Source organism: Gossypium arboreum, chromosome 11 (assembly GCF_025698485.1).
Source record: "Gossypium arboreum isolate Shixiya-1 chromosome 11, ASM2569848v2, whole genome shotgun sequence".
NCBI lineage: Eukaryota > Viridiplantae > Streptophyta > Magnoliopsida > Malvales > Malvaceae > Gossypium > Gossypium arboreum.
The window spans coordinates 38,132,747-38,204,835 of record NC_069080.1 but is presented as its reverse complement, the minus strand read 5'-3'; the positions used below and the strand labels follow the sequence as shown (position 1 = coordinate 38,204,835).

The window sequence follows — 72,089 nt, the reverse complement described above, 5'->3', positions numbered from 1 at the left end:
TTCAATTGTGTCCATTGTTGTTTCTGTGCCTTGGCTTCCAACTCATTGTACAGATTGTTATTCCTTTGATTATTCTGTAAGGTTTGTCCTAAAAAGGCTTCCATTCTTGCAAAAGTATGGAAGCCTAAGCAATCTAGTTCTGTAGGTGCAACTGTTGCCATTACTAAGCCAGATAAAAGTTGTATTGCTTCCTCCGTTTAGTCTGGCATTGAAATAGGAAAGTTGTACTTGTTTCTTCTTCTCCCCCAAAGAAACATGTTCAATTTGCAAGTTCTAGTAACAGATTTGAAATTCTCAATGATGATCTACCTGAGCTGCCTTGTGATTAAGCCTTTAAAAGGTAAAAAGAAAGGTTTGTTGAACAAAGGAAAGAAACTTGTGGCAAGCTCTGTTTCTATTAGAGGTAAATCCATTTCCCCTTCTCAATGACTATTGGTTTTTGGAATGTTAGGGGACTCAATAGTCTCAATAAGCTTAGACATGTTCTTAATAGGGTGAATAAGCTTAAATCAAATGTTGTGTGTTTCCTTGAAACTAAAATTAAGGTGGATAAGTTTCATCATGTTATACAACAACTTAGTGCTCAATGATTTGTGTTTTGCAACTATGATGTTATCGTTAATGGTCGAATTTGGGTGCTTTGCAAATCTGGTATAGTTTTATTCCTTTGAGTTTTATTGACCAATGTATTACTGGTAAGGTCAATTGCTTTGGTAACTCTTTCTTTCCATCAGTTGTTTATGCATCGAATTATGCTTCTGTTCGACGTCAGCTTTGGTCCTATCTTGTTGAGGTTAGTCAGGTGGTTGGGTGGATTACAAGAGATGACTTTAATGTCACCTTTTCTCCTTTTGAAAGGTCAAGCTTCAATGGTACTCAAGGTAGTTTTTCTGACATGAGGGAATTTCAAGATTTTGTTAATAGCCTTGATGTTGCGGATATAGGGTATGTTGGACCTTCTTATACCTGGTCAAATCTTCAGCAGCTTAATTTCATTGCTAAGAAGCTTGATAGGGTCCTTATAAATCTAACTTGGTTGTTGGCTTATCCTCTTTCTCTAGCAGAATTCTTAGCGCCTAGGGTTTCGGACAATTGCTTCTCTATTGCTTGGTTTGAAAAGTCTTTGTCTACGCCCCCCCCCCCCTCCCCAAATCCTTATATTTTTTTTAATTTTTGGACTCAGCATGAGGATTTTCTTTCTGTTGTTGCAGAGTCTTGGCAGGTTCCAATTTAGGGTGACCCCATGAGGTGCTTTTGTCTCAAATTGAAAAAGCTTAAGAATAGGCTAAGGGACTTTAATAAGGTTCATTTTGGTGCTATTTCTAGGAAAGTTCAGCATAAGAGAGCTGAGTTTGAATCACAATAGCTTTTCAGTTTTTCAGCTGGCTGCCTTGTTGAGGTCCATCAAAAAATTAAAATTTCAATTAAATATAATTACAATTGTAGTTCTAAATACATAAAAATTTAACTCAAACATACCGTATGAACTTAATTGGTCAAGACAGCAAACAAATAACTCTCTAAGGACTAATCAACAATTTTGGTCTTTTCTCCTATTTTTTTTTTTTAATTTGGTCCAATTTCTAATCTATTCAATAATTCTATTCAATTTATCAATTCCAAACATCTTATATCACCTTATAAGAATATATTAATTTAATTTTATTATTTGAATACCCCTGAACTTTTAATTTCATTCAATTTAGTCCTTAAAATCAAAATAAGTATAACTTTCACAATTGAGCTTCGTTGTTCATTTTGATTTCAATTATGTCCTTCTAAAGCCCTTTAAAGCCTGAATTTACAGAAATATCATGGGAATTTCATCAAATTTTCATTGTAGTCCCTTTATGCAAATTTAACAAAATTTGTTTTATCAAATAGTCCTTAAACATTTCATATCTTCCAAATCTACCAATTTCTATCAAAAACATTTAAGATTCATTAATGGCAAGTTTTAAAATCTTTAACAGTTTTAAAATCAGAGATACGGGTTAGCTAGACCTAGTCGCAACGATCTCAAAAACGTAAAAACTACAAGAAACGAATTAAAATCAGCTTACCAATTTGAAGGACAAGCCTGGCCAAAAGCTTGGTTTTCTCTCCAATGGAGAAACGATGGAAAAGGTTAAAGATAATGAAATAAAAATCATTCATTTTTATTATTAGTTTTGGGGTTAAATATAAAATTGGTATTTGGACCTGTCCACATCTCCTATATTGATACTTATGATTTTTTGTCTCATATTAGTACCCGAATTTTTTTTTCTGTCAACTAGTTTGGTACTTTTTTTTTAACATCGTTAAGTTTAGGACATGTGGCAATATCAAACAACGACAAATGTTAGTAGTGACATCATGATAATGTCGTTATTTTTTCCTTTAATTTTTCTTCTTCTTCTTTTTTTTCTATTTTTTACTCTTCCACTTTTCCTTTCACGTTCCTTCTAGTCCCCCTTTTACTTTCCTTATTCTCTTTCCTTTTTTTCTCTTTTTCTTGCCTTATTGCTACCGTCATCGTCGCTGTTAATATGAATCGTCACTCTCCAGCATGAGCAGCCGCTCTTAAAATTTCATCCATGTTAGGAGGATAAGATCGTACTATGAGACTTTCTAGCATTATTTTGGGGAGCTTTCCCCTTTTTCAGTTTTTGGACTGTTGATGGAGGAACTCATGGGGCTGAGCATCGGTTGGAATGGATAGGTTTTAAACAAATATTTTTTTATTTTACAAAATTGGGTTAGTTCCTAACAAAGGAAATTTCTGAACTAAAGCTCTAAATTTCACATATTGGACTAAGTGTTTTAAAAAGAATTTTTTTTTCTTTTGTTGCAAATTTACTCCAGTATATAATAAAAAAAATTTCAAATTGTGGGGTTGGGTCCAGCACATGCATTCTGTAACTGTGGATTTAAGTTCTTCATTGATTCCTTCATTGATTTTTCAATCCAGCCTTTGAAAACAAAGAAGAAAAAAGAAAACTCAAAAATTAGCTATGAATTTAAGCTTGAAAAAAACTCAAACTAGTTTATTATTTCATCTATATCAAGAGGATAAGATCATACAATAAGACTTCCTGGCATTATTTTGGGGAGGTTTTCCCTTCCTTTTTTGGATTGTTGATGGAGGAACTCATGGGGTTGAGCATCGATTGGAACGGATGGGTTTTTAACAAAGATATTCTTTATTTTACAGATTTGGGTTAGTTCCTAACAAAGGAAATTTCTAAACTAAAATTCTAAATTTTGCAAGTGTTTTACAAAGAAATTTTTTTCTTTTGTTGCAAATTTGCTTCAATGTTTAATAAAGAAATTTTCAAATTTTGGGGTTGAGTCCAGCACACGCATGCCATAACTGTGGATCTAAACTCTTATCCAATTCCTTCATCGATTTTTCAATTCAACCTTTGAAAACAAAGAAGAAAAAAGAAAACCCAAAAATTAGCTATGAATTTAAGCTTGAAAAAATATGAAATCAGTTTATTAAAATTTTCTCATCTTGTTTCTCTGTTGTATCTTTATTTTCTTTCACTTTCTCATGTGAGATTAAACAAATTGAAGAAACATACTAAAAAATGAACACAGAAAATAGTTGATGGATTTTCAATGGAGGCAAAAAATAATGGTGTCATCATTGGTCGGAGAACTCATTGAAGGAGATCGGATGGTAGCCTAGCAATGGTGTAGATGTAGGACGGCTACAATAGAAAAAAAAAAGAAAAAAGAGAGGGAAAATGAAAAAGAAAATGATATACAAAAGTTGTAACACTCCTAACCTGTATCCGTTGTCGAAATAGGGCTACGAAACATTAACAGAAAATTTTAACTTTAAACATTCAATTTCAACCATTTTATAAATCATGGCATAATTCAATCAAACTCATGCATAACATCCTTTATTCAAGCCCTCGAGGCTTTAAAAACACTTTAGAAACGATTCGGGACTAAATTGGAAACATTTTGAACTTCATGGAAAAAGATAGAATTTTTCACACTATAGGGGTCACACGGTTGAGACACACGCCAATTTTTCAGGCCATGAGGAGATTCGAAGTAGGGGCACATGGTAGTGTCCCAGCTCATGTCTGTGCCCATGTAATTCTTTGACTTGGGTCACACGGTCAATCCACACGCCCGTGTGTCAAGCCGTGTAACTCTCAAAATAGCTTCACACGCCCGTGTGCCTGGTTGTGTGCTAGGCCATGTAACTACCTAACTTGCAATCCCTTGAAACCTATAGAGGACACACGGCCATGACACACGGCTAAGACACATCCCCGTACACATCCCCGTGTCTTAGGCTATGTGGACAAGAAATAGCCCATTTTCAGGCCATTTCTTTCACCCAAACCATGCCCACACCTACTAGCAATTTGCACATAATTTCAAGGTACAAAATATACTTCAAACATGCATAATAAAGTTAGTTCAACATGGTATTTATCCATACAACCAATATGCCAAAAGGCACCTCAATCACATGGCATAAAATCTACCTAAACATAAACATAATTTTAACCATTCATCAACCAAACTTTTGTAATCTAATTCCATACCAAATCTTACCACAATGGCCACATACCAAAATCACATTCAAACATACCAACAGAGTCATTCAAAACATAACTTCACTTGACCATTTCAACACCAACCATCAAAGTATTAAAATACCAAAAGTTCATCAACTGAAACACCACATTTACAAGCCAAACATAATAACCATTTCATCAAACACAATTCACCTATACATGCCATTATAATCATGACTCAAAACATCAAAATATACCGATATAGCCGCTGGATAGTGTGATATGTCTCCGACGAGCTTCCAAATCTATCGAGCTTCTAATAATTAATAATACATAGAAAAGAAACACAACGTAAGCATATAATGCTTAGTAAGTTCGTAAATCATGAACAATGCTTACCATTTCAATGCATGAGCTTAAACATAAACATGAATCAATCCAACATAGCTTGGCACAAGCCTAAGCATCATCAATAACACAAGTTAGTGATTAAACACATAACTTAATAGTATCATCATGTGGTAAGATAATTTTCATGAACATAATACATATGAATTCATGCTTCTCATGACATGGCTATACACAATTTGATCATCAATACATCATACATTTCCATAATTTCATAGTGAAATCAATTAGAACCCTTACCGATTCATCCCTTTTCATGCTCGTTGAACCATTTAGAATAATATCGGATATACGGGAAGCTCACACATATGTGCTAACACATGGTCAAAACCATTCCTTTCTTTTTCCTTTACGTAAACGCTCCTAGGAGCCATAAATGGGACTACTCACACAAGTTGATGGTCGAAACATAGCTATACGATGCCGCTCACACAAGCTGACGAGTATCCATAATAAATTTTAGAACTCAACTATCGGTAGGACGTTTAGGACCAGCACCCGAAACATGGTAACCTTAATGACATGTCATTTATATTCTATATATTCCTAAGGTTCAAATGGCGCTCAATAGTCGTCGTATCATCTTTGGATTTTTTTCGTGACATGATATGACAAATAATATAATAGCATTTAAATCAAATACATTAAAATGCTATTTAAACATATGAAGTTACTTCCACCATAAAACAATGAAATAAGATCAACTAGTTCGACACTTTATCTTTCCCTCGATTCAAATCCGTACGAGGCTTAACTTGATCTAAATAATCAAATTTAATCCATTCAATAATCATTCTATTAAATATAATCCAAAAATTAATTTTTTCAAAATTACGCTTTTGCCCCTATTATTTTGATTTCTTTACAATTTAGTTTTTAAGCTCATAAATTGAAATTCATGCAATTTCATTCCTACCCAAGCTAGTCAAATTCAATATAAGTCCAAATAAACTGATACAATTCATTATTTCACAATCTTCACCATGAATATTTTACATTTTTCAATTAAATCCCTATTTGACATTTTCAACAAAAATCACTTTATAAAAGTTGTTTATTTATCAAGAAGGACTTATTTTCTTCCATGAAGCATCAAAAATAACATGAATACATTCATGAAAAAAACCCTAACCTTTTAACAGTCTTGCAAATTAGTCCTTGGGCTAGTTAGATTAAGCTCAACAACTTCAAAAACATAGAAATCATTAAAAAACGAGACAAAAAATACTTACATGCAAGAGGAAAAGATGACCGAATGCCTCAAATCCCTAAATGTTCTTTTTTTTTCTTCAATTTCAGAGGTATCATCCAAGGTTGAAGATGATACATCTTTTACTATATTTTATTTTAAGTTATTTATTAAATTACAAGTTTAACCTTATTAATTAACCTTTGAATTCACATGTTTAATATCCATAATTATCCACTCATAATAAAAATGGTATAATTACCACAAAATTCCCTTAACTATTTAATATCATAGCCCTTTAGTACCTTTAGATTTTAAAATTCAAAATTTGCGCCTTTTGCAATTTAGTCCTTTTTATCAAATTAGGTATGCAAACGATAAAATTTCTTAACGAAATTTTTATACAACCTTGATAATATTCTGTAAACTCTAAAATAATAATAAATTAAATATTTTCACATCGAATTTATGGTCCTGAAACCACTGTTCCGATTTCACTAAAAATTGGCTGTTACAAAAGCAGTCTACGTGGCACCACGTGAATGGCCAGTGTTGTCACGTCAGCAAAATCTTAACGTTTTTCGGCTCAGGTACCAAACTAGTGGAAAAAAAAAAGTTCAAGTAACAATCTACGACAAAAAAACCATAGGTACCAACCTAGGAGAAGTGGACAAGTTCATGTACTAATTTTATATTTAACCCTTAGTTTTATTACATATTAACCTTATTTTAGTATAAATTAACATATTATTTATTTTTCATCCATAAACCGTCCACTATACTTAGGTATGGCATAATTGCATTTTAAAACCATTCAATTATTCTTTTAGACCCATTTAGACTATCTAAACTAATAGTGATTAATTTTTACTTCTTTTATGATTTAGCCCTTTTTTCCTTAATTAACTATCTAAACATTAAAATTTCTGAACCAAATTTCAACACACCTATATAAGAACTCCATAAATTTTTTACGAGTTTGGTTTACAGAAATAAGGTCCCAATACCTCATTTTTCAAAACCACTTGACTTTAGGGACAACTATACTTAACTATTTGTTCAATTAGCAAAAATTATCAAATAAAAATTCAATATAATACTATATTTGACTTGTAAATATTAAATAATAATATTTACGAACTCACTTATCAGATTTGTGGTCCTGAAACCACTGTTATCGACACCATTGAAAAATGGGCCATTACATAAATTGTTTGCTCCCTCATTGGGTTTTCTATATTGCTGTCACAACTAAGCCAAACACCCTCAATATAATTGAATTATGGCTGCTCTCAAGGCCTCAGAAAACTCTTTCTCAATAGGAAGAAAAAGGGCATGGAAAAGAGAGAAAATGAAGCTCCAATGGAGAGGAAAAGAAAAAAGAAAATAAAGAATGAATGGGCTACTTTGAAAGGAAAATAAGGTTCCTATTTATACTATTTGGTGATGGATAAAAATAAAATTTAGGAGCCTTGAATTTCTCCTTCAAGTGGTCAGCCATGAATTGATGAGAGAGGGGCTGATTGGTTTACTAAAATTAGCTTGAAAAGTGTAGGGGTTTGAATGGTAATGAAGAGAAGTTTAGGGGTTGTTTTCTAATTGTTGAAATCAGTTTAAAATAGCTTATTTGGGAAAAAATATGGAATGGTTTGGACTACTATCCTCTTTGTGGATCAGTCTTCTGTCAATTAGATATTTGGGTCCCTTTCTATGCTTCAAGTTGTCCAAATTAATTGCCCCAATTTATAGTTTCTAAAATTAATTTTCTTAGTCGTCCATGGCCGTTGAATATTTAGTTATCCTTGTGTGACAAATGCTCTGAAAAATACTTCAGCAATTTGACCTTTTTAATGTGCCTTTAAGGCTAATTCTGTCCCTATTTTGCAAAGCTGTTCAAAATTGACAGAATTGCGTAAATTTATTATCAAAATAACTAAAATTAATTATGTATCTTAAATCATGTCCAATTTAATTATTTTATAATGTGAGCACAAAATTCGATAGAAAACACTTGGAATTTACACGAATTAATGTTTAGAAGACACTAAAAAAGTCTATATATTTTAGTGTTTCCAACTGCCTAATTAAATTCTCATCACAAATTACTTAAGCAAGTATAACTTCAATGGTGATTAGGAAACATTAATTTATTCAACTTTAATCATGATTTGAAATAAATGTACCCAAGTTGTGATCGCAAATCAACTAACTCAGCAAAAATTGTTCATGATCGTAAAGCAATGAACTTAGGCTGTGATCATAAATCAACAAGCCTTAACAATATTAGTTATGATCATAAATCAGTGATCTGTTTGGAGTTGCACTCGTAAATTAGTTAACTCAAGGAAGATTTTTCATGATCGTAAATCAATAAACTTTGGCTGTGATCGTAAATCAACGAGCCTTAATAATATCAGTTGTGATAGTAAATTAACGAGCTGTTAGGAGCTGCGATCATAAATCAGCTAACTCAGGGAAGATTTTTCATGATTGTAAATCAATGAGCTCGGGCTGTGATCGTAAATTAGCTAACTTAGAAAGATTGTTCATAATTGTAAATCAGTGAACTTAGGTTGTGGTCGTAAATCAGTGAGCCTTAATAATATCAGTTGTGATAATGAATCAACGAGCTATTTGAAGTTGCTATCGTAAATCAGCTAACTCAGAAAGATTATTCATGATCATAAATCAATTAACTTAGGTTGTGATCATAAATCAGTGAGACTTAATAATTTTAGCTAGGATCGTAAATCAACGAGCTGTTTGGAGTTGCGATCATAAATCAACTAACTCAGAAAGATTGTTTTAATCGTAAATAAATGAACTTAGGTTGTGATCCTAAATCAGCAAGCCTTAATAATATCAGTTGTGATCATAAATCAACGAGCTATTTGGAGTTACAATCATAAATCATCTAACTTAGAAAAAGGTTATTCATGATCGTAAATCAGCAATCCTTAATAATATCAATCATGATCGTAAATCAGCGAGTTGTTTCACATGCTTCGTTATTTCTTATTTAGGTACATTAAATAACATTTGCAAAAGAATGTATCTTTATTGAAAAAGAGAGTAAAATGTTCATACATAGTATTTTTTTCAGATGGCTAGCATTCCATGTACAAAGTAGAACATGACCATCCATTTTTGCTATTCCATAAGCTCTATAATCTATTTTCTTAGACAATTTTGTAGGGCCTTTCCCAATTGGAAGTCATTTTTCCTTTTTGCGATGCTGGAAAACTGGCTTCAATATTTCTCAAGACTAGATCGTCCACTTCGAAATTGCTTGTTTTTTACTCTAAAGTTGTAGTATCGAGCGACTTACTGAGGTGGTGCAACATTTCTAATTTTTTTTGTCTTCCTGATTTCATCAATAAGATCTAAATTAAGTCTGATGGCTTCTTGGTTTGTATTTTTGAAATGAGACGTCCTATGGGATCACAGCCCTATTTTAGCAAGTTTTACAGCTTCTGCCTAATATACAAATAGAGTGTTGTTTCCCAATTGATGTGTGAGCAGATCACAGGGCCTATATAATTCCTGGAAACTCTTTTAACCAGATACCCTTAGCCTTATCAACATTTTTCTTAATAGCTGCTAAGATTTTCTTGTTCATTGCCTTTACTTGACTGTTCATTTGGGGCATTTTCACATAGTTTTGAGCGAGTGATATCTGTAGGTCGTTGCAAAAGCTCTTTAATTTTCCATAAAATTGAGTTTCATTATTTGTTATAATCAAAGGTGGGATGTTGAATCTACAAACAAATAGACTTCCAAACAAAAGATTTCATTTGCCTCTCTATTATTGTAGGCAAAGCTTCAGATGCTATCTACTTAGTAACATAATCCGCAACGACAACCATGAATTTCTTTTGAGTTGTGGCCATTAAAAATAGACCCAATATATCTATTCTCAAATTGCCAATTGCTAAGGACCAGACATCATTTGTAGAGGCTCAACTGGTTATTGCTGCACTGGAGCATGTTTCTGGCAGGAATTACAAGTGCGAACCATGTTAGAAGTATCTTTTTGTATGGTTGGCCAATGATATCTCTGCTTGAGAACCTACTATGCTAACAATCTCCCCTCAAGTGATTGCCACATATTCCCTTATATATCTCCCTCGTGACATATTCAACTTTAGTGGGAGTGAGGCATCTCAAAAGTGGTTGGGAGTAACCCTTTTTATAAAGTATACCCTCTAACATGATATATCTAAAGGTGATAAATCAAACATTTTTAATTGAATGAAAGTTAAATAACTTACATATATCAGGATGCATTAAATGTAAATAACATCATCATACCTTGTGGCTTCATGTTGCACTTTGGCCAACTTTTTTTTGTTCAGCTACTGACTTTCCCTTTGTAAGGCTTGTATTATAGGGGTCATTCATGTTTGTTCTTGATTTAGATCAAGCACTTGTTGACTGTCACAGCTTGGGGCGGCCCTATGTTCTAACAAAATTATAATAGCCCATTTTCAGTGGTGTTAGAAATAGTAGTTTCGGGGCCACCAAATCCAACGAGTAAATTTGTAAATATTATATTTAATATTTACGAGTAAAATATGGTTTGTAAAAGGTTTTTTATATGATAATATATGTTATATAATGATTTATTTTAAGTGGTTTGACCTTAAGGTTAAATGGCTTTAGAAAATGAGGTATCGGGACCTCGTTTCTATAAATCAAACCATAAATATTTTTATAAATATTTACGGAGTGACAATAAGGTGGTATTAAATTTTTGTTGAAAAATTTTAACGTTTCGATAGTTAATTAAGAGAAAAGTACCAAATTGAAAAAGGTACAAAACTTGTTAATTAATACATTTAGGTGATTAGATGGTTTAATTAATAAAAAGGGAAGGGCTTAAATGATAATTAAGCCATAAATAATGAGTGGGACGGCATAATGGTTGAAAATGAATTAAATAAAATAAATTTAATGGCAATTTTGTAATTAAAGTGAAATAAAACACTTTAATTTCATTTCTTCATTTTCACTCCACCGAACACCATAGCTATGGAGGGGGTTTCATTTTTGGTTTATTTCCCTTACATGTGAGTATAATCAATCCTATTTCTTATAATTTTTATGTTTTTGAGATCGTTACAACTAGATCCAATTAGCCCGTACCTTTTATTTTAAAACAGTTAAAGATTTTGGATGTTTCCATTGATGAATCTTGTGATATTTAATGTTAAATGATGAATTTTAAATATTATTTGGTATCTAAAAGTATTTTGTTATGTGATTTTTGATGAATTTATCGATTAAAGGCTAAATTGTTAAATTAATAAAAGTACAAGGATTTAATGTGAAATTTTCATAAATATGGGCTTTATTGGGAGCTATGAACCTTCGGCTAAGCTCAATTTTGGGTAAAAATGGTTAATTTGCATGTTTTGGGCTCAGGGACTAAATTGAATAAAAGTACAACTTTAGGGGTAACTTTATAAAAATGACCAAATTGCATGAAATAAATTGTTTTATTGTCTAAATTAATATATTAAATGAAATTATTAATTTAGATCAAGATCGGGTGGAAAAACGAGGAAAATAAAAAATTACCAAAATGCCCTTAAATCTTGGTATTTCTACAATTTAGCCAGGTAAGTTCGTATGAACTGTATTTTGTATAATTTTAATTAAACTGAATTTTAATATGTGATTATATTGTGATTAAATCAATATATGTATGTTAGTATGCAATTTATTGTGTTATGAAACGACGTAAATCCAAAGACGTACTACGATTACCGAGTTTCGTTTGAACCTTAAGAATTCGTAGGATACAAATGATGTGTTATTAAGGTTACCACTTCTCAGCTCGAGAGAGCTTACTGATATTCAGCTCATATGAGCTTACCGTTTACAACTCGTAAGAGCATACCGATTCAAAGCTCGTTTATATGTACAATGTTAGCTGTAGGTACATGCCTTGTTGGGTGAGAAAAATGGCTTATAAAATAGCCTATTTTTGTTCACACAGGCAGAGACACAAGTGTGTGTCAGGCCGTGTGTCCCCTATATCTTTTAAAGAGTAAAAGTCAGTATACTCACATGGCCTATCACACGGGCGTGTGGTTTGGCCGTGTGGCACAAGTCAATGAGTTACACAACACAGACACGGACTAGGACACGGTCGTGTGTCCTAATTCGAATGTCCACACGGCCTGAGATACATGTGTCTCTTGACCGTATGAGTCATATGTCTGTGTGATCCCTGCAGTGTTGAAAATTTTAAATGTTTTCGAAAAATTTTATGAGTTTCTGTGTAACAACCCGATTTTGGGCCTATTCGGAACAGTGGTTTCGGGACCACAAATTCGATGCAGAAAAATTTATTTTTCTTATATTTGTATGCTCTACAGTTTTATAGGATGATTCTGTGAAAATTTCATTTGAAAATTTTGACGTTTGAGCACTCAATTTAGTAAAAAGGACTAAATTGTAAAAAGTGCAAAACTTGAGTTCTAGAAGCTAGAGGTGTCTAATTGTTATGAAATTTTAAATTTAAGGTCCTTAGATAGTAATTAGACCATTTTTTAAGTTAGTGGACAAAAATAGACATGAGGTAAGAGAAATTTTAGTGTTTTAAGAAAAGGGCATTTTGGTCATTTGGTAATTAAATGAATTAATAAGCAAAGTAAAAGCCAATTTTTGCTCATCTTCTACCCCTTGGCTGATATTTATAAGAGGAAGACATAGCTAGGGTTTGTCAAGCTTCTAAGCTCGATTATAAGCTCGTTGTAGCCCCGTTTTTAATGTTCTTTACATTTTTGAAGTTGTTGTAACTCGATCTACCTATTTCTATCACTAATTTGAGGCATGATTAAGGTCGTAGGGTTTGACCCATGTTAGACTTGTCTGTATCTTGATGGATAATGTAGAAAATGCATGTTTGATGTGAGAAAAATAACTTTTGCTAAATGATTTTTGGTAAAAATGTAAAAAAGGATCTATTTGTAAAAGTTATAAAATAAGTAGTAAAAGTGTGATTAAGTAGAAAATGTAGGCTGGTATAAGTATGAAAATGGTTCATCTAGGCTTGGGTTTTGAAGAAATTGAATACATTTCAATTTATGAGCCTAGAGACTAAATTGTAAAAATTGAAACATTAAGGGCAAAAATGTAATTTTGTCACAATATGATTTTTAGACTGAATTTAATAATGTGTGTATTAAATAAGTTAAATTTGTTATTATAGATCAAGATAAATGAGGTTCGGACCTAGATCGAGGGAAAAATAAAGTATTTGACGATTAGGTCAAATTCTACTATTTTTGTACCGAGGTAAGTTCGCATGTAAATAATGTATTGTTATATTTATGTTTTAAATGCTTTAATATTGTATGAATTGTGATTGACTCTTTGGACGTATTCGACAAAGTTTCGACAAGCGAGAATTCTCAGTTGAGCCTTAGGAATAGAATAGGATACAAGTGACATGTCACTAGGAAACCATGTGTTTACATGTTCCGGGTGCTAGTCTTGTACGTCCTACCAATGGCTGGGTAGTCTAGCATGAGTTGCGGGTACCTGACAGCTTGTGTGAGCCGCACTGTGTAGCTACGTCCTGACTGACAGCTTGTGTGAACAGGCTCATGAGTAGCTCGAAAATGAGCCTATATGTATTATGAGATGTGAGGTAGCTTTGGCTCCTTGTATGGCACTTATGTGCAAGATTTTCGAGTATTCGTTAATATTCTGAGTGTTCAACAGGAATGTCAAAGTTGTGAAAGACTATGGTAAATTATGAGTTGGTACAGGTATGTACGTAAAACTCATACGTAATGAGCTAGATAAGTGATGAACTCTTGGTAAGGTTATGATTGAGTAAGTTAAGACTAAAGATTTTGATATCATTCATGTTAATTTTTATCACGCTAATTATATGTTAGATGTGTAGTTATGATTCTTATTATTTGCATAGAAACCTACTAAACTATAAAGCTTATTCATCTTTCCTTTCCCTTGTCTTATAGTGTCACCAAGCTAGCTCGGGATCGGAGACCGTCAGAGATCCACTTATACTATCAACAATTATTTTGGTACCAATGATTTCAACATTTTGAGTTATAGCATGTATAGGGGACTTGGCCATTTTGTTATGTGTCATAATTGATTTGGCCAAATGTGTTGGCTTATATTGATTGAAAGTTCATTTTGTATAAGGCCATTTGAAATTGGCTACTATTGGTATAATCAATTTATATGATGATGCTGTTCATGGATGTGGGAATTTACTTGATTGAGTTGATAAGTATATGATGTTTGTGCATGATAGATGGTAGCATGTGAATGATGTGTTGATGTCTTGGTTGTGGTTGATTTGGTGTTATGTTGTGTTGTGTAGGTGTGACCATCAAAGGGTGGCAAAATGGCTTGGTAAATAGCCTTATTTTTTTCCACACGGGTAGACACACGAGCGTGTGTCTAGGCCGTGTATAACACGGCTTGCCCCACGGGCATGTGTTTAGGTCATGTGTCCCCTGCACCTTAATTTTGAGAAACAGAATGCTCAGACTTGAGCACATGGGTAGAGACACGGAAGTGTGTCTCAACCATGTGGATGACATGGCCTCAGGCATGGGCGTGTGCCCTGGGTGTGTAAAGTCTGCACCTATTTTATGAAAAATCATACATTTTAATTCGACCACATGGCCTAGCACACGGGCTTGTGACTTGGTTGTGTGTCTTTAATTTGTTCTTCGGTGACAAACAGAGAGTTATACGGGTTTGGGACACAGGCGTATGTGACCACAAGGGCGTGTGACCCTTGTTTAGTGAAAAATTTTCTAAGTGTTGTAGAATTTCTTAAAGTTCTTGGTTTAGTCCCGAACTACTTCTAATGCATGTTATGGGTTACATAGGCTTGTAATAGGGACATTGTGATTTTATATGAATGGTTTTTAATTTAGACAAAAAATATGACTCAAAAATGTATGTTTGCTTGTGTTTAAGTCCGGTAATGCCTCGTACCTTATTCCGGCGTCGAATACGAGTAAGGGGTGTTACAATCTGATTTAGTCCCGATTTGTTTCTAATGTGTAATTTGGGCCTCGAAGGCTTATATAAGAGACAATATGTATGATTTTGATTGGTTTTTGACATGAATGCTATATGATATGAAATGTTTGCATTTTCTGTCTGTTTGATTTGTAAACTCTGATAATGTTCCGTAACCCTGTTCTGGCGACAGATTCAGGTTAGGGGTGTTACAAAAATATTCCCTCTTTACTCAATAGCTATATATGACACTAACTTAGATAAAATGTCAGCTTTGGTGTGTTTTTTCCTAGATAACTATCAAATTTCTGCCTTATCAAATTAAGTGAGCAGTTGGGAAACTATGGCATGGTACTTCTTTAGAATAGCCTATTTTACTTCATATTGTCCATTCGCTTGATTCATTACCAACTAAGAATCAATGTATATTATCAGCTCCCTCGCCTCCAACTGTCGAGCTAATTGTAGCCCAGAAATTAACGTTTCGTACTTTGTAGCGTTGTTAGATGCCTAGAAGCCGAAGGAGCCATTCATTATCATCAGGGTCTATAAGGAGAATATCCGTTTCTTATCCCATTTTCGCTATTGAGTCATCCACATAAATTGTCTAGCATTTCAGCTTCACAGTTGGGCTAGTTTGTCCCTACGATGAGCTAACTACAACATCTTGTATAATCAACAGGAAAAAAAAATAGAACCAAATGTATACTTGGAATGAAATATCATGAGACAAAGTGAGTATTTGTCAAATAAAATTTTAATAACCAATGTCACATACTATTATATCATATATGTGAGTAATAGTGTTTCAAATTAAAGAGTTACCTATAGGGTCTGACGATCTATTAAAAGAGCACTCTACCATAAAGTCAGCTAAAATTTGAGCTTTGATTGTTGTTATCGGGGCATTCTCTATTCCAAATTCTGCTAGCTCAATTCTCCACTTGATCATTCTTCTCAAAATATCTATTCTAGATAATATGTTTTTGATGGGTTGGTTTGTCATGACTGTCACAGGATGGGCTTGAAAATATGGTCACAACTTGCAAGTTGCCACTACTTAAACAAAAATGAGCTTCTCTATCTTTGAATATCTTTGTTCTCCATTCTACAACATTTGGTAACATAGTATACAAGAAACTAGCGAACCCCTTCTGTCCTGATCAAGATTGCTACAACTATTTCTTTAGATGTTGCCAAATAAAGAGAAAGAGTCTTCCCCACTCGCGACAACATCATAAGTGGTGTAGAAGTTAAGTACCACTTAAGTTGTTCAAAAGCAGTTTGACATTCCTCTATCCAATTGAAAGAAGTCCTCAATGCTTTGAAGAAAGGCAAACATTTATCTGTCATTCTAGACATGAACTTGTGCAATACGACTAGCTTCCCTGTTAGACGCTGAATATCTTTGATAGTCTTTATGGGAGGCATATATAGTATAGCTCGAATCTTCTCAAGGTTCGCCTTTATACCTATTTCTAAAACCATGAAGCCCAAAAATTTGTCTATTATTACCTCAAAAGCACACTTCTATATATTCAACTTCATGTTATAGGCTCGCAGAACAACGAAAGCTTTAGACAAATCCTCAATGTGATACTCTTTACTAACATATTAAATACATAAACGTTAATACTGCAACTAATGCATTTCTTAAAACTGTTATTAATTAGACGCTGATATGTTGCTGATGCATTCTTCAACCCAAAAGGCATAACTTGATAGCAGAAAAAAACTCTTTTTTATAACAAAGGTCGTCTTATCCTGGTCCTCTAAAACTATGGAAATTTGATTATACCCTGAGAAAGCATCCATGAAACTTATGAACTTATGGCCCGCCGAAGTATCCACTAACTTGTCGATTAAGGGTGAAGGAAAACTATATTTTATGCAAGCCTTATTGAGGCTAGTAAAATCAATACATATTATTCATTTTTCATTAGCCTTTTTCACCTTAACAACATTTGATACCTAGTCAGGGTATGGCACTTCCCTAATAAATCCCGTTGAAAGTAATTTATCCACCTCTTCTCTAATGGCCTCTACAATCTGTGGAGCGAACCTTCTCATTTTCTACTTGATCAACTTGACTTTGGGGGACACATTCGGCTAATGCACAATATTTATGAATCCACACCAGGCATGTCCGCTTTTGACCATGCAAAAATGTCTGAATTCTCCTTCAAACACTGTACTAAGTCCTGTTTTTCTTCCTCTGTTAATGCTAATGAAATCCTTACTGTTAATGCTAATGAAATCCTTACTGACCTCTCCATATCATCATAAAATAACTACAGGGTTTCTATGACCTTTGTTGCTTCTAGCTTGGGAACTCTTTCCCCACTTCCAACATCCAAACTATCCAAATCTAAAACTTAACTAGCTACTTTTACCTACTGCGAACTTTTTCCTTGTAGCTCATGTTCGTAAGTCTATTTAACTGACAACATATAACATTGTCTAGCTAACCGCTGGTTAGATTTCATGAAGCTTATTCCCATCTTGGTAGGGAATTTGATCTTCATACAAAATGTGGCAAATATCATTCTAGCCATCCTCATAATAGGATGCCCCAAAATAGCATTGTAAGCCATAAGATGGTCTGTCACAAAGAATTGAACATATTTTGTAGTAGTGTGCTTGCTATCCCCAAGGGTAACTGACAGAGTAATACATCATTTCACCTTAACTGGATGGTTAGTAAATCCATACAAAGGTCTCGCTTTTTTCAAATCCTGCTCTTTCAGCCCCATTTTCTTATATGCGTCTCAAATTAAAACCTCTACAACACTAACACTATCAACCAGAATACTTTTAACCTGAAATGGTTGCTGTCACGGCCATAAGGTCATGTCCTTCCTCATCACACACTGTATCCTCATCTTCCTCATTAAATTCCACCCTCTATTTCTCTTATTAACATAACCTTTTTGGTGAACTAATTGACACTCTTGATATAGGCTTTTCTTTTCGTGTTAGAGATCTCCCACTCTTCATCTGTACCAATTATGACAAGTATTGTGCCTCTGACTTTTTGTTTACCTTTATCAGCACCTCGTGAGCTCTGACCTGATGGTGAGGCCTCTTGAGCTACAAAATCTTTTAACTCGTAATTTCTAATAGCCTCCTCTATAGCATCCTTCACAGAGAAGCAATCTTCAATCTTGTGCCCCCTATCATTGTAGAAACTATATTTGTCTCTTGAGTTAGATTTCAACTGACTGGGTCGCATAGGTGGACTCGGCAAAATTTCCAAACTTCTAACCTACTTAAGAATATAGGTACGTAAAGCATTTGAATGAGTGTAAGCTTTAAATTTTCCATAGGGAACATACATTCTTGTGCTCACCTTGAGGCCTCTAGAATGCCCTTAGTGATTCATTCTACGAGTAATTCCTCTGTTGTCCCCCACCTTGGACCCATAGACCCTAAAATAAAGGGCCTTCTTGTCCAGCTCACTCTGGTGACCCCTCAACTATCTATCATCCCTCTAAAAGGCGTTGCAAGCTTCTCTTTTAATTTCCTCTGCCTCAACAAATTTATGTGCCCTCTTATATAAGTCTTCCAAACTCTACGATCTATTATCAGTAAATGAATAATGCACATGCTCATTTTGAACTCCCATAATGAAGGCATCAATAGCTCATTGGTCCTCCAAATTCTTTGTGTTCAACATGGTTGCATGAAACTGTTTCACATAATCTTGAAAAGATTTTCCATCTCTTTGTTTTACTAAGATTAAACCCATTAATGTCTTCATTATCGTCCTATGAGTATAGAACCTACCCAAAAACATATGACCTAATTGTGAGAAGCTTTGAATGAAACCATGTGGTAAAGATAAATACTACTCTTTTGCGCTTCCCTTAAGGGTCCTTGAGAAAGCCTTGCACTTCATCGCGTCTGAGGCCCTTAACACATTCATATAATCGTTATACTACATGAGATGTGCTTTGGGAGCCTTTTTACCTTCAAACATCGCTTTCGGTACTTTGAATTTAGATGGTAAATTCGCAGCTACAATCTCTAGTGATAAAGAATTGTTAGAACAAAACAACCAGTCAATGTCTTGTATCCCAAGGTGCAATGCCTGAACACCTCTATGCAAAGCATCCCTCTCGCTTTGCTATGGCTTTGCATATGCTCTTACAGCCTCCTCCTGAAGAGGCGCGACATTGTTCTAAAATAAAAAAGGTCGAATTACATCTTTCTTCTTAATTCCTCGTTCTGTCTTAGTAGTTCCTGGTGAAACGATTATTGCTATTCAAACCTGGTACTCTGTTGAGTCATATGCTCTTTCATTAACCTTAGTTGTTCTTGTAAACCAAATAACTGTTGCGGCAGTGCTACCTAATCAAAAGGAAAGGATGGCCCTTGACCAGAATGGACATTAAGATCAAAGGAATTAGAAGCACCCCCTTAGCTTGAGTTGCCCAAGTTTTTTGGCCGATCAACAAATTAGCCAGTGAAAAGATCAATCTTTCAAAGTTGATTGCCGGTGTCAGAACCTCCTGCTTGGTCTGATGGAAAGTTGTTAGGGAAATTCTCATTAAGGTGAGTTATCTTGATTTTCTGATTTTTTGATGGTCAAAAGTTTGTCCACACTCACCACACCAAATTGTTGAGTGTTTTGTCTGTTTGTCCTCCAAGGGGGCTAATTTCTTTATTTATTTGATACAGTTCCTAGATGTGACATCCTAGGTAGGCCCACATGCATGCTAACATGTACCCTATTCTAATATCTACACATGTTCTCTAGGTATGAGTTCGCCTGCATGGTGATGGGAACCCATCCTGTGTGAGCTCATGAAAGAATGCGAACTCATCACGTGTGAACCCATGTAAGGATACAAACGGGTTGGTCCTAATTAGATAACTGAGTAGCAGGTTGGTAATAGCAAACACCATAACATTATTCATAAAAAAATGCTATAGCTTTTTTACTATAAGTTATTTATAAAATATAACCTTTAAAGGTATGGAAAAATATATATTACTTATAAGAATTATTATAAAAGTTTTGGACAATTTATAAAAAAATTATAAAAAAAGGTTGGATAGTACTAACATGTGGCATATTTCATAACTTCAATCATAAGTAGAATTGAGATGATCCATACTTCGTATATTACATGGAAGAATGAGATATTGATAATTTTAATGATGTAGCTCAAATTCAGATAATAACCCAACAAATATGCACTAGAACAATTTGATAAAATTGCATATGATGTTTATTTTCCTTACTATTTTTATTAGTAATCGTGTTATTAACTACTTTTTAGGCTAACATGACACGTATGATGACTTGATTTCAATTTTTGTTACTTATTTAGAAATTATTATTTTCATAATAATAATTCTTATATTAATTAATATTTTTAAAATATAAATGATATAATTGTGTACTTAAAATTTGTACTACAAAATATAACATAAACAATTACGATATAATTATACTTTGTCACCAAACATGTTTAAGGAATTACAATTCTTTGTAATTAAAAATAAAACCATTTTCATTCAATTATCTTTTATTATCCAAACAAACTCTTAGTAGTTTCAAAAATTATAAGTTAAACATTAGAATATATTAAAAACCTAAGTTTACATTTATGTATTACTGTTTAATTTTAGAATTTTGAAATTCAACCAGTTGTATGGCGTAAAGAATTTCGAAGCATGCATAGAACAACGGAAATACAAACTTCAGTTTCGAGGGAGATTGGAACCTGAATCACCTAAACAAAACTACCCAAATATGTCAAACAAGAAAGTCGAGCCCAATTAAACCGATCTGACATTTCAGCCCACAAAAGTGGAAATTATTTCAAACCAGTTACAACCAAACTATTAAACGTGGTGGGCCTGAAGACTACTGTATATGAAAATTCAAGAATATGTTGTGGATCTGACATTTAGCCCCAAAATTTTAAACACGGGCCTCATGATTTGTGAAACACTGTTGGGCCAAAATATCCAATTGTAGACATCAGCTTTAGAAGATGGGAAATGCGAAGAGATACGTTTGAAAAGATAGAAAATGCCATGGCTACATCCTTGTTATATTTCCAGTACAAATTCCAAGACATAAACAGTAGGAGTTGAATGGGTATCCGTATTTATAATTGACCTTCAAATTTTTATTTTAAAAATGAAATTTTGATGATGACTCAAAGCCAAGAGAACAAGTAGGAACAACATAATTTAAATTTAAATGTTTACAATTTTTTTATCAATTTAAGTTTAAAAAATTAAATTGCACCATCAACTTTTTCAAAAGAGAATAATTGATATTTTTAATAGAAATATTGATTAAATCATTAATTTTTAAACATGTCAATTCAAATGATAATTCACGTGTATTTTTTTAAAATTTTTGAATTTTAAATTTTTTTATAATTTTTAATTATTTGTTAACATGAAGTGTACATATAGAATGTCACGCTGCTTACCGCACCAACATTGTTAAAATTAGTGTTTTATTCACAATTTACGCTAAAAAATAATTTGACTCTTTTAAATGATTAAATATCAAATTTAAAAAAATAAAAGTCAAATTAATAAAAATGTAAATATCAAAATTAAATTTATCATTATACCATATTTTATAACTATAAATGTGCTCATCAATTTTACCGTTTGAGACTAATCATATTTGAATTGAGTGATATTCAAATAAAATCTTCTTTTAACAATAACAATATTAAAATTTAAACTAAAATCAAACACCTTTTCCATGCACTTAGCGGATGAAACAATCAGATAGGCATACATAAAGAGGAAAAAGAAGAAGAAAAGTTGAGAAGTTTAAACGCAAGTGGAACATAAGTATAAGGAAGCAATAGTAAATAAAGTGGGGGGACAAAATTAAAGCGCGTATTGTTGATTAGTTGTAAATAAATAACACAATCTTCAATTCATCTTTGTCTGTTTCTTTCGCCTTTTAAAAAATGGAATAAAATAAAATAAAGACACCGCGACAGCTATAGAATCGGATCCAATTTGGTTAAGGAAATGGCTATTTAATTGTATGGCAATTTTTGTTTGTTTGTTTTTATAATATGTATGCCAATATTATTAAACATGATTTTAGGAAGAAATTTGGAAAATAAATAATAAATCAAGTTGTTTTGTCGGTCCTTCCTTGTCAAAAATAATATTCTTCACAAACTTTTGGTTACTTATTTTTTCATTTTTTTTTATATCTATTTTATGGTTCATGTTTAGAGTTCATTATTGTCTCGTCTAACAATATCATCTCTAAAGTTCTAACTTATATCATTCTTTAAAAATATAATGTGTCTTACGATTGCATTCAATTATGAGTATTTATTTTTAACCCCAAATGAGTTTTTTCCCTCCCATCACATGGAATGTTTATGCTTGTAGACTTCCTCCTCGTAGTTATCGCCTAAATAGATCGGTAGCGTCATCATCTTCTTCCATGGTCGATTGCTGCATCATCCTCACCGCCCATTGTGTATCTGCCACTCTCGCATCCAGTGGTTGCCACGATAAGCCACCTCGGTAAAACAATGATGCGCGCAACATCCCACCAGACATAAATTGTATGTCGATTGTTAGGGGTTCTAATCTCCATTATTATTCCATCCTACCTCCTCTTCATTGTCAATTCTCATATTTTTCATATTCCTCTCCATATTAAAAACCCAAAAAAGCAAAAAGCAAAAACTCACTCAGAAAAAACAAAAAGCAAACACTCGAATTGATTTGAACTAACAAAGGAAATGGACTTTTTTAAAAAAAAAACTTTAAAAAAAAAGCTTGTGAAAACAACAGACAAGAGCGTGTCAAGAGAGAGACATTTAAATTTATCATTTAAATTATCTCTTTGTTAGCTTGCAAACAGATCTCAACTTCATTTAATCAAACTTTAGTAGAAAATAGATTTTTGTTAATTTTAACTTGCTAAAGGCCTTATTTTAAGTGTAGTTGAAATATCTAATTACTTGTTCCAATTTTTAGGAGAAAGGTTGGAAATTGAGAAAATTAGACGATATTATTAAGCTTCCAATTTTTTCTATTTTTAATATGTAAGTACAACTAAATACGATTTCTTATATTTGTAAGAGAATATAATTAATAATTTAATATTACACTTACTTTTCAAAATGTCTAACATGAAGAAAATAATTAAAGTACTTAGCGACTTAATTATAAGGATAAGATTAAATTTCTCATTTTATTTCTAAAGGAATTAATTGAGTCCTTATACTATTAAAAATGAAGTTAATTAATCACTAAACTATGGGTAAGTTTTTATTTTGGTCATTTAACTAAAAAAGTTACAATTTGATTGCTAAATTATTCAAAAATTTCCATTTAATTCACTAAGGTGTTAAAATCAATGTTATATAGTTTTCTTTGTTTGCATTGCTTGCACCAATTAAAAGCTTGCTTTCTCTTTCTCTTCTACAATTCAGTTATTTTCATGAAACAAATTTAGATGTCACAACTCTAAAAATCAAAATTCAAACAACCTTTTTCTATGATCTTCGACAATTACTGATAGATTGTCTTGGACTTAAGGTATGTTCTTCTACTAATAGATGGGTATTGATCTATCGTATCAATCGTCGAATCATCGCTTAGAACATGTTGGTAGAATTAAAAAAAAAAAACTTAACAATCCAGTGACTTAAATAAAAATATTTGAATAGTTCAAATGACTTAAATAAAAACTTACGAATAGTTTAGTGACTGAATTGTAACTTTTAATTAAATAATAAAAATAAAAATTTACCCATATTTTAATGACTAGTAATATAATTTACCCTAAATTTTAATAGAATTAATATTTATTGTATGTAATACCAATAATCTCTTAACTTAATAACAAAAGTATTATATTGTAAGCATAAGAGATTAAATTCAATCTTTAGCAACCTCATTCTCTACCCTGGTTATAAAAATATGGACGTTAAAATTATTAGGTTTTAAAGAGTAAATGTTAATTATGTTATTTTTAATAGTACATAATAAAGTGACGTTAAAATTATTAGCTTTTGAAAAAGTAAATGACATTTTTAAGGGTAAATGTTAATTATATTATTTTTGATAGTACATAATAAATTGTATTTAATTATAGAAAGCTCCATAATAAATTCAACCCCTCTCTCAATCAAATAAACATCTGGAAGTTTTTTTTGGAACAAAATGGATCGTAGAAGCGCGTTTGCTGTTGCTTTGATCTGCTTTGTGGTTGCTGGTGTCGGTGGTCAATCACCGAGCGCCGCTCCCACTAAAGCACCCCCGGCTGCGACTACGCCTTCTACTGCACCCGCTACTGCTCCTGTGAGTAAATCTAAGTCACCAGCTCCCACTGCTGCTCCAACTACTTCACCACCGGCTGCGGCTCCGTCAGAGTCTGCGGCGGTTCCAGCCCCATCAAAATTTGCTCCAGCTTCTTCCCCTCCGGCTGCTGCTCCAGTGAGTACCCCACCGGCTCCAGTTCCTGTGAGCCCTCCTCTAGCCAAATCGCCACCGGCTGCTGCACCAACAACTCCTCCAGAGAGCTCGGCCTCTCCTCCTGCTCCTGTTGCGGCTCCAACAACTGCCGAGGTTCCTGCACCAGCTCCAAGCAAGAGCAAGAGCAAAAAGAAGTCAAAGAAACACGGTGCTCCCGCTCCTTCACCTGATATGCTTGGACCTCCCGCTCCACCAACTGGCGCTCCAGGACCTAGCCTCGATGCGTCCTCTCCCGGTCCTTCTGTCGCCGCCGATGAGGTACATTCTGTTCTCTTTTCTCACATCTCAATCATTTCTTTAAGTTAACCGTACAATAAAACAATGCTGTTCCAGATCTGAAATGTTGAGTAGTTACACGGCGTAAGTCAGCAAACTTGACTTTATAGTTAGATTTGTGGAGTATTGAAAATTAGAGTTTAGAATGTCGATTGAGGATTTCAAATTGAGAGCTTGTTTCGTTCAAATGCGTCTGATTGACGCGCCTCCGAGGAAGGAGGAGTTAGTTCCTTTAGATTTTTAGATAAGCAACAGATCTGGAGGTGATCTTACAATGGAGCAAAAATAATAATCAGAAGGTTCATATGACATTTTAGTTTAATACATTAAGTTTATATACAACGCATTGAATATCGATGTCAGATCGTGCATACACAAGACATGGCATCAATAATTACAAGTTTACACCATGCATTTATGTATTTGTTTTCTGATGAAGTTACATGTATTTTTTTATTTATTTCATTATTTAATTAAATGGAATTCTAAAATAATGAATTTTGTGGAAAAAAATAATGCAGAGTGGAGCAGAGAGCATCAAGAGTTTGCAAAAGATAATTGGAGGATTGGCATTAGGATGGGCAGCCATTGGGTTGATCTTCTAGAGAAGAGATCTGGATTCAGTATTTATTATAATTTTTTTATTTCCTCTATGTATCACATTTGATTATCATCATATATTTATTTTACTCCATTTTGCTTCCTTATAAATACTGCTACTACTTGCCTTAGTGGTGTGGTTTATTATTATTATTATTATCATAGTTTGAGATTTTCATCGTGTTTGCCTTTGTAATTCTTTTGCGAAATTAAGTTTGAGAGGGGGACACTTAAATTTTTTTTAATCATTTTACTTTCCAGTTTTACAGTTTTAGTGGAATCCAATGTCTAACCAATGAAATTAGAGTTTAATTGGAGGCATATTTATGAGGCGTGCCGTGCGTGGGGATAAATGACCAATGAGTATTGTATGCTTTTGTCTGTGGGTCTCACTTTAAACAAAGCCCCGAAAAATTACAGCCACAACCCCCCTCGGCCCCACTAATAAAATCTCTCCCACCTTGTCCCATTTGTTACAGAAAGAAAGAATCATCGTAAATCCCGTTCCGTTCTTGTCATCCACATCTTTAGGAAATTAAGGAGTCCCCGGGATTTATCTGCTCCCATGCATCTTTTGCCTTGAGAAATCGGACACCATTTTTATTTATTTAATTTTCTTTTTTAAGAGAACAAGTAGTTTATCCTACGATTACAGCAATATTCATTAATGGGAAGTGATTATTAATCTCGAAACCAAAAGCAAGAGGGCATTTTCTTTTTTTATTGTGAATTCCAAATGGATTTGTTTAGGTTTTTCTGAGAATAATGGAGAGTGAGAGCTAGTTTTTGGACTAGTATGTGATTCAGTGCTACAAGATAGAGGAAAAAGATATGAGGTGTGTCGGAATAGTTAGCAAAAGGAATGTTGATGATAACTTGGGAGAATAACAAAGTAACGGCATGCGATGATGTATAGGTAAAGTAGTTTAACAAAGTAAGGGCTCATAGCATTATTGATATCAGCTCTGAATGGTAGGATACCGGATTGCCCTCGAAATCAAAGTTATTTCCTAAAAGAAAAACGAAAGCTTGTTTCATCTGAAATCTAATTGACCTTCTTAGTGCTGAGGACCCATATAATGCAGAAACTGAATGTATCCCTGTTTTTGTTTTTTTAATTTCAGCTGCAAGTCATCCTTTTTTTATTTTATTCAGAGAAATGGACTTCCTTATCTTTTAGGAGCCGAAAGCTCCATTGTATGGAAGCTTATCAACCAATGATGAAAAAGACCTTGCTCCTTTTTATTTTTTCTGCAAAATTAATAAACAGCACTGACCATATATATTGAATGAGACTGTCGATAGATAGGTTATAGTAGATAGTATTTTCATAAACGTAAAGGACAGTCATTAATGAGGATTTGATTATGATTAACATTTTTACTAAAACCAGGATTCAATCATAGGAAATAATTACATTTGATGACGCGAGTTAAAATGAGTTCTAAAAAGTCTTTCCTACCAAAAAAAAAAAAAAAAAACCATACCCACATACACAATTTTAACTATTAAGGAAAAAAACTTATATAACCCTTTTTAATACCATTTTGTTGTATGCAATTTTTATGTTTAATTGTTAACTATAATTAAAATATATTAATTTATTTAATAATTCAAATATAATAAAATAAATTTTCAAATACCATATTTTATAAATCAATAAACTTTTTAATAATATTAAAAAAATTAAATCATAATTAAAATATTTATACTATTTTTCAACATACAATATAATTTTTACTTCATGTAAACATCATTTAAAATAGTAAGCAAATAAAAAAAATGATATACTTCACTATTCAATTTTTATTTCCATTTTCTTAATAGTTAATAAATTGACTATAATACTTTGTATTTAATATGTAAAAATAATAATATCAAGAAAAATAAATAAATAAACAAGCTTTTTAAATGATTGTTAATTGTAAAATTTTTTAGTCAGCTTTTACTTTATTTATAATTATTTTAACTAATCATTTTAAGTAATAATTTTAAATTATATTTTAATTTTTTTGAATGCGTAATTATCACAGTTTTTATTAAACAATAATTATTTTTAAATGTATAATTATCGCGAATTTTGTTGAGAAGTCGAATTAAATTGTTAATTTTTATGATAGTAAAAATGTAATTTTACTATTTTAATAACTTATATCTTTTATAATTTTTAAAAGAGTAAATCAAGAATTTATTATTTTGAAGAGTCAAAGTATAATTTTATTATTATTAATTTAAAATTTTATAAATTATTAAAAAACATAAATAGAAAATATTTAGACCAACTCCTTGGCTTGGGCAATTGTGAGGGTATAAGATTTATAGTTAAATCTTGCATTTCAAATACTTATCATACCAACAGTTGAATGTTTATCAACTACTGTAAAATTGTTTTATTTTATATACTTATGGGAGAAGGTTTGATTTTAAAGATACATGTCATTATATCTTAATTCTAGTGATAATATAATTTATAAAAGGATATATACAAGTATTTGTGGAGACATATATTTATTTTTAATACTTAATATATTTACTATGCCCTCAAATGTCACTTTTTGTGAAATTTAAATCCTTCATTAGTACCATATCAAATAATTTCTTTAAAAAATTTAGATACGGAGAAATAGGAATAGCTAAACTCATACTGTCTTCATGAAGAGCATTCATGTGGAAAAAGAGAAGACATGCATACAAAACCATTTGCCAACACAGTAATAAAAACCTGGTATCTTTAATGATTCCTCTACCTCTTCAAAAGTTGCAACTCCTACCCTCTTTATCTCACAATCAATGCACTTGTCAGCTTCCCTAACCATTTTATATTGTTTACTTAATTTTCAGTAGAATCTTAAACAGGACCTTCTTTTTGTAAGGCTTTGTTAATTTTTTATGGTGGTGAACCCAATTCTCACATGGATGTGTAGTGCTAATCATGTGAAAGAGATGCATACGGGTTCTACATCTACACATTTTAGTTCCCTTTAAATTTTTTTTTTGTCGTACCAAACTATTCAGCATGATTATACAGTAGCAGTAGTCAGTAAAATTGAAACCCAATAACAATGAAAGACCAAAAGAAGTGCATAGTTTGCTTGCGGGACATTTAAGCAAAGACGGAATCAAGAGTTACTTTCTTAAAAATTTATCTCAACTCATAAAAAGTACATGTTATATTATATGAAAAATAATTTTTTTTGAATACATTATTGTTCTTCCTATCAATGTGTCTTTAATATATATTTAAATTTAAATTTTTTCTAAAAATATAATATGATAGTAAAACAGAAGAATGGTATTAGCAAGAAAAAAGGGCGGAATGAAGAATGTTAATGATTTGGGGGGTCGTCCATTTGAAGGCATCTTCGTACCAATTACCAAGTGCCTACAAATGAAATTCCTTTGGTTGGTGCCGCTGCAAATCAAGTAGCTGCACCTACACTTACCTTATGTACAAGTCCTATTTATTTCACAATTATTTTGTGGACCATAATCAAACAAACTGGCAAATATACTCGGTAAAAATTTTAGTGATAGGATTATAATGATGATGACTTGCGTCTTCAGAAGATTATCTTTTAAAAAAGATATATCATTATGCTAACACTGCTTATGAATAAGCATCAACAAAGATTTGATAATAATGATTGATGGGAGTTCAAGCTCAAACCCTTGAATGTTGAACGCGTGGATACCTTAAACCATAAGCTGCTGAAGTGCTTCAAAATGGGTTATTCTTCATTCAACTTTAATTAAAGTACATGTTCAACAAGTAGTGTGGGTCAGGCTGCAGCCTGCGTCGGGAAATTAGTCAAAATGGTAAGCCCAAAGCTTAACCCAAAAGTCGAAATGTTAGACCCATTTTCAGGAGAGTCCAGAGGTGTCAGAAATTAGACCCATTTTCAATCATATCTGTTTTTGCTATATTTAGAGTTGTTTTTGGGAATTGCCTCAATCATAAATTTGATATAACATCAGCAGTACACATATGATATCAGCTGCTTGGTTTTGCTTCTTTTTGCGTTTGAGTTAGGATTGATGAGGTGATCCTGGGTCGAACCCTTAGCTCCTAGCTGTATTTGAAAATGGGTTGCTTCAAATTTGGTAGTTTTCTCAATTTGGTTTCCCCTTAATTACGATGATGGGATCTTCCCACGATCATCAAGACATTCCATCACTCCCCTGCCCATGGAACTTAAATCTTTGGATCTCCATTATGTTTATTTTTACTCATGTTTGCTGTGTGTTCAATAAATGAGTCCTCATTACTCATTTTGAGCTACTCATCTATTAAAACTATTCAAATTCAAATTAATTTATATTAAAAATATAATTAATCTGTTTATGAAGACCATAAATGAAATAAACTCATTATTCTACTAAATTTGAGTTCAGAGTACGATTTCATAAACGATATGATTTAGTATCTTAAAACACCTGTTTTAAAGATAATATCGTTTTAGGTGTGTTTGATAAACCATTGAATAAGATAATATTTTATATAAAGTTTTCAACAAAAAATATTGAATAAGATAAGTTGGTGAAAATATTAATTTGATTTTATTTTCTTAAAATTGAAATAAATTATCCTTTTGTTAAAAAAATTAGATATTCAAATTACAATATTTATTTTTCATCCGAAACTATCTAAAATATAATATTAATAAGATTAAATGTAAAAATAAACAATCTTTTAAAAATTAATATTTACTTTTAGTAAACAACATAATTATATTCGATACTTAAATTTATTAATTTACCAAATAAATTTCTAATATAAATTCAACACTTAAAAATTCAGCCACAAAATTGAATACTTACTTTTTCAGCATTTAAATTTTAGTTTATCAAACATACCCTTAGTTTTATACCACTTAAGTTGGGTCTTAAGTTTATTATTTATTATTCTAAAAATATGTTAACCTAGAACTTCATTATTAAGTCTTCATCCAATTGATACAAAATCAATCCAATTAGCCCAAATGTTAATTTTGAGCTTAACTCACCAATTAGTACCTAAACTATACCCTTTTACATAAATTGGTTTTTTTTTTTTTTTGTGGCAAGTGATACTTAAATTATTCTTACATTATCTATTTTACACCAAAATGTTATATCCGTAAAAAAAAAATCTAGCCAATAACAAACTACCACATCATATAAACTTTAAAAATCAATTTTTAAATTCTTTTATTTTATTGTTTTCATTATTTCTCTATATTTATTTGTTTCCTTTTTTTTTCTTCATTTGTAATGTTTGGAAATGATGACAATACTCGAAATTCGCTCTCCTAAGGTCGAGCTAGAGACTAATTCTATTTTCGAACTTCACCGCTTTCTTGTTCAACTTGACAGAATAAAAAAAAGTTCTTTCATCAGTCGAAACTAGTGTTTTCAGAATCGAATAGGCCATTAGACCCAGAACCGGTTGAAGTACCGACGTGAAGATAAAGGTTGAACCAATTGAACTTTGAACTAATATAGACCCGTTGAATTGATTTTCTTTATTTTTTAAAATATTTTACTTTTATGAATTTTAATAATTTATCGATCAAACTAAGAGAACTAATTAAATTAAAATTGATGGTCTAACTAATTTAATTATTAGTCTAGTTCTGAAAACTTTAATAAAATCATCAAATTCAAAATGTTTGCTCATGTAAAAAACCAAAAAAAAAAAGAAAAGAAAGAAATAAAATTATCTAAAGTAAAAAGAAAATATATATAAAGAGAAAATAACAAGATGTACCAACTTGAAAAATCAAAATGAAAATAAAATTTTATAGGTTAAGCCAATTTTTTATAACAAAGTTGAAAATTAATCAAGTTTAATAAAAATGAAAATTAATTACGGTACATATTTCACATTAAAATTCCAATAAAATAAAATCACATTGTTAGAAGATATATCAGATTGTTAAATAAACATAATATCATGTAGTTGTAATTACAATTGATCAAACGCACATATGTTCTCAAATTGGTTTGGCTAATGATTGAAGCTATGAAGCAAGTTAATTGCAGCTATGTATCAGGAATATATATAAGACAACATTGAAGATTGTTAGATGGTGGCTTTGGTAAACATTTGACTTGCTAAAACAGCATATTATATTTTTAAAATTAAATTCGGATTTACAAATTTATTTATTACTTACATTAAATTCAAATATTACTATTTTAGATGAATCAACCTGTCAATTATGTTAGAGTTCAAATATTCTAACTCAAGCAATTAGTTAGTTAGTAACTGAAGTTGTTGATACAGCTAGCAAATTGTTGAAGAGCAGTTATGCAAATCTCTATATATACAATGTGTACAATGAAAAAAGTCAAGGATTGATTCGTGATACAGAAATAGAGTAATTCCAGATTTTCAACTTCATCTTTATTTTCAGAATAGTGTTCTAGCATAGTTATTAAGTCATTGCAACCGTAACTCTCAACATGGTATCAGAGCTCGTTGATCCTCGACCATAACTACCACGCATTCTGTTGACTCCGAATCCGTTGAGCCTCATGGCTCTCATTTCACCAGCGATCGACTCGTCAACTCATTCCTTCAGCATGAGGTGGTTAAACTTGACGAGGGTACCTTCGTACAGTGGCAGAAACAAGTGCGATTTATCGTCGCTGGTTATGACTTGGCCGGCTTCTTAGATGGCTCGATAATAGCACCAGCGCGATTCGTTCAAGCACTAGACGGTGCTCTTGTGGCCAATCTAGTTGTCTCGGCGTTCAATAAACAATACAATCTTCTTACATTATGGTTACTTTCCACGATTAGCCCCTCTTTCCTTTCATCCTTCACGGACATGCAAACGACCTCTGATGTGTGGACGACGATGGGTACGCTCTTTGCGGCCGGTACTGGTGTGAAGTAGTCTCGATTGTGGCATGAGTTACATTCCCTCAAAAAAGGCACTCTCTTGATTAAGAGCTATGTTGCGAAAGTGAAAGGGTTGTGTGCCTTTTTGGAAGCGTCTGGATCTCCAATCTCCGAGGCTGAGCAAACGGAGATATTACTTGTGGGTTTGCCCTCTGACTTTGATGTCGTAGTATCCTCGGCATTTCTCTCCGTGACTCTCCTACCCCTTCAACGTATCGTCGACGCTCTTCTCGAGTGTGAACATCGTCAAGCATGGGCAGTCCAAGAAGTTGTCTTTGAGGTGAATCTAGTGGAAAGTTCTCCATTACAGACGGTAAAGGACTCTGCTCGTGGTGGCCGCTCGTATTCTCGTGGCTATGAGAGGAGCTTTCGGTCGCGTCTCTAGTACCAGATTTGTGTGTGCTTCGGCCATATCGCTCAACGGTGCTATTACTGGTATCATTAAGACAATTTCGCGTCGATGGTGGTTCCGGCTCACATTCTCAGGGCCCAATTGCAGAGCCGGCTCTTGGTTCGCGACCTGTTATTATGGTTGAAGATTGGTTCTTTCAGTCGAATAGACAACCTAGGTTTAACAATAACCTTTGTCAAAATTATTTTGATGTTGGTCAACATCAATTCGTGGGGCAAAGGGAATTTTTAGCCCCAAATTATGCCAGGCCGATTTTTGGGGTGCCAAATTGCCTAGCATACAGGCTGCATGCACCGCTTGGGCCTTCTCCATATTTGCCACATTCACCTATGCCTCCCATTAGTGGGTAGCATAGTTTTGGTCCTTTGCATGGGACTACAAGGCCAAATGCTCCACCTTTGCCTCCTGGGCCTACTTCTAATAATATTCAACTTGATTCCTCTCCTGGTGTAGGGTCGCATCATGGACAATTAGGTGGTGTTATAATCCCGTGGCATACTAAACCACTTGCTCGTGTCTACTCTGGGTCTGATCCGTATATTGGGCTTCCTCAAGTAGGTGATCTTCAACTGTCTGATTACTCCGACTCTATCAGGCCCGATATTGCCTATGCAATAAATCGGGTCTATCAGTTCATGCATAATCCTACTACTGCACATATGGTGGCACCAAAATGCATTTTGCGGTATCTGTGTGGCACTTTTGACTTTAGGATAGTTTTTCGTCTGTCTGCTCGATTGTCCTTGGTTGGATATGCCGATGCCAACTTGGGATTAAATTTTGACGATCAGCGTTTAACATCCGGATGCTGTGTGTTTTTTGGTCAAACTCCTGTGTCGTGGTGCTCTAAAAAGCAGCAAGTGGTATCTCGGTCCACGGCTGAGGTAGAATATAAGAGCCTTGCTGCAGCCGCAAGTGAGGTTACTTGGTTGCTTTCGTTGCTTCAAGAACTACAAATTAAGTCTGATGATACTCCAAATGTTTGGTGCGGTAGGTCTAGTGCAGTTGTCATTGCAGCCAATCCTGTCTTACACTCTAAGTTCAAGCATGTAGAGCTAGATCTATTTTTTGTACGTGAGAAAGTTGCGGATGGTTCTCTTCTGGTTGGTGAGGTTTCCGCCTGTGATCAAGTGGCTGATGTTTTCACCAAGCCATTGCCAGTGACGTTTTTTACTAGGTTTCGACATCTTCTTTGAGTCTTACCTGTCGGGAAGATGGGTGCATGATAGAGTTCAAATATTCTAGCTCAAACAGTTATTTAGTTAGCAACTGAAGTTGTTGATACAACTAGCAAATTGTTGAAGAGCAGTTATGCAAGTTCTCTATATACAATGTGTACAATGAACAAAGTCAAGAATCAATTCGTGATACAGAAATAGAGTAATTCCAGATTTTCAACTTCGTCTTCATTTTCAGAATAATGTTCTAGCATAGTTATTAAGTCATTGCAATCATACCTTTCAACAAACGAAAACAACCAATTGATATTTTACAACTTGTGATTACATGGCTGCAGAACCTAAAAAGTTAAAACCACTTCATTCATTAAGCATCAAGTTCCCTTAAACAAACGAACAAAAGTAACTCAATGCAACTTTGAAGCAACATGAGCAGACATGAGAATAAAGAACTACAATAGCAGACTACTGATTCTCCAAGTAACTCAAAGACAGCCTTGCAGAGCTCAGAGTAGAGGGGTTTAGACATTTAGGGTCCGTTTGTTTACATGTAAAAGGTTTTACAGAAAATGTTTTCTTTATTTTCCTGTGTTTGTTTTATAGAAAATAGTTTGGTCAACGAAAAATGACTTACAGGTCAAGGTAAAATAAGCCCCTTTTCCTGTAAAATGACTTACCATTTTGAAAAACGTAAGTCATTTTCTGAAAAAGAGCTCATCTATAAATAATTTTATTTTTATATAAAAATTAACTTAAATAAAGCTTAATATTATTATATTGATAATAAATTTTATTTTTATTTTAAAAATATTAAAAATATTATATTTTCAATATTATTAAACGTACATATTTAATTCTTTATATTTAGTCATATAATAAATTATTAATATAAAAATATAATTTATTATTTTAATAAATTATTTAATATTTCAATTTTATTTTAATAATAAATTTTAAAAATAATAAGTTTAAATAATATTATTCACATATTATTGAAAATATTCAATATTAATATTTTAATAATAAATATTTATTACAATTATAAATATATTAATAATAAATGTTTTGTAGTATAAAGGTTAAAATGTGTCATAAGTCTATGTACACTTCACAGATTTGTAATTTAGTCTTTGTACTTTTATTTTCAAGAATTTAGTCCCTTTACTTTTCAAATTTGAAAAACAAGTCCAATTGTTGACATTGTTAATTTTTTGTCAATTTTGTTGATGTCACATTTTAAATAAAAATACCCACTTAGTAGTCTTGTAATTAAAAATGACGTTGTAATGAATCTAAATTTAACATAATATTTTGATATATGCAAATACAATGTAAAATATAAAATTATAGATAAAAATAAATTCAATTAAACAATGAAAAAAAGAAAATCTCAAATGTATGTTTGTTTAATTGAAAACAACTTTTATGAAAATTTTTTAAGAAATCTACCAAACAATAGAAAATATTTTACACAGATTCATCCAAACACCAGAAAATATTTGCTTTTCCAGAAAAGTAAATCATTTTCCGAAAGTCATTTTCAGTGAAATAAACGTAGCCTTACATTACGTTTGGTTTACTGGAATGGAATATGATTGTAATGGAATAGAACTGTAATCAATAATGTAATTGTTTGGTTGAATGGAATGAAATAAAACTGTAATCGTATTCTTGTGTTTGGTTGAGTAAAATAAATGTTATAATAGCATATGAAAAAAGTTAAAATGATTAAAGTACCCTTAGGAAAAAAATTTAAGTTGATGATTTGTTATTGTTATTAAATTTTAATAGAATTATTATTAAAATATGAATTAATAAAAATAAAATATATAATTTAATAACATTATTAATATGATTATCATTAAAATATGAATTAATAAAAATAAAATATATAATTTAATAACATTCTTAATATAATTATTATTAAAATATGAATTAATAAAAATAATAATTAATAATATTAGAAAAATAATATATAACCTACTTTATTATTTTTAAACGCAATGCATATTTAATGTTCTAGAATACTATTAGCGAAAAAATAATTTAATTATCCTCTAAACTAAAAAGCAAAAGATTAGAAGTAATAAATAACTTGAGAATTATATTTTATATCCAAATAAAATGTTCATACATTAACAAAAAGTTACATGATGTCATTAACTTATATGTCATGATTTATGTGTTAAATTTTACAACATCAAAAATTGCAACATTCTGTGGCATTCTATCATTTTATTATACCATCTAAATATTACATATACAAAAAATTACCAAAACATCACTAACATAACCATGATTTTTAATGGGTACAAATAAATCTTCTTATCTATTCCAATCACATAGAAGAAGGTAGATTTAAGAAAACGAGCATTTGCGTTGGATAGTCTGGTATTTTGCTCAATACAAGAAAACACTCATCTGTAGTTAATCCTTCTACTTCACATAAGGTCGGATATAATTTTTGGGCATTTTCTTGAATGAGCATTTCTGACTTATCTTCAATTAGCACTTCGGAGGCAATGATCCTACTTAATTCAAAGCCAATAGTCCGTATGTTTTCCCCTAATAACGTGGCACCACCAATAAGTGAAGTAGAAGAAATTTGTTCATTTACATCAGAAATCTTTTTTTTTTCTTCTTTGAAAATGTAGAATCATCTTGGTTTAACTTTGACAGTTGCGCTTGTGTAGCCAAGATATGCATCTTATCCAAGGAAACATTAGCTTTACATCTATGGTCATTGCTTCCTTCTTCAGGATTCTTTGCAGTAGCTACATTCTCAACATCTATTTTTCAACAATATCAACAGTTGTTTGAGCATCTTTCCCAGAGGCTCGATCTTTTGTGTATATGGAAGTAGGTTGGTCATAATAAAGGAAACTACGATGTCTGAATTGACCAGATTTTTTATGACTATAAAAAAGAAGGAATCCACATTAGATATAATTTTGGTCAAAACAATATAATAATATCAGGAAATAATTCTTACACTTATACATGAGTTCCACACAACATCTTCAGCAACAACCATCCGCATATGCTTATCCCAACCAAAGTTACTATTACCTTTTCCTTTGAGTATGTCGTAACTGATTGCTTATTCCTTTTTCAATGTCTTAATCCTCGATTCAAGATAAGGTTTAATCTTCAGTGTAACACCTTGCTTTAACGAACTACGTCAGATTGGGAAGACTATGCTAGTAAATGACACCTAGGTTGTTGGACTTAGCCTAATGAAGGTTGGTGATTATATGGTGAAGTGCTTCATAGAACTTTGCCAATATGACAAGGTATATTGGTGATTAATGGCGAGGTAGAGATTCGAGCGGGGACTTTACTATGGGGATATTTTTACTAATAAAATCGCCACTCGTGTTTTTACATAATGGCTAGAGTAAGTAAAATAGCTTTGTGACACATTTAAGTCATTTAACGTCCTAGTAGAGACAATGTGTCAGTAATTAGGACACTTGGATGGCCTCATATGATATAATTAATTAGTATAAGCATGCGAAAACTAGTAATGATTGGAGATAATCCTTATTAGGATTTATCCGTAAGTTAACTATAATAGGATAGTGTAGTAGCGGAGAGAAGACTTTTGAATCATCTTTTCCATTGGACCTTGTTATCATCAAAGAAATTAAAAGAGTTTTTCCTTGCTAACGAAGGTGTTAACTATTAAAGGTTAGTAGAGCTTCTATGATAGTTGTTTACTGGTAAATTCTTAAACCTTTCTTTAAGTTTTACCAGATAGATAGATAGATGTTAACAGAAGAAATATGGTAGTATATTTTGAATATTGGATATGAAAGAAACTTCTACCAAAAAATTGTTTGCATGTCTATAGATTCTTGCTATCATAGCATTTTGGTAGTTCTTGATGTTTAAAAGAGTTGTTTCATTGTTTAGCTAAAGACATGTGAGAAAGCCCTAGTATAAAAGGCAAGGAACCAATAGAGTAGATAATCTCTAAAGTAAAGTATTCTGGTGAGTTCCTTCGTATCTAAAGTTATAGTTTGTGTTATTTCGTTTAATAGTTTCCATCGTTCAACAACATAAGTGGCACTGTCCCTTATCATTAGTGTTCATGTTTAGAGAAATATGTTCCCAGAGTGAGATGTATGCATGATCAAACACTATAAAAAGGGCTTAAAGACCTAGTATATATAAAGTATGAGTACACTTTCCTTTGCACATAAGCTCCATATCCAGACTAAAATAAAGAGGTATCGGTGGAATGATATGTATATTGATATTAAAGATCTAGGATGAACTATTCACCTTCAGTATGGAACATAGATGCAAACCATGATTGATAAAAACCATACCTTGTGGAGGAACATTTATGTGTCCGAATAAGGAGGGGAGTGAGAAGGATACGTAATATTTGTGTATGACTCAAATGAGAAGTTATGAATATCCAGGAAACAATGGGTTCTCTGAGAATTGGGATCAAAAGCTAGCACAAGGAAAGGAGTATGAGAGAAAAAGAAAATAGTGCAAAAGTTTATGCATGTTGCATGAAAAGTATAAACAATAAACCTACTATTCATAAAAGGTTAGACCATGTAAGTAACAAGTCTGCGGAGCAGATATGCCCACAATTTTCATGCATGAGAACTGACCAGTTGCGCTCGTACGCATTACAACATTAAATTTATGAAATTGTTTTTAAAGCCCAACTTTACTACAAACGTACAGGTTAGTTGTAATATTTATAGTGTTACAATGGAACACCAAAGTATTCCAAGGATGGAACCCAAAGGAAGAGGCGATTGAGCAATAACTAACATACACAATAGAGTCTAAGTGGCTACTAATACGATTTTATAGTACGAAAATTCATAAAAAGATGAGTTTGCAAGAAAATTAAATATGCTACTCTAAGGACTAAATTGCAATAAATGTAAACTAGAGGAACTATTTAGCAACTACCTAATCGGGGTTGGTTGACTTTGATGTGGTTCACCAAATCTCAGACTAGGAACATAAATCGTGTAAATTACGAAGTGGCTCCATTTAGTTTTCGATCTCAATTTTACCGACTTAGATGAATTAGGTTTGGTTTATCTTTCGATCTTGTTGGTTAATCCAGGACAAACAAATGGGTGCTCGACAGGATTACCTTTCGGTCTTACTTTATCTTGAAATTCCCTTAGAGGTGTTACTACCTAAGTTCTTAGCTCTATTTAAACTAGTCCAATTTGTTAAATTTAGCCCTTTGTCCAAAGATTTTATTTTACCTACATCTCCATCAACCAACCTCCTTAAAGGTTTAGCTACGCATGCTCAAAGTTAAGAAAATAAACATAACGATGGAAAGCAAAGCAACAATGGAGGGAAAGTTTAAGAAAAAGATGAAAGTTAAGATTTTTATTCAAGAAAACTTAAATAGCGTGAAACTAAAAGCATTTAACAAAAAAATCTAAGGAAAGAAACATAAAAGGAACAAACTTTAACAGATTAAAAGTAAAATAAACTTGAAATTCATTAGATGATATATTTACCATAATAAAATTAATTAAAATTTAAATTATTATGCTAACAAGTTATTTCAATAGGTGGAACCATGGGTCAAGTTACACGGGATTATCGAGTTACACGGGATTACCGAATGAGCTTCGAGATATACGGCTTTTGTTAGACCAACGATTGGAAGCGGACATATGTATTTATTTAAATTTGAACCATATAATATTAATGTAGTCGATTTGATATTTAGTAATATATATAACTAAAGTTTTTATTATTATTTTAATATAGTTTGAATGAACACTATACGAGGATCTGGCAATTAGAAAATGCATCATTGAGAAATTATCTGTGAATCCAAACATCTGCCACGTGAAAATGCCATTGGTACTGTACGTTACCGTCAATATGCATCAATCGGATAGAGTGTTCTACAAACTCCTTCTCCACTTCCAAATTTCCCGAATCCAACGAAGAACTTACGTGGCCCAGCCTCCAGTGTAGTAGTTCTGCAAACTCCATCCCATCCTTTGTCAATAGGTCCACATTATGCTTGTGGATTGGAGGTGAGTATGCCATAAATCGTGGATCTTCATTGGGATATTCACCTCTTTCACTATCATTTGGTTCAGTTGGAATCAGAAATGGTTCAGAAAATAATGCAATTTTTGAACCACTAACACCAGGCTCCCGAATTGAACTGTTTTCATTATCAGAACCAACAACATCTGCTGTGTTAGATGTCCCATTGTTAGTGGACATTGTAGGGAGTACATCATCCTTTCTCGTGTAGTTGCCGAAATGTCCAAAATCATTTGTTGATAGCCAACTGCTAGAAGTTGATGTCATTCCCCTATAAGACTTCCCAACATTGAACATCAACTAACCGAAGTTCAAATCAATACCACTAATTGAGTGTCGTGCATAGGTCATGTATTCCGTCCTACCACCTCAACCTATCTGTTCGGTGTTCTGCTTGCCGCGGTTGAAATCTAGAGCCAAGACAGATGAGTGTCTTCCCATTGATGATTCTAGGGTATCATAATGAGAAGTTCCTAACAAAGTGGTGAACCTACCACACAACTATGTCGTTGGACTATTGGCATGTTCTTCCGTTCTGTCATATTGAACATGAATAGATGTCGACATTCTAGGGTCTTGGGCTGTCCTTGAAAACTTAGAATATAACTCAAGAAATAGTGATCCACTATCCATATGTGTTTGCACCATCGCCTCCAACCCCTTCGTACTTCTGATATCGAAAGCGTCATATTTAATAGGGTTGTTCGAAGCACAAAATCGATATTTAAGGGATGATACTCTCAGTTGATTGGATTCGACGATTTTCTGCCTAATTCTTGTCCGTAGTTCTGACAATTATATGTTTTGGTTAAAAGCAGTCGCATTGTGTTCTTTGATAAAATAACCACACCGTTCTCGGTGTCACACACTTCACTGTTGTAATAAACAATAACATTAATCCGTCCACTCATTTTCAACCAAATAATCTGTCAATAGACGCTTGAAATAAAAACATTATGCAAAAAAATAATGCTATAACTAAATATGAACAACAAAAATCAATGCCTTTATGCAAATTGAGCCGTTGCTCCAACTTATACCTTCTCTACGAACTTCTCTTCTTCTGATCTCCTTAACAAATTCTTATTTGCTCGTAAATGGCTTATGCCAATCGAGGCTGAAATATGCTTCATTTATAGATCAAGGGATGAGCTTTAAGTTGATTTTGAAAAATTTTCCCGATTAGTGAGGGGTTGAAATTTGTAGAAAGATAACGCTCTAAGCAGGGCGTACTGTCAGCAAAAGTACCGAAAGCAAGCATTATCTCTCTACAAATTTCAACCCCCACTTAGGATAAAAACCCATCATATATCTTGAGATTCTCGGAATATATTTTCAGAATTCATCTCGTCAATGATAATGCACTGGGGTAAATAATTTACTAAAATATCGAATCAAACTAGTATTAAAAATGTGCAAAAAAATTAAAATCTAATATTTCATCCCAAATGAGTACTCTGAGTTTCGATGAAAATACAATGTTTTTAAATTTCTAATACAATAATAATTATTTAACATTTCAAAAACCCTAAACCTTAAACAACTCTACTTCAAAAACCCTAATCTCAAGTCCTAAAATACAAAACCCTAACACCAAAAAAATATAGGAGAAAAACGCTTCTAGCTAAAAGCTTTTTCGGTTGATTTGTCAAAAACACGTCCACCTGAAAGCATTCTCCTGGCAACATGTTGAAAACGCTTTCAGCTGGAAGCTTTTTCAATTGATTAGTAAAAAATGCATCCACCTGAAAGTATTTTTTTTATATTTCACCTGAAAACACGTTCATTTGAAAGCGTTTTTATAAAATCGACATATTATTATAATTTTTACATAAAATGGTCTAATCAAATAAGTTATTTAATTTTTCGACATTTATTGATATTTAGCCGAAATCTTGCACCGTTTCAAAAATTTTTTTCTTTTTATCTGTACCTGGAGATAAACATGGGAGTAGTTGAAACGGGACAGTCAGAAAAGAATAGTTGGTAATAATAATTTGATAATAATAAATTTCCTTAAGGACTTAACAATGAAGGTTGGATATGGAGATATGTATTAAGTATTAACTAAGGTCCTTTTCAGTAATTATATTTCTTTAAATGCTGAGATCCAGCTGGTTATAGCTAGTCATTGGAGGTCAGAAAAACTAGGAATGTGCATAATTTATTCTAGTGCGATTATAAGTCAAACACTTGTTGACAAAGGATTTTCATTATTAATTTATAGTCTCACTGAATTTATTCACCCTCTCGGGGAGACAAGCTTCATTGCATATGGACTGAGGAGAGGTACCATTGGCCAAACGAGGGCAATGTACAAAGATTGGATGTGGATTCGACAGCCGGTTGTTTTCCACTATCATAATTTTCATTTTATGGGGATCTTTCATGTTTCTGGCTTTACGCCTTTTTTATTTTTATTTTTATGGATTATATGATAATATTATTCCCAAGCTGTAAAGAAAATTTTAGTGTAAATTGGGCCAGTTGATGGACTCGGACAGCCTGGACTCCTCGAAGAACAAGACGTAATGGATTATGGATGGGATATTGACTTGATTTAATTCATAAACAGTTTAAATGGGTTTTTAATGCATGGCTTAATTGGAAAACGATTGATGTACTTGCCATTTACTCTGTCTTGTTATGAACCCGGTGATCCACAAATACTAGAAAAATGACAAACATTCAAATAAAAAAAAATATCACTTATATCAACGTTTTCAAAATTATACATCTCCCTTAAATTATCAATTTTCGATTTCATTAATTTGCGATTGAATTATTAAAATTAAATAATAGTTTTTGAACAGTTAGTATACGTGTCTATTAGTAAATGACTTTTTTAATGTCAGTCTAATTTTAATTAAATAAATTATTTAAAAAATAAATAAATAATAGGAAAAAAATCAATACTACATAATTCACTTAAAATTAATTTAATTTTTATTTAAACTGATATATCGGTTGGTTCTTAATCCCTAATCAATTGATTGATTTGATTCCAACAACAATAGAGGTCATTAAAACATAAAAATTTGAGTTAGGTGGATATCTTAAATTTTCTTTTAAATTTTCTTTTAAGAAAAAATTAGGGTTTCATTTTCTCTCTTACAAAAGTAGTGAAAGGTTTGTCTAGCAAATCATTTATTATACCTTTTAGGTATAAATCCTATTCCTATTTATAACAGTAAATTCATAAATTATGCTAGAGATATTTGAACACCGAAATATAGTTCAGAAATTTATGTTAGGGAATATAATGCTGAACAAAGCTAGGGTTGGCTGGATTAGTGCACTTATGCAGGTTCTTTTTGCTTTTTATTCTTGATTTACAAACCTGGGGAGGGGATGGGATGGGATGGGGATTCATAGAGTCTAAATTGTAGATGGGTGCCACCATTTACAAACAATTACGACACTACACCAAATATTGCTGGAAATAGTAATAAGTATAATATCGCAGTCCAGAATTTTACCATCTATTGAATTATTAATTCCATAACATAGGATTCAGTTGGAAAGCTGCAAGAGGAAGTGGAAAGTAGGTAGGTAGTGGAATTTGTTTGGTTCATAGTACAAATTAATAGTAGGTTTTTGAAGTTTGAACAACGTTTGTGAAAAAGGGGCGATGGTGATGGTCCCCGCACTCCCAGAAAAGGATATTAAGGGCAGCCTTACAGTCTGTGTACCATAGCAAATTAAGCTGCGCCTTAGCTGTACACGCCATTTCCTTTTCAATCCCAAATCCCAAATTCACCCCCTCCGCTCCCTTTCCCTATAAATACCTTTAATTGCAACATCTCACTAATCCCTCACAGCTTGTTTTCTTGAGAGAAAGTCACATTTGATATATTTATATTATCCTCACCCACTACAAAAGAAGAAGAGAAAGAAAAAGAAATGAAGTCTATAATCGCTACTTTGTTGTTTGTTTCCCTAGTTTTGTGTTCATCATTTATTCAACTCTCCTTTGCCTCACCTGCTGCTGCTCCTTCACCTGCTCCTCCAAGTAACGCTCTCTTCTCCTCACCCATGCATGCATTTGACATATTTCTCGTTTTAAACAAATCTACCAAACATATATGTAATTTATCTTTGTTTTTGGGGGATTATAATACAAAATATGTGGTAAATGATTGTTGGTTTTTGTGTGTGAAAAAATAAATAGGTTACTGTGATGGGAAGTGCGGGGAGAGGTGTGCCAAGGCTGGAATGAAAGATCGGTGCTTGAAGTATTGTGGGATATGCTGCCAAGAATGTAAGTGTGTTCCTTCAGGGACCTATGGGAACAAGTCAGAATGCCCTTGCTATCGAGACAAGAAGAACTCCAAACACCAGCCCAAGTGCCCTTGAACTTCAAACTCTTCTCCATCTTTTAACCTTCATATATATATATATAGATATATACGCATGTACGATTTAGCTATTTAGCCTCCAACTCTTCATCGTCTTAGGCTTCTTCTTATTATAATTCTCTTGCCATTACACTATCACTTCTGTTCTGTTTATGATGTACTGCTTCTGCCACATTTTATCTGCCTTCTCCGACCTCATAAGGAAGGCATATTATAGGAATAATAAAATCATTAATCTACTATAATGAAAAGCCAGAATTTGAATTTTGGAACCTTCAATGTCATGACAACTAAGCAATGTGCATGTCTCGTAAAAGGAAAGTAGGAAGATAATTATGATATTTATAATATTAAGCTATTACAAAGCGTAATTATTTAGTTTTTTAAAATAAATTTAAATTATTATAATAAATTACATAATATATGAAGGAACTAAAATTAATATCTAATCCCAAAATAAGTAAAACATGACATAACATGTACGAATAACAAAATTGTATTAAATTTATAAAAATAATTCATAACATTTTAAATAGATGAAAATATATTTTTCACACAAATTATTTTATAAATTTGAGACATGGCTATGATACAATAATAACATAATTATGACATGTATTAAAAAAAAGCATTCAAATCTATATATAAAAACATGAATATAAAATGATCATAACATAAATACAAAAATATGACAAAATTAAAAATACAATAACTTTAAAAAGAAAATTGTGACACGTATCCTTTGGTTAAATTTTGTCAATAATGTATATTATATTTTATATAAATTGTTATACATTAGAATTTTTTATGTCAAATGTATTATTTTTATCGTATTTGTGTTTCGTTGTATAATTATGAGATGTTGGAAAGTATAAGTAGAATTAATCATATTCAAATAGCTTTAAATATTGTCTCCTATGTGATTAATAAATGGATTTATTAATCAAAATTGTCTAATTTTTAAGTTTATTAAAAATCATAGTATGGTGGCAGCGAAGTAGGGTATTTATGAGGGTAATAATTAATAGTTATACACATCCATTCATTTTATAGATTTTATAAGTGATTCCTTAAAATAAACGTGTTTTCCTTCCATTGTGTTTTTAAGAAATTAGAAGAGAAGTTCGCCATTACTGAGATGCAATTTTTCCTTAACAATAATTATGCATTAAAGAGTGACCGGAATATTCAAGGGCAAAAAAAGACTTTCACTTCATGTTTTCATGAATTTTAAATATGAGAAACTCAATTCACTCTATTTTTCAGTTTAATATTTGGAAATCTCCAAAAGAGAGACAAATTTCAAACTCCTTTCTAATTTTTTTTTTCTTAGAAAAGCCCAAGTTATATAAAGTAAAATAAAATTGGAGAGGTCAAGTTTCTAGGGAATGGAACAAAACAAAATTAATTATGTAACTGTTTAATTAATTAAACAAACATACTGTATAATCTCTAATCTTCCTATTTCCATATCTTACTCTCCCACTACTGTATAGAGACGCTATTAATTACGTTTGGTTCAACCGTGTCTCTAAAACATTCTTAATCTCATTGATTTATTCGGTTCAAGTTAACTAAATTATTTTAAAAAATCATAAAATTAAGAAAAAGAGTGTAAAATCCAATTCAATTATTGGTTTAATCAACTTTTTAATCCGATTCAACAGATCCGTCCCGATTCATGGGTCATCCAGTTTTTTCTCTCTTAGATCCGGTACCCCAACCGGTTCCACATCCAACAAGTCCGATCGGCTGATCTAGTCTGGTTCAAAATTAAGGCAATTCTATCTTTTTTTTTTCTCTTCTCTTCTTCCCATCTCATGCTAATTATTATGGTAAAAGAAAAAAAAATTGAAAAGAACAACACCCCCTTCAATTTGATGTCTCTTCCTGAAAATGAATGAAAGATGCTCATGAGATGGGAAAAAAATGAAAAAAGTTGTGATCTCAAACAGTCCAGCTCATATAGCAATATGAGATAAATGAAGATTTCCTAGGTTTTATATAAAAGTGTGCAAATTTCTAGAGCAAATGTCAGTTTGCCCCAAGAACAATAGGATCCATATACGCATATTGTTACGCCATGAAGTCAAATAGTTGCCCCCAAAAGAGCTTTTCATTGCAGAGAGTGTACAGTTTGATGCAAAATTTGACATCTTGATAGCTTACAATGCTGATGAAGCTTAACACGTGAGTAACATAAGTATATGCTAAACTTTGTTTTGACATGAAAATATATAAATCTAATGATTTTGTCTAAACTGGAAAGACATAAGATGGTGCTGATTTTATGCCAGGGACTTTGTTTGAGTATGTTTCACTAACCGTAAGGGTTTGAACAACACCCATGATTCAATGCTACACCTTTTTCTTTACTGTTCCTTCAAACCTGAAATCATACTGCACTTCATTTCATTTACTAATGCCACATCCCATCTCATTTCTCAAATCACATTTGGCTTCTTTCTTCCTCTTCTTGTAAAATCTCACCGGTACACTCTACAATTAATGACCCTTGTTTCGTTTGTTTAATAAACATTACCCTTCACTTTTCAACCTAAATGAGAAATGCCAAGCAATGACAAATTGATTGAGAAACGCTATATGTACGTCACCAAAATAAAGTAATATCCCTGTACAGGATGTCATACTTAGAATACCACATGGCATCTATACTGAAGAAGTGTGTCCCCTCAGGGTGAGAAGTGCATGTACAAACCATACTTGATGCAACAAGAAGGTTGGGAAATAGACACTAAGCATGTACAAAGATATAATTGTAGATAGCATCAAAAGTTTACCACTGCCCTTCCAGGTGTTGTTTTCTCATAACATGTATACATACAAAATCCCAACTTAATAAATTTATCTAACCTGAGGATCTCCGACTCCACTTACCTGTGCCAGATTTTCTTTTTCCTCTCTTCCTTTTGTTGCTAGGGCCCTTTGACTTGGAAGTAGAAGTTAACTTCACATTTGGTGGAACAGGAGGGTTTGTAGGGGGGTTATCTGCAGGAGCAAGAGCAGTACAAACTGTCTTAGGCTTTTCAATTGGAATCCGCGATTCCTCTGCCTGCTGAGTTAAACCACTTTGAAAATTTTGCAACTCTTCCTTGGCAGCCTGATTATGTATCAAAATATCATCCTCCGTCTGCATATATAATGATGGCAGTTGCATTATAAATGAAAACTAGATGGTCAAAATGGATATTTAGAAGCTAATACTAGCCATCATACACAACATCTATTACAAAAAAAGAAAAAAAAAAAACTAAAAACGGATCCTGATTAGATGTGCAAAAGAACTAGTAAGGAGGAAATAATAAGAAGAGCGAAAGAAAATTGATGAGGAGAATGTTTTTCAATTTCATATTAGACAGAGAAACAAAAAAGCTTTCTTTCCTAGTCATTAGTCACAGAGAAACAAAGCTAGCATTTTAGTAGGACCAGAATTAGCAGGAGCAAAGAATTAAACCATAAATCCAGATCCAACTAAAATCTTGTTATCTGCTACCATGGCAATAAGCAACAGCAACGAATTAAAGCGTAAAACTTAAAATAAGAGAAGAATTGTTAGCAATAGAAAACGATGGAAGAAAAAACTTCCAAAAGACCAAGACGAAGAAGAATGTGTGAAAAGAGAGCTCACATTTTCATAAGAAATCCCAGCAAGATGCTGACCGGAGCCCTCAATCATATCAGGAAAGGGTGTCACCTCTCCATGGCTTGAGACTGCACTTCCAGGCCTAAAAAGAACTCTAAAGTGACTCTTAGATCGATGCTGGGATGAAGTATGTTGAGATCTAACCAGGGCTCTATCTCCACTCCGAGTTGGAGAAGGTTGATTTCTAGAACCGGTTAATGCAGGTGAACTCAACATATTAATGGAAGAGAACTTTCGAGGACTTTCATTCACCGTCTTGTCAACTCTGGTCTTTAGTTTACGAGCTTGCGATTGAAGAAGATCAATCTTTCTAAGGATCTGTTCTGACAAAGTATCAGAATCACTGAATTCAAGATGAGACAAGTCATCAATAAATCCAAAGTCATCATTGGTGTAGTCTGTTTTGGTTCCTGCAAAAATTATGATGTAAGAAAATAGACAAAATCTCATCTAGTAGAGGGAGAAAGCCAATGTTTGCAGGCACACAATGCAAGAGTTATTAGTTGAACCTTGCCCTATTACCTACAAGCTACACAGTCACCAAATCTGAGTTAAATATAACTCCTCTTACCTAATTTACCATTATCATCATCTAGAGTGGCAGTAGCAATGACAGATTTCTTACTTTCTGGGAGCAAAGAAAATAAACTCATCAGGTTTGCACTTGGAAAATACATTCCAAAAAGAATGATTATGAAAATCATACCATAATACGAGTAGATGTTATGACATGACATGTAAGATGCTAAATCAGTCATATTTTCAATCCGTTTTCTTTTCCTCCTCTTCATTACTTTCTTCCTTTGAACTTGACATTGAAAGGGTTGTGACTTTACATTAAGCCCTTCAATTGTGAACTTTTCATATTCAAACTTCCTTTTCTGATCATATCCCACAATTTCTCTATCATATCTTGATGCTTGAGACTTAAGTTCCTTAAGTTGCAGCTCTAACCATTTAAATCGCCACATAAGGGGATGAATAAACCTCCTCCAATGATCCGTCAACTTTCTCTTCCTGGAAAATTTAGGAAAAGGAAAACAATCTAAATAGTGCACCATGTAATCTGACATAAAATCGAGAAAAGATATACACACCACAGAACAGTAAGACAGTAGCAAATAACACTTTAAACAAACATAACATAGTTCAACCTACAAAAAGTACCTCATTTGAAACAATCCATCAAGCAGAGATCCGAACGGACTGCCACCAGATAATGCTGATTCAACTTCAGCATCACTTATTGCAGAGTCGTTCTCATCCCCAGACATTGTACCACCGAAAGAACTCGAATTATCAGTGGCATCCTGAAATTCGGTGACAGGTAACCTATCAACGCCAGAATTTGTACATTCAGTTATGTTAATGTCCACATCCTGGTTTCCTTCGTGTATCTTTGGTGGTTCTACTCCACTGAAGGTTTCCTCAACAAAGCCATTGTCCTCACAATTACTCACACAATGCATAATCTTATCTTTGGAATCAAAGGGCAAGTTTCCATTTTCGTTATTATTCGAAAACACTTCCGTCATTGATTTCGACTTGTTTTTTAGCTCCAAGTCAAGGACTCCTTAAATTCATTATAAGTGAGTTAATAACTAATCCCTGAAAAATTCAAATCAATAATTTTAACCTTTGCTTCTTCCTTTTTTCCTTTTAAAAGGTAAAACATTCATCGACGTAGCAGGGAAAAGAAAAGATAATGATAAATCAAGACTCGTTTATTTCCACAATAGATGGTAAAAGTGATCAATGAAAACCATAAGGAAAAATTATTCTGATGAAATAAAAATAAAAATTACAAAAAAGAAAAACGGAAATCCACAAAATCAGAAAACCCTAAACCTCAGAACAGGGAAGAGAGAAGAGGAGGAGAAGAACCTGGCATTCGAGTCTCTTTGTTTCCGTGTTGAACTTTGATTGGTGAGCGAGAGAGCCAAGTTCACCATGCGCAGGAGAGTGTTACGCCGCAATGACGTAGGGTTCTTTTTTTATTTTTATTTTTATTTTTTGGAATTTATTGAATAGTTTACAAATTGAAATAAAAATAAATTAAATAAAAGTCAAAGGACCATATCAAATGTTGGCTTAAAAGTAAGGATTTCTAGTCAAACTCTATTAATAGTCGCTATACTATTGTATAAAATTAATTTAAGTTTTGTATTAAAAATTGCTTGATTATTTTTCTTTTTAACAATATCATTGTAGGAGTACTCAAATCGACGTTTTCTTGCATTAGTAATAATATTCATGCTAATTGAGTTAAAAATAAATCAGCTGTTCTAGATTATTTTTTATATACTAAATATTTAGGGTAAATTACACTAATATTCACTCAACTTTGATGTGGTTGACAAAACAGCCACTCTGATTTCAATTCAGTGACTTAACTTTCTAAAAATAACAAATCAACCCTTTTAATCATTTTCCATTACAAATGTAATAGAAAAATGACATGACATGTAACTGATAAAACAGTCACTTTGATTTCAATTCAGTCACTCAACTTTCGAAAAATAACAAATCAGTCATTTTAACCATTTTCCGTTACAAACGTAATGGAAAAGTGACATGACATCCTATTGTGTAAAAGGTCCCAATTTAAAACCTTAACTAGGCTGGGGAATAAAAGAAGAAGAAGAGGAAGGACGAGAAGGAGGAGGAGAATAAGAGAAAATTTTCATATCAAACAGAAAGGATCTTTTAAATCCTATTAGCGAGTTGGACTAATTGCTATTTAAATTTCATCAAACAAAGCCTAAATTGTTGTTTTTTAATACAATTTTATCTTTATTCCACAGATAATGCAAGGCAAAATAAGCTGAAAAACAAGCAATTTAATCATAGGGAAGCATATTTAACAGTTCTTCACTTTTCTGAATCTTATGTATATGGCGCCATAGCTTTGGTACAAAGCATTGTCCGAACCAATTCAACAAAAGATTTACTGCTTCTCCACGATGAACACATATCCTCTAGATCCTTAACAGGATTAAGAATTGTCGGTTGGAAAACAAGACAAATTGAATGAATTCGAAGCCCTTTTTGCAGAGAAAGGTTCATATAACGAATGGAATTACAATAAGCTCTGAATCTGGTTGTTAACATGGTATCACAAAGTCATTTTCATTGATTCAGGTTTATTGGTTTTTAAAAACATGGTTTGGGTTGTTGCTGTCGCAGTCAAGTTCAAATTTGTAGTTGTCGCATTTGGGAGGTTGGGTTGGTAATAAAAAATGGTAGCTCATTGTGACATTTTCACAAACAATTGGGTTGCAATATTTGTTTTTGGTTTTGGCGACACAAGATTGGAAACTGTAGTTTAGTGACAAAACAATGGTGGCCATGAGGGCATAGAATGGAAGTTGTGGTTTAGGTTTTGGCATGACAGAATTTGGATGGGAAGAGATTGAAAGGTAGAGAAGAAGACAAAAGAGATTGATGATAGAGTGAAACAGATCACCATCTTTGAAAATAGAGATTTTTGGGATGGAAAAGAAGAAGTATAAACATATTGGGCCATTTATGCAAAAAGTAAAAATATTGGGTCATTTATTAAAAAAGAAAAGGAAGGACTAAAAAAAGATGCCATTTGGGTGATTGTTGATTGTTTGACGAAGTCTGCATACTTTATTTCGGTACGTATGGATTTCTCCCTAGACAGATTAACAGAGTTATATGTTTCTGAAATTGTCGGAATACACAGTGTGCCAGTCTCCATTATTTCAGACAGAGATCCACGATTCACACCCCGATTCTGGAACAAGTTGCAAGATGCTCTAGGTACGCAATTACATTTCAGCACTGCATTCCACCCTCAGACTGATGGTTAATCCGAACGTGTGATACAAATTCTAGAAGATATGCTTCGGTGTTGTATTTTAGAATTCAAAGGCAATTGGGAAAAGTATCTGCCTTTAGTTGAATTCGCATATAATAACTATCAGTCAAGCATTAAAATGGCACCGTATAGAGCTATGTATGGTCGTAAATGTAGAACTCCGTTGTATTGGACTGAGTTCAGTGAGAAAAAGATACATGGAGTTGATTTGATTCGTGAAACCGAAGAAAAAGTAAAAGTGATTAGAGATAGTTTGAAAACAACTTCTGACCATCAGAAATCCTATATGGATCTTAAACGAAAAGAAATAGAATTTCAAGTTGGCGATAAAGTATTTCTGAAAGTTTCACCCTGGAAGAAAGTTCTTCGGTTTGGCCGTAAAGGAAAACTAAGTCCACAATTTATCGGGCCATATGAGATCACTGAAAGGATTAGACCTGTTGCATTCTGGTTGGCTTTACCACCAGGATTAGAAAAGATTCACAATGTTTTTCATGTGCCTATGTTACGACGGTATCGGTCAGACTCTTCACATATTATTTTCTCGACAGAAGTTGAGATTCAGCCCGCTATGACTTATAGTGAAGACCCGATCAAAATTTTGGCACGTGAGATGAAAGAGTTAAGAAATAAAAAGGTAGCTTTAGTAAAAGTCCTCTGACAATGACACGGAATAGAAGAAGCTGCCTGAGAATCGGAGGAAACTATGAGAAAGCAATAGCCAAACCTCTTTACTGGTTAGATTTTCGAGGACGAAAATTCTTTAAGGGGGAAGTTGTATCAGCTCATTTTTAGTGAAATCAAAATAGTGGTTTCGTGACCACAAATCTGAGTTTGAAAGGAAAATTATTTTAATATTATTGCATGGTCTGCATTCTGATAGAAATGTCGTATAAAAATTTCATTAAGAAAATTTTACCGATTACATGTTTAATTGATAAAAGGACCAAATTGCATAGAATGAAAAAGTTGAATTCTAGTATCTAAAAGGATCAAATAGCCATGGAATTCAAAATTGGAGGTCCTTATATAGAAAATAGACCATTAAGAGGAGTTAGTAGATAAGTATGATGATTCACCAATGGAAAATTAAATAAAGAAAATTACTAAATTGGAAATAGAAATAATTAAAGATGATAAAAATCTAATATCATCTTATTTCATCATTTTTCCCAAAATTAAAACATAGAAACCCTAGCCATGGAAAATGGGTTTTGAGCAAACTTATTTGGCTCAATTAGGTATGTTTCTTTGTCCAGTTTTTTAGTAATTTTTATATTTTCGAGATCATAATAACTTAATCTAGCTATCTCAGGGATTAATTTACAAAGTTATTAAGATATTAAAGTTTTACCATGGATGAGTATGCATGAATTATGAAGTTTATGGTAGAAAATGAAAGGTTGTTGATAGACAAACAACTTTTGTAAAGGGAATTTGATGAAATTATAATTTAAGGACTAAATTGAAAAGATGTGAAATTTATGAAAAAAATTCTAATTTTTGTGAAATACATAGACTATTATTGTAATATGTAAAAATCGGTTAGGCTTGGAATAAGGATTAAATTGCATGAATTTCATTTTCCGAGCCTAGGGACGAAATCAAAATTAATTAAAAGAATATAGGCAAAATAGTAATTTTGCCTAAGATGTGAATTGGATCGAATTGAATATGAAATGTATTAAATTGATGTTAAATTCATTCGTATAAATCCTGATAGACCAAATACAAAGTTAGAATGAGGAAAAGAGAAAGTAACGGATTAGTAACTTTTGTGTGTACGAACATTGTCAAGGTAACTTCGTGTAACTAAATTGTGTATTTAAATGTTTTAAATTGAATATTGTTGTGTGTGAAATGTATAATTACCATGTATAAGTATTGAACACATATTCAAAATGTTCGATAAATGTTAAGTCTCGTTTGAATAAATGATATTCGATGGATACAGGGTTCTCGTGTTGGTTATGATCCTGCATGTGTTGTGGACGCACCACAGCTCAAAAGAGCATCCCGTTATTAGCTCTCATGAGCTTCTCATTATATGGTTCTTGCGAGCTTCCCTTAATAGCTCTTTCGAGCATCTTGATTTGGTTGTGATCCTACATGTGTTGTGGACACACCGTAGCTCTTATGAGTATCTCGATAAATGGCTCTTCGTGAGCTTTCCGATTAAAGGCTCTTTGTAAGCTTCCTGTTAATGGCTCTCCGGAGCTTCCCGATAAATGGCTCACAAGAGCTTCCCATTATACAGCTCACATGAGCTTCCCGTTATATGGCTCGAAAGAGCTTCCTGTTTATGTGCTCGTATGAGTATTCCTGAATATGAATTCACAGATTATAGATTTGTACACTTCATGTGTACGTCCTGGGTATCCATCGATATTTTAAATAATTCAACGGGTAAAATCCTGATATGAGAAAATAAATGAATTCAAAGTGAATAGTTACCTGTATATACATGATGTACATGGAAATCTGATATGGATAAGCTCATTCATGATTATTGATATTCATGTGAAAAAAATGACTAACATGTTTGTTGAAGTTGTGTGTATCGGCTATTAGCTAAATTGCTTGGATGCATTTTGTATGTTTATTGTAATGAAAATGAATGGTAAGCTAATTTCCTATTATATGAACTTACTAAGCATTAAATGCTTACTCTGTTTTATTTCCACTGTTTTATAGTAACTTGGAAGCTTGTAAATGTAACAGCCCAAATTTTAGTGAAATCGGAACAATGGTTTCAGGACCACAAATTTGAGTCTGAAAAATAAAATTATTTAAATTTCATAAAATGATAGGTAATATGATAGGAAAATTGCATGAAAATTTTTATGAAAAAATTTTATCAAATACGTGTCTAATTGCAAAAGGGACTAAATTGAATAAATGTTAAAGTTGGATTCTAATAACTATAAGGATCAAATAGCTAGGGGATTCAAATGTGAGGTCCTTATATAGCAATTAGACCATTGATGAAAAACATGTAGATATTTTTGGTGAGTCAACCATAGAAAAATTGAAAAAGGGCAATGACTAAATTTGAAATTAAATTAATTAATATATATTAAATGATTAAATAGAATAAAACCCATTTTTTATCATCATATTCTCCATAAAATACATGGAAACCCTAGGAGAGAGAAAGGAAACTTTTCAAGCTTGAATTGGTAAGTTCTATATCCCGTTTTTAGTCATTTTTATATTTTTGAGATCGGAAAAGCTCAATTTCTTTATTTTGGGGATTAATTTGAAAAGAAATCAAGGTTTAGAAAATTTTCCATGGATGAATATGCTGTAAATTGAAAGTTTATGATAGAAAATGAAAGGTTATTGATAGATGAATAACTTTTACGAAGTGATTTTTAATGAAAGCATGTTTAGGGACTGAATTGAAAAGTGATGAAATTCTAGGAAAAATTCTAAAATTTATGAAATACATGTGCTATAAAAGTTATATTATAATTTTATTTAGGCTTGAAATAAGGAGTAAATTGTATGAATTTTAATTTCCGAGCTTAGGGACAAAATTAGAATTTATTAAAAGTTCGGAACAAAATGGTATTTTTGCCTAGAAAGTGAAATGAGTTTAATTGAATGTGAAAAATATGGAATTGATGATTAAATTTATTTATATAGATCCAGAAGTATTGAACAAAGAAAAAGATTGGGGAAAAGAAAAAGTTTCAGATTAGAAGATACGATCAATTGTCAATGTAATTTCATATAACTTTATTAATATGATGGTTGAATTGTGTGAATCATGATATGTATATGTAGCATGAATATATTGAAATATGGTATATGTGTGATTGAAGAAAAGGCATAAAAATCCGTTTGAATATTGATTTCCAATAAGACAGGTGATTACCTTTATAAATGGGGTCCTGCATGTGTTGTAGTAAAGATTATCCTGAAAAGGAAATCTTTGATCTCATTATGGAAAGGGAAATAGCCCGTAAGGGTGACACTTGAAAAGGAAATGTACACTTTGTGTGTACACTTCAAAAGGAAACATACACTTTGTGTGTACCACTTGAAAAGGGAATGTGCACCTAGAGTGTACAATTAGAAAATGATATGTTTATCGAAAATTCAATGATTCAAAGGAAATGGCCTTATAAGTGATACAAAAAGAAGTGGCATGATGAGCTCATCTATGTATTTTTTAGTATTATTGTAACTAACCTATTGAATTAAATGATTGTGAATAGGTAATATTTGTTAAATTGCCAAGGTGATGGATAATATGCTTATTTGTGTTTTGTTGACTAAATGTGATAGGTAAGTATAATACTGGTTATACGAGCTTACTAAGCATGTAATGCTTACTAGGTTTATTTTTCTTTGTTTAATAGTGCTCGGAGCTTGCGAAGGTTGGAACTTGGTCGGAGCAATCATCACAATATCTAAACTTTAATCTTGGTATAATGATGATTTTATTTTGATATAATGGAATGTATAGACTAATATGACCATAAGATGAATTGAAGTGTTGGTTTGTAAACTAGTCATTGGATTGGCTAATGATACATGTTTTGGAATGGTATAATATGGTTTATAATATCATAAGCTTTTATATGTTAAACAAGTGAGAAATGCAATTCTCAATACACAACTTAATAAGTAAGATAAAGGTAAGTTTATGGTTATGAATAAAAGTGGTAATATATCAAATTGAATGATGGAAATTGGTTGGATTTGGATGGTAAATTTATATGAATTTTTGCGCAGGAAAATGATTAGGATTGGGGTGAGAATTAGGGCTAGGAATTAGCCTTATTTCGTCCACACGGTTAAGACACACGGGCGTGTGTCTAAGCCCTGTGTGACGCATGGTTTGAATACATGGGGATGTGATCTGGCCGTGTGTCCCCTACACCTTAAATTAGCAAAACAGATTGCTCAGAATTGGCCACACGGGCTAAGTCATGGCTGTGTGTCTTGGCCGTGTGAGGGACATGACCTTGGAATGGTTGTGTCCCCTGACCGTGTGAAGTCTGTAGTTATTTTTAAGAAATTAATGTGCCACATGGCCTAAGCACACTGGTGTGTGAATTGGCCATGTGCCCCTAACTTATTGATGACGTCATAATCAAAGAGTTACACGGGCGGAGGACACGGGCATGTACTAAGCCACACGGGCGTGTGTAATCTACACGGCTTAAACACACGGGCGTGTGTAATCTACACGACCTAAACACACGGGCGCGTGTGGTACTGTTCATAAGAAAATTATAAAAATATTGTGAAAAATTTTCTGAGTTTTCGATTAGTCCCGACTTGTTTTTAATGCTCATATTGGGCCTCGAGGGTCCAATTAAGGGACGTAATAATAATTTTTGATAAATAAATGGTACTTGGTTCAGATAAATGGAAATTAGTTCCGTAGTTCCGTTAATGCGTTGTACCCTATTTCGGCGATGGATATAGGTTAGATGTGTTACATTTATTGGTATCAGAGCGACAGTTTAGCCAGTTCTCGGATTAACGTAGCAAGTATGACTTTAGCTATACATGCCATTATATAAATGATGATAGTGTGATATCTCCTGGCCATTTTTTAAATGTGTTTTTCAAATAGTAAATGTCTTCCAACCAAGCAAGAGCTGAATCAGAGGAAGCTGAGAGTGCTTCTTAAGCTTTCGTGCTACGAGCTACAGATAGTAGTAGTAGAAGGTCCGAATCAAAAGGCCGAGTGAATATGCTAAAGAAGTTTTCTTTGAAATGATGGATAAATGTTTTCCTAAATATTTGAGAAAAAATCCAGCTGCTTTTCAAACACAACCTCCCCCACTTGCTACACAGACTGTTCCTAAGAGATCATCAGGTACTGAAACTGTTAGAATTGGAAAGGCTTCAGTTGATAAACTCAGAAAATATCGGGCTGAAGAATTTAGAGCTACAATTGATGATGATCTAAAAAGAGCAGAGTTTTGGCTGGAAAACACTATCCGAGTATTAGATGAATTATCATATACTTCGACTGAATGTTTGAAATGTGCTACATCTCTGCTAAAGGACACGGCTTATCACTGGTGGAAAATTGTAAGTTCAGTTGTTCCAAAAGAAAGTATTACTTGGGAATTCTTTCAAGAAGAATTTAGAAAAAAGTACATTTGTCAAAGATTTCTAGACCAGAAAAGAAAATAATTTTTAGAGCTTAAACAAGGAACATGACTATTGCAGAATATGAAAGAGAGTTTGTTTGGCTGAGTCAGTATGCTCATGAATGGGTCTGAATAGAGGCTGAAATGTGCAAATGATTTGAAGAGGGATTAAATGAAAATATCAAGTTACTGATTGGTATTCTTGAAATAAGAGAATTTGCAGCACCTGCTGGTCGGCCAAAGAAAGCATAAGAGTTGAGTAAAGAGAAGAAACAAACAAATAGAGAAGCCTGATTCTCTAGAAAAAGACCATAGATAGGTCTTAATCATCTGCTTCAAAGAAATCAAAGAGGTACCAAGATCGATCTACTATTTTTGCTGGGTATTCTGGTAAAGAGTGTGGATCTCAACGCTCTAATACGAAATCTTCATCACCATCAGTGACTAGTGTTAGAAGTGTGAGAAACATAAAGCCAAATTGTAGATATTTCAACAAATTTCATCATGGAGAATGCTATATGAAGACTGGTGCGTGTTACAAATGTGGCTCTTTTGATCATTTTCTGAGAGATTATCCTGAAATAGTTGAAAGTTATGTTGAATAGACTTCAAAACCAAGTAACACTTGTAATAGGCCCATTTCACCCGGGCCCATAATGTTTTTAAAAAATAAAAGCAAAATTAATTAATTAAAAGTCCAAGTTTTGTTTACAAGAATAAAAGCCCAAAGCAAGATCCCTAACCCAAAGTCCCATTACACCCAAACCTTTTAACCTAACCCAATTTAAAAGTAGCCCAAGTAAGCCCAAAATCGGGAAGGCACCAGAAACCCTAGAAGTTTCTGGAATACCAGTGCAGCAGCTAGCCAGAAACGGGCTCCCACGAATGGCCACTCCTCGTGCGACTTCCGTACACTTCCACATCAGCAGAACCTGCGAGAAGAAAGAAAATAGTAATAACCGAATCCAATAGATTGTATAGCTGGAAAAGAAAATAATTTTGGGATTTCTTTGTCATTAGATTTGGCTATAAAAAGCCATCATATGTACTGTAAAAGGGGATGGAATAGAGGTACATTGAAAAAAGCATATTGAAAAGAAGAATTCAAAAGCCTTTTTTAAAGGTGGTTTTTTATTTTCTAGTTGCTTTAGTTTTCCATTGAATCTTCTCACTTTCTTTTTCAATCTTTCGTTATTGTATTTAAAAGCAAATGAAAAAGGAAAAAGGGGATTATACCTTATGATTTGGCCGTCGGTTCACTCTTGCTTCGTCAAAATCGAAGTTTAAGGGGATCTTGAGGCTAAAAAAAACATCCTTCAAGGCTTGAATGAACCGATCGCTGTTCATGGAGGTTGATTGGAGTTTGAATGAAGGGATTTTGGGAACGGTTGAGGAAGAACCAAAGGGACTAGGGTTTAGATTCGGCTGAGTGTAAGAGAGATAGGAGGCTTAGGTTTTTTTTTTGTTTTAATTTTATTCAAGGGAATTAGGGAGTATACGAAACGGCGTCGTGTATAGGGGAGGGTAGATCCACGCGCAAGCCCGATCCACAGGCTGGATCCGTGCCTTGGCCTTTCGGATGGTCAAATTGCGCGACTAACCCTTCGTCTTCACGCAGACCTTAAAATTGATCCTTATTTATGCTTTATTTCTTTTTAAATTTGTCATATAATTTATATGTTTTTGCAATGCAGTCCACGCTTAAACGTTATGATTTGGGATATGGAATATTTTCAATTTTGATCCCTGAACATTCGCGTATATTTCGCTTTAGTCATTATTTCTATTCCAATAGTTTTTTTTATTTTGTAAGTTATTCCTACTATTTTAATTTATTTTAATTGAGTTTTTTTATTTGTATAGTTCATTTTTTCTTTTAAAATTCATTTGATATATTTATACATGTGTTGAGCTTTTAATAATTTTGCTTTTTTTATTTATGTAATTATTTTGAAGTATTTTTTATATTATATTATTTTGACATTTTGTATAATATTTAGTTTAAATTTTTATTATCTGTACATATATATTATTTTGATTGAGTTTTTTTTGACTTTGTGAAATTCATTATTATTTTAAAAATTCACTTAACATACATTTTAATTCTTGATTATTTATTTTTATATTTCTAGTTACTTTAATAATTTTACTTCGCTTTTTATTATTATTGTAAAGTTTGTCTATATCATATTATTTCATATAATATTTTGTATAAATGTTCTTATATTACGTATATAGCTTATGATAAAGTTAATTCAATCTTATAGTTTATATTTTAATTCCATGATATTTTATATTGTATTTTTTCCAAATTTATTATATGCATAATTTATTCTTTAAAAATATATATATATATTATTATTTCTCTGTTAGTTAAGGTTTTTCATGTACATATAATTTTATTATATATTGGTCTGTTCATCTTTCATGTATATTGTTCATTCCTTATTTTATTGAATCTTCATTATATATTATTTACATTGATTTTTATTATTATTATGTGTATATTATCACCTTTAAATAGATATGTATTGTTTTTAAAATATTTTGTATGATATTTGCTCAATTTCTTCTTTCACAATATTTTTATTTTAATATCCATTTACATATTTTTAAATTTATTTTATATATGTAAACCATTGTCAAACCCTAGCATGCATTATTTATTTGTAAGTTTTTCATATAGTTTTTAAATTGTTGTGTATTATATTGGCTCTTAGTGTCCATATTGCTCTCAGATATTATGTGTTGTGTTTTATTTTTCATGTTATTTTTATATATTATTATTGTATATTGTCAATCAGTCTTTTGTACTATTACTTCAATTTCTATTCATCTATGTTCAAAACTTGTTATATTTTATTCTAATTTATTTTTGGATGTGAGCTCATGGCCATTGTGTGTATGTTAATTTGTTCTTTTTTGTCCACTTGTATAATATTTCATATATGTATATTGATTCATGTTTGTAACTTTGATTTTTTTTTCTATATTATTGCACTGTGGTTCAAGTTTCAATGTTTTGATTGATAATAGTCGTTTTTTTTTATTTTCAAGTTGAATAAAAGCGTTTTGAGCAAATTCTTAATTTTCCTTATCATTCAAAAATTCTGAAATAAGGCCATATCCAATATTTGGGGAGTTCGGAAAATCATGCTCAATCGTACTAGGTATGATTTTTTCCGCTAAACTAAAGATTTGGATAACCTTTTATAATTTTTGTGTACGAATTTTCAAAAGTCAAGAATCAATTGTATTTAAAGGTATAAGGATCGTATCCAATCGTACTGGATATGATACTGCATATCTTTTGAAACGAGAGATTTTTGACCACTAATTTGAACTATCCACACATTTTAAAAGAAATCATACTTTGAAAAATCTTTTCTTTAAAGAAAAACTTTTTGATATAAGGACAGCATCAAATCAATTTGGTACCAATTTTTGGGCGTAATGAGGGTGCTCACCCTTCCTCATGCGTAACCGACTCCCGAACCCACTTGTTTTTGATTTTAAATGAACCAGAATTGTCTTTAATGGAACAAAACATTTTAGTAGGTGGCTCAATCACACCTAAACCGAGAGATTGGTGGCGACTCCACATTTTCGTTTTCAAAAGTTGATCCCCATTTCTTTTTAAAAGAAAAGGGTTTCGACAACACTGTTTTGAGGGGTAGACCACCCCGACATCCTGGGAATGCTAGTGGTAGCCGAAGTGATACAAAAGTTTCAACGGCTAAGTCTGAAGCACAAGCTCCTACAAGAACATATGCCATACATGCCAGGGAAGATGCTTCAGCACCAGATGTCATTACTATAACTTTTTGTTTACTCGATACTGATGTTACTGCATTAATTGATCCTGGTTCCACACACTCGTACATATGCACCAACTTAGTGAATGTTAAAAATTTACCTGTTGAATTCACTGAATTTGTAGTGGAAGTCTCAAATCCCTTGGGTCAATGTGTAAGGGTGGATAAAGTTTGTAAGAACTGCCCACTTATGGTAAAGGGTAAATGTTTCTTGGCTGATCTGATGCTACTGCCTTTTGATGAATTTGATGTGATTTTGGGAATTGACTGGTTAACTCAACATGATGTAGTGGTTAATTGTAAACAGAAGTATATTGTATTGAAATGTCAAAATGGTGAGTTGCTACATGTTGAATTTGACAATTAGATGGATTGACTAATGTGATTTCAGCAATAGCAGCTCAGAAATGTATCAGGAAATGATATGATGCTTATCTTACTTATGTGCTAGATACAAAGGTAACTGAGTCAAAGACTAGTTGTATGTGAGTTTCCAGATGTGTTTCTGGAAGAATTATCTGGTTTACCACCTGTTAGAGAAGTGGAGTTCTCTATAGATTTAGTTCTGGAAACAATACTAATATCGATAGCACTTTATAGAATGGTTCCTACTGAATTGAATGAGTTAAAAGCACAGTTACAGGAATTAATTGATAAAGGCTTTGCTTGGCCTAGTTTCTCACCATGGTGTGCTTCGGTGTTATTTGTAAAGAAGAAAGACGGATCATTGAGACTATGTATTGATTATAGACAGCTCAACAAAGTTACCATAAAGAATAAATATCCACTGCCTTGAATTGACGATTTATTTGATTAGTTGAAAGGAGCTACTGTATTTTCAAAATCGATCTTTGTTTGAGTTATTACGAGCTCAAGTTAAAAGATTCAGATGTTCCAAAGACAGCTTTTAGGACCAGATATGGCCACTATGAATTTCTGGTGATGCCATTTGGGCTAACAAATGCCCCGGTAGTGTTTAATGGGTTTAATTAATAAAATTTTCAGACCGTATTTAGACAGGTTTGTGGTAGTGTTTATTGATGACATTTTAGTTTATTCCCGAAATGAAGATGAACATGTTGAACATTTGAGAATTGTGTTAAAAACTTTACGAGAGAAACAATTATATGCTAAATTTAGCAAATGTGAATTTGGTTACGGGGAGTCAGTTTTCTTAGACATATTGTATCTGTTGAAGGCATCAGAGTTGATCCAAGTAAAATTTCAGGAATTGTTAATTGGAGTCCACCAAAGAACGTGTCAGAGGTCAAAAGTTTCTTGGGCATAGCCGGATCGGAGATTTATGAAAGGATTCTCGATAATAGCTTTACCGAAGCTCGTTTGTTGCAAAAAGATGTAAAATTTGAGTGGAATGATGAATGTCAACAGAGTTTTGATAGACTGAAGACTTTATTGATTGAAGCACCTGTGTTAGTACAGCCTGAATCGGGTAAGGAATTTGTGATTTATAGTGATGCATCTTTAAATGGTTTAGGTTGTGTTTTAATGTAAGAAGGTAAAGTAGTTGCTTATGCTTTAAGACAACTTAAACAACATGAGAGAAATTACCCGATACATGATCTTGAACTGGCAGCTATAGTGTTTGCATTGAAGATATGGCGGCATTATTTACATGGTGAAAAGTGTCATATTTACACTGATCATAAAAGTTTAAAATATTTGATGACACAGAAAGATTTGAACTTGAGACAACGCAGGTGGCTCGAGCTAATAAAGGATTATGATTTGATAATTGACTATCATCTGAGAAAAGCCAATATAGTAACGGATGCACTGAGTAGAAAATATTTATTTGCTTTAAGAGCAATGAATACTTGATTATCCTTGTCTGATGATGGTTCGGTTGTAGCTGATCTAAAAGCTAGACCAACATTTCTACAACAAATCTGTAAAGCTCAAAAGAACGATGATGGATTACAAGCTAAACGAGAATAGTGTTAATTGAATTCTGATTTCGAATTCCAAATTGGATCTGATGATTTCTTACTGTTCAGAGGTAGAATATGTGTACTGAGAAATTCAGAACTGATAAAAATGATTTTACATGAAGCCTATAATGGTACAATGTCTGTTCAGCCTGGTAGTAACAAAATGTATAATGATTTGAAAAAGATGTATTGGTGGCCGAGAATGAAAAGGGATATATCTAAATTTATATTCAAATGCTTGATATGTCAACAAATGAAAGCTGAGCACCAGGTGCCTTCTGGATTATTAGAGCCAGTTACTATACCAGAGTGGAAATGGGAAAGGATTACCTTGGACTTTATAATGGGACTACCTATGTCTCCAAGAAAGAAAGATGTCATTTCAGTAGTTGTTGACCGGTTAACAAAACCAACACATTTTATACTAGTACGTATGGATTTTTCATTAGATAAATTGGCTGAATTGTATGTCTCTGAAATTGTTAGACTGCATGGTGTACTGATTTCTATTATCTTTAATAGAGATCGTCGATTTATATCCCGATTTTGACATAAATTATAAGAAGCATTGGTTGCACAGTTGTATTTCAGCACTGCATTCCATCTTCAAACAGATGGTCAATCAAAACAGGTGATACAAATTTTGGAAGACATGTTACGGTGTTGTGTACTTAAGTTTGAGGGTAATTAGAAAGGTATTTGTCTTTGATTAAGTTTGCTTATAATAATAATCAGTCCAGTATTAAAATGGCACCATATAAGCTTTATATGGTCGAAAATGTAGAATGCCATTGTATTGGATAGAGCTTAGTGAAAAGAAAATTTATGGAGTTGATCTAATTCGGGAAACTGAGGACAAGGTAAAAGTGATACGAGATAGCTTGAAAGTAGCTTCAGATAGACAAAAATCTTATGTTGATCTTAAAAGAAAAGAAATAAAATTTGAGATTGGTGATAAGGTATTTTTGAAAGTGTCACCTTGGAAGAAAGTTATCCGATTTGGTCGTAAAGGAAGATTGAGTCCCCGGTTTATTAGGCCATATGAAGTCATTGAAAGAGTTGGACCGGTTGCTTATCGGTTAGCATTACTGCCAGAACTTGAAAAGATTCACAATGTTTTTCATGTGTTTATGTTACGGCGATATCGATCGGATCCATTAGACGTTATCTCTCTAACGGAAGTTGAAATTCATCCTGACATGACATACAGTGAAGAACCAATCAAGATTTTAGCTTGGGAAACAAAAGAGTTGAGAAATAAAAATGTAGCATTGGTAAAATTTCTTTGGCAAAAACATGTAATTGAAGAAACTACCTGGGAGCCTGAAGACACTATGAAAAGGCAGTACCCAAATCTCTTTACTGGTAAGATTTTTGAAGACGAAAATCCTTAAAAGGGGGAGACTTGTAACAGCCCAAATTTCAGTAAAATCGGAATAGTGGTTTGGGGACCACAAATCTGAGTTTGAAAAATAAAATTATTTAAATTTCATATAATGATAGGTAATATGATAGGAAAATTGCATGAAAATTGTTATGGAAATTTTTTTCGAATATGTGTCTAATTGCAAAAAAGGACTAAATTGAATAAATGTTAAAGTTGGATTCTAATAACTATAAAGATCAAATAGCTAGGGGATTCAAATGTGAGGTCCCTATATAGCAATTAGACCATTGATGAAAAACATGTAGACATTTTTGGAGAGTCATCCATGGAAAAATTGAAAAAGGGCAAAGACTAAATTGAAAATTATATTAATTAATATATATTAAATGATTAAATAGAAATAAAACCCATTTTATATAATCATCTTCTCCATAAAATACATGGAAACCCTAGGAGAGAGAAAGGAAACTTTTCAAGCTTGAATCGGTAAGTTTTATGTCCCATTTTTAGTAATTTTTATATTTTTAAGATCGGGAAAGCTTAATTTCTTTATTTGGGGGATTAATTTGAAAAGAAATCAAGGTTTAGAAAATTTTTTATCGATGAATGTGCTGTAAATTGAAAGTTTATGATAGAAAATGAAAGGTTATTGATAGATGAACAACTTTTACAAAGTGATTTTTAGTGAAAGCATGTTTAGGGACTAAACATGTGCTATAAAAGTTATATTAGAATTTTATTTAGACTTGAAATAAGGAGTAAATTGTATGAATTTCAATTCCCGAGTTTGGGACAAAATTGGAATTTATTAAAATTTTGGGGACAAAATGGTATTTTTGCTTAGAAAGTGAAATGAGTTTAATTGAATGTGGAAAATATGGAATTGATGATTAGATGTATTTATATAGATCCGGAAGTATCGAACAAAGAAAAAGATCGGGGAAAAGAAAAAGTTTCAGATTAGAAGATACGATCAATTGTCAAGGTAAGTTTGTATAACTTAATTAAATATGAATAATGTATTAATATGAAGGTTGAATTGTGTGAATCATGATATGTATATGTAGCATGAATATATTGAAATATTGTATATGTGTGATTAAAGAAAAGGCATAAAAATCCATTTGAATATTGATTTCCGATAAGACAGGTGATTACCGTTATAAATGAGGTCCTGCATGTGTTGCAGTAAAGATTATCCTGAAAAGGAAATCTTTGATCTCATTATGGAAAGGGAAATAGCCCGTAAGGGTGACACTTGAAAAGGAAACGTACACTTTGTGTGTACACTTGAAAAGGAAACGTACACTTTGTGTGTACCACTTGAAAAGGGAATGTGCACCTAGAGTGCAATTAGAAAAGGATATGTCTATCAGAAATTCAATGATTCAACGGAAATGGCGTTATAAGTGACACAAAAAGAAGTGCCATGATGAGCTCATCTATGCATTTTAGTATTATTGTAACTAACCTATTGAATTAAATGATTGTGAATAGGTAATATTTGTTAAATTGCCATGTTGATGGATAATATGCTTATTTGTGTTTTATTGACTAAATGTGATCGGTAAGTATAATACTGATTATACGAGCTTACTAAGCATGTAATGCTTACTAGGTTTATTTTTCTTTGTTTAATAGTGCTCGGAGCTCGCAAAGGTTGGAACTTGATCGGAGCAATCATCAGACTATCCACACTTTAATATGGCAGTTTGATATAATGGCATGTATAAACTAATATGGCCATAAGATGAATTGAAGTGTTGGTTTGTAAACTAGTCATTGGATTGGGTAGTGATATTTGTTTTGGAATGGTATGGTATGGTTCATAATATCATAAGCTTTTATATGTTAAACAAATGAGAAATGCAATTCTCAAAACACAACTTAACAAGTAAGATAAATGTAAGTTTATGGTTATCAATAAAAGTGGTAAAATATCAAATTGAATGATGAAAATTGGTTGGATTTGGTTGGTAAATTTATATGAATTTTTGTGCAGAAAAATGGTTAGGATTGGGGTGAGAAATGGGGCTAGGAATTAGCCTTATATCGTCCACACGGGTAAGACATACGAGCGTGTGTCTAAGCTGTGTGTGAGACACGGTCTGAATACATGGGCATGTGATATGGACGTGTGTCCCCTGCACCTTAAGTTAGCAAAACAGAATGCTCAGAATTGCCCACACGGGCTGAGGCACGACCGTGTGTTTTGGCTGTGTGTGGGACACGGCCTTGGAACATGGGCGTGTGCCTTGATCGTGTGAAGTCTACAGTTATTTTTGAGAAATTAATGTGCCACACGACGTAAACACACGGGTGTGTGAATTGGTCGTGTGCCCTAACTTGTTAATGATGTCATAATCAGAGAGTTACACGTGCGGATGACACAGGCATGTCCTAAGCCACACGGACGTGTGTAATCCACACGGTATTGTTCATAAGAAAATTATGAAAATATTGCAAAAAATTCTCTGAGTTTCTGATTAGTCCCGACTTGTTTTTAATGTTCATTTTGGGCCTCAAGGGTCCAATTAAGGGACATAATAATAATTTTTGATAAGTAAATGGTATTTGGTTCGGATAAATGGAAATTAGTTTCGTAGTTCCATTAATGCTTCGTAACCTATTCTGACGACGGATATAGGTTAGGGGTGTTACAGTAAAGGTTGGAAATTGGTTAGAGCTACATCACACTATCCTTCAGCTCAATTCGATATATGTAACAAACTAATTTTTTGGTTATAATGGCATGTATAAGTTGAATTTGGGCCATTGATGGCATATATGTGTTTTGGTTGTAACTAGCCATTAGAATGGCTTGTGATAGATATGTTTTGGTGAGTATATAAAAGTCTAAATATATGTATGGTTGATGTGTGTTTGAAATAAATAAGTGATTGAAATCATATTGATATATATTGATGAATGGTTAAAATGGTATAGTTAGTATAAAGATGTTTTATAAATATTAGGTTAACTTGATAAAAATAAAGACTAGGTCATATGTATTGATATGTCCTGCATGATACTTGGTATTGGCTTGATTTGGTTGTATTGAATTGGCTTGTGAATATGTTAAAAGTATTGATGTAGGTGGAATAAAAATTGGGGGAGAAATAAGGTTCGAAAATGGCCTTATTTTGTCCACACGGGCAGAGACGCGGGCATGTGTCTTAGCCGTGTGTGACACTTGGCCTAGCACATGGGCGTGTGGTTTGGCCGTGTGTCCCCTGCATCTTTAAAATTTCAAAACAGAATGTTCAGAATTTATCACACGAACTAGCACACGAACGTGTGGCTTGGCCTTGTGACCCAAGTCAGTGAGTTACACGAGCCGGGACATGGCCGTGTGCGCTACTTCGGATGCCTACACGTCCTGGCCACATAGGAGTGTGTCCCCTGCAACTAGGAAAAATTTTAAAGTTTTGTGTAAAATTCTCCGAGTGCTCGGATTAGTCCCGACTTATTTCTAATGCTTATTTTGATGCTCGAGGGCTCACATAAGGGACAATATGATTGATTTTAATTGATTTCTGATATGAATAAGAAATGATATGAAATATGTAACACCTCTTACCCGTGCCCGACATTGAGACAGAATACGAGGCATTACTAAACTTAATCACAAGCAACATACGAAACTGGGCCATAAAATTTTGTTCAAATTAAATCCATTCATACATATGCAAATTGTCCCTTATATAGGCCTACGAGGCCCAAAACATACATCGGGTATAGTTCAGGACTAAACCGATAACTTTAGAAAACTTTGGGAAAACTTAAAAAATTTTCAAAAAATAGGGTCACACACCTGTGTGGGTAGGTCGTGTGGTCACACACGCCTATGTGGCTTGGGACACGCTCTTGTCCTCAGCCCATGTAATTCTCTATTTATGATGTCATCAACACAATTAGGGTCGCACGGCCAAGTCACACGCCTGTGTGCTTAGGCCGTATGGTAAGTTAAATTCCATAATTAAGTGCAGACTTCACACGGCCTGGACACACGCTCATGTCTTGCGATTGTGTCCTACACACAGCTGAGACACATGTTCGTGTCTCTGCCTCTGTGTTTACTACAGAGCATTCTGTTTTACCTAATTAGGGTGCAGAGGACACACGGTCAGATCACACGCCCATGAAGCAGACTATGTGTCACACACGGCCTAGACACACGCCTGTGTGTCTCTCCGTGTAGACAACTTTGAGGCTATTTTCCAAGCTAAATGCCACCCTTATTTGCACAAATACATACATGACTTCAAAGGCAATTAAACTTGGCATAATTGAGCACTTGAACATACATAAACAAAACATGATCATGATCACTTCATCTTTACTAATACATGCATAAGACTTCATACTTGGTCAAGCTAATTTTATAAATTTGCATACACTAAGAGATGTAGATTACTTTCATTTAACATACTCATGCCTTAGTAGTCATCCTGCCATTCACTCACAATTCCATCAACAAACATTCATAGCTTCAACACGTCTTATCACATACTCACAACAACCAACCACATCACAATTGCATAGGCACATGCATGCATATATGAATAGGTTTTACTCAATAATCAATTTGAGCCACATCTCCTGGCCTTATACAAAATGAATCAATATCATCATAAGCCAACACATTTGGCTAAACCAATATGACATATAACAAAAAGACCAAGTCCCTATAGATGCCATACTCAAAATACTTAGATTCACTATACTTAAAAGATTAGTTTGATAGTGTGAATCGAACTCTGATGTCCTTTGATTCCTGAGCAAGCTTGGCAAGCTTAGTAAGTTTGCATTTAAATAATTAACAGCATTAACCATACATTATTATACACATAACATAATAATATTTATCATAATGTCATCAAGTATTATAGTTGCATTTTAAGTCATGTCATTTGCGTAACGTACAATAAGACTCATTATCATAATTCATTCATTCACATCTTACCGAGGAATTGACAGATTACAGTTTAGGACACTATGTGTGAGCTATCCCGAGTATTTAATGATATTCTAAATGGTTTAATGCGTACTATTCTGATACGAGATAATAAGAGTTCTGTACGAACTATTACAGTTATATACATGAATTGTATAGAAATGTTATTACTTTGTATGTATGAACATGAAATGGACAATACATGCATATGAAACTGGATTAGTTGTTGTGTTCATCCATGATTATTGGCTATTATATGTGTTTTACATGGCTAATATGTTGATGAATATGTACTTAGGAATTTGGCCAAATTGTGTTGGGATATGCTATGTTTACTTATCTAAATTGTGACAAAATGGTAAGTTAAATTCTCTGTCATACGAACTTACTAAGCTTAAATGCTTACTCTGTGTTATTTTTCGTGTTTTATAGTAAATCAGAAGCTCATTCAGGTTGGAAGCTTGTTGGAGCTATATCACACTATCCATTTGCTCTTTTGGTACTTTCAATTGGTTTAATTTTGGTTATAATGGCATGTATATATTTTGGTGAATGTTGGCCTAAATACGTTGTTGATAATTTGGCCATTTTTTTAGCTAGTGTTTTGGCACTTTGATGACAGTATGAGTTTAGTATATGATATGTAAATATTTGCTCTCTAATGGTTGATGTTTTGATTGCTATGCTTGAATTATGGAAGATGAGAACTATGGCATGATTGTGCATATTGTATATGTGCTTTGTGATAGAATGAAATTGTAGTAAATTGACACTTTTATGGATATGATTTATATGGTCATTTGATGCTAGTCTTAGAATGGTGTTTTGGTACCAAATGGTATGTTTTGATAATTGATTTATATCGTAAATTTTGGTGTAAATATGCATATATGTTTTTTGAACAATTGGTTATATTGAACACATGATTAGTCATGTTTATAATTTTTCATTTGAGGTGCCTAAGGGCATATTGGTTGTATGTGATCATACCATTTGTATAAGGCTTGATTATGCTTGTTTGGATGCCTTATTATAGCCTGTGTATATGTGCATAATGTTGGGTGTAGGTTTATGCCAAATAGGGTGAGAAATATAACTTGTAAGATGGCCTATTTTTGTCTACACGGGCAGAGACATGAGCATGTGTCTTATCCATGTGTGACACTTGGCCAGGTGATACGGCCACATGTCCTCTATATGTAACAGCCCGATTTAGGGCCTAGTCAGAACAGTGGTCTCGGGAACACAAATTTGAAGTTGGGAAAATTATTTAATTATAATTATGAGATTATAGCATGATTATAATAGTGCATGAAAAATTTGGTGAGTCAATTTTAACGTTTGTGAGCCTGATTGCGAAAAAGGACTAAATCGCTTAAAAAACAAAAGTTGCGTTTTAGTGCCCAAATGTGTTAAATAGCTAGATAAATAAATTTTGGGACTTTTAAAGGGAAATTGGACCTTTTTAAGAGGGTTGGCCAGCTATGAGACATAGAGGGGACAAATTTTAAGAATAGGTAGAATTTGGTAGCTATTTTGACCAAAAAAAAAAAAGAAGCAAAATAGAAAAAGGTTGTCAATTTCTTTTCTTCTCATCTCTTTCCACCAAAATTTTTAGCCATTGAAGGGGGTTTGAAAGCTTAAATTTTGCAGCAACTTATTCCTCTCACAAGTAAGTGATTTTAGTGAGTTTTCTTCAAGATTTTCACATTTTTGAGACCCTTGAAGCATGAGCTTTCAAATGAGGGTGATATCTTGCAAAATGGTCAAGAGTTTAGGACTTTGCCATGGATGTAATTATGATAGATGCTGAGTTTTTATGGGGGAATATGAGTCCTAGTTGTGTTATAAGCAACTTTTGTAAAAGGTGTTAGCTTGAAAACACCTAAAGGGACTATTTTGCATAAGTTGCAAAATAGGTAATAAGTGTATAAAATAGTGAGGA

The 72,089-nt window shown here is 32.8% G+C and overlaps 4 protein-coding genes across 7 annotated transcripts in view; 3 read left to right on the top strand and 1 right to left on the bottom strand.

The window, feature by feature from the left end:
• Window positions 1-351, top strand: part of LOC108483539 (uncharacterized) — a 1,234-nt gene extending 883 nt beyond the window's left edge. The window contains exon 2 of the mRNA XM_017786996.2: window positions 1-351. This exon is cut by the window's left edge and continues 560 nt beyond it. Within this exon, the coding sequence (XP_017642485.1) occupies window positions 1-145 (145 nt within the window). The 3' untranslated portion in view covers window positions 146-351.
• A 23,896-nt stretch (window positions 352-24,247) lies between these two features.
• Window positions 24,248-25,760, top strand: LOC108467606 (lysine-rich arabinogalactan protein 18). Its single transcript, XM_017768315.2, has 2 exons — window positions 24,248-24,897; window positions 25,437-25,760. Exons 1-2 carry the CDS (start codon window positions 24,328-24,330, stop codon window positions 25,518-25,520), a joined length of 654 nt encoding a protein of 217 aa, XP_017623804.1. The 5' UTR covers window positions 24,248-24,327; the 3' UTR covers window positions 25,521-25,760.
• An 18,074-nt stretch (window positions 25,761-43,834) lies between these two features.
• LOC108481698 (peamaclein-like) lies at window positions 43,835-44,681 on the top strand. Its single transcript, XM_017784799.2, has 2 exons — window positions 43,835-44,063; window positions 44,223-44,681. Exons 1-2 carry the CDS (start codon window positions 43,955-43,957, stop codon window positions 44,405-44,407), a joined length of 294 nt encoding a protein of 97 aa, XP_017640288.1. The 5' UTR covers window positions 43,835-43,954; the 3' UTR covers window positions 44,408-44,681.
• Window positions 44,682-46,995: 2,314 nt separating this feature from the next.
• On the bottom strand, window positions 46,996-50,131 carry LOC108466971 (uncharacterized). 4 transcript variants are annotated; one of them, XM_053020814.1, is made up of 6 exons: window positions 49,958-50,131; window positions 49,241-49,489; window positions 48,780-49,090; window positions 48,645-48,701; window positions 48,059-48,483; window positions 46,996-47,560 (listed from the first exon to the last, which is right to left on the bottom strand). In XM_053020814.1, exons 1-6 carry the CDS (start codon window positions 50,023-50,025, stop codon window positions 47,279-47,281), a joined length of 1,392 nt encoding a protein of 463 aa, XP_052876774.1. In that variant the 5' UTR covers window positions 50,026-50,131; the 3' UTR covers window positions 46,996-47,278. The 4 variants fall into 4 exon arrangements, with proteins under 4 accessions (XP_052876774.1, XP_052876775.1, XP_017622875.1 ...); XM_053020815.1 differs by having other exon boundaries at window positions 49,241-49,405; window positions 49,958-50,127; XM_017767386.2 differs by having other exon boundaries at window positions 49,241-49,646; window positions 49,958-50,100.
• Between the last annotated feature and the right edge of the window lie 21,958 nt (window positions 50,132-72,089).

Coding starts and splice junctions, on each gene's coding strand:
- LOC108467606 (XM_017768315.2), top strand. CDS start 24,328: ATGGATCGTAGAAGCGCGTTTGCTGTTGCTTTGATCTGCTTTGTGGTT. Junction 24,898..25,436: donor CTTCTGTCGCCGCCGATGAG/GTACATTCTGTT, acceptor AAAATAATGCAG/AGTGGAGCAGAGAGCATCAA.
- LOC108466971 (XM_017767386.2), bottom strand. Junction 48,702..48,779: donor TAACATCTACTCGTATTATG/GTATGATTTTCA, acceptor CTTTGCTCCCAG/AAAGTAAGAAATCTGTCATT. Junction 48,484..48,644: donor TGATGATAATGGTAAATTAG/GTAAGAGGAGTT, acceptor TAATTTTTGCAG/GAACCAAAACAGACTACACC.
- LOC108481698 (XM_017784799.2), top strand. CDS start 43,955: ATGAAGTCTATAATCGCTACTTTGTTGTTTGTTTCCCTAGTTTTGTGT. Junction 44,064..44,222: donor TCCTTCACCTGCTCCTCCAA/GTAACGCTCTCT, acceptor AAAAATAAATAG/GTTACTGTGATGGGAAGTGC.